The 72,089-nt window shown below is 34.3% G+C and overlaps 3 protein-coding genes across 4 annotated transcripts; 1 reads left to right on the plus strand and 2 right to left on the minus strand.

The window, feature by feature from the left end:
- Positions 1-14,779: 14,779 nt before the first annotated feature.
- Positions 14,780-21,961, minus strand: LOC134690680 (MORN repeat-containing protein 2-like). 2 transcript variants are annotated; one of them, XM_063550676.1, is made up of 5 exons: positions 21,821-21,943; positions 18,147-18,164; positions 16,461-16,541; positions 15,547-15,790; positions 14,780-15,014 (listed from the first exon to the last, which is right to left on the minus strand). In XM_063550676.1, exons 1-5 carry the CDS (start codon positions 21,828-21,830, stop codon positions 14,909-14,911), a joined length of 459 nt encoding a protein of 152 aa, XP_063406746.1. In that variant the 5' UTR covers positions 21,831-21,943; the 3' UTR covers positions 14,780-14,908. The 2 variants fall into 2 exon arrangements, with proteins under 2 accessions (XP_063406746.1, XP_063406747.1); XM_063550677.1 differs by lacking the exon at positions 18,147-18,164 and having other exon boundaries at positions 21,821-21,961.
- Positions 21,962-22,071: 110 nt separating this feature from the next.
- Positions 22,072-44,512, plus strand: LOC134690679 (dihydrolipoyllysine-residue acetyltransferase component of pyruvate dehydrogenase complex-like). Its single transcript, XM_063550674.1, has 11 exons — positions 22,072-22,253; positions 29,569-29,642; positions 30,871-31,097; positions 32,167-32,457; positions 33,284-33,510; positions 34,049-34,189; positions 34,788-34,869; positions 37,095-37,175; positions 38,250-38,324; positions 42,875-42,939; positions 43,542-44,512. Exons 1-11 carry the CDS (start codon positions 22,144-22,146, stop codon positions 43,669-43,671), a joined length of 1,503 nt encoding a protein of 500 aa, XP_063406744.1. The 5' UTR covers positions 22,072-22,143; the 3' UTR covers positions 43,672-44,512.
- Positions 44,513-51,830: 7,318 nt separating this feature from the next.
- LOC134689675 (putative zinc finger protein 730) lies at positions 51,831-52,601 on the minus strand. The gene has a single exon (XM_063549640.1). The coding sequence runs from the start codon at positions 52,599-52,601 to the stop codon at positions 51,831-51,833; it is 771 nt and encodes a 256-aa protein (XP_063405710.1).
- Positions 52,602-72,089: the final 19,488 nt, after the last annotated feature.

Here is a 72,089-nt window from a genome sequence, read left to right on the forward strand (position 1 = left end):
CATCAACTGAATAAAACGTTCAAGCCCGGGACTATTATACCGTTTGCACCAGCCCAGTATGAAGCACTTTTTTGTGCTGACATGAATTATCATTGATATGGTTATAATTATAAATTAACTGTTTACAAAATTTTGAATTTTTGAAAAACTAAGGCTTTTCTACATCAGGCATAGATTACCTTCGCTGGATTTGGCAAATCATTTAGGAATTTTGGCCTTCAATTTCGTACTTTATTTGGCCTTTTTATTATTTTTGGATTCGAGCGTCACTGATAAGTCTTTTGTAGACGAAACGTGCGTCTGGCGTATATAAAAAAGTTAGTCCTGGTATCTGTGATGAGTTTATTGTATACAAGTCCCAGTTCAAACACATATTATACAATTAAATAAAACAAAGAAGCCAACAAAAAATGTGTAGTTAATAAATACATAGATATAGGTGAATGTGGTATGAGTAAGACACTCGCCATACACGTCACATTCCAGTCAATGAACGGTCTTCGACACGGAGCCTAGGCTCAGTCAGTATTGTGAAGCATAAAGACATATACACTTTCCCGCAGTACAAAATAAGTAAAACATAAATACATAATGAAAAAACCCGCAGTATTACAGTATGAGAACAATCATAATGGCATAATAGCGTCATCATTGTGTACTCAAAATGAGGGAAACCGTATATAAAAATAATAAGATTTTCCCTTCCTAAAGGCCGTCTGTGGAATTAATTAAGATTTATAGACAAAACTTTTATTTTACACCTTTATGTCCTTTGGTCTCCTGTGGAGAGTTTCCTCATTGGCAATCATACCACATCTTCTTAATTTTACATGTTGGTTGGCAGATCTTGTCCTGATGGTCATTATAAGACAAAACCTACATTTCAACTATAAACATTTCCTACTTTTAGCAATATTAATTTATTGTTGGTTGACAAATGAGAATGTTCTCGGACCAATATTCAGAAAACAAAGGATGTGGAATGCCGTACTCTAAGAGAGTATTACTTCAGAAATTCAGCTATCAATTGCCGAATAGAATCAGCTTAACTTTTTGTAAGGACTCTTGAATTTGTTCTATTGAAAATTGCAGCCATTGGCGTCTAGACTCAGTTTGCCATATTGTAAGGACACTTCAGCCCATTGTTCTAACAGCCATTGACGTCTAGACTCAGTTTGACATATTGTAAGGACACTTCAGACCATTGTTCTAACAGCCATTGGCGTCTAGACTCAGTTTGACATATTGTAAGGACACTTCAGCACATGGTTATAGCAGCCATTGACGTCTAGACTCAGTTTGACATATTGTAAGGACACTTCAGACCATTGTTCTAACAGCCATTGACGTCTAGACTCAGTTTGACATATTGTAAGGACACTTTAGACCATTGTTCTAACAGCCATTGGCGTCTAGACTCAGTTTGACATATTGTAAGGACACTTCAGCCCAATGTTCTAACAGCCATTGCTGTCTAGACTCAGTTTGATATAATGTAAGGACACTTCAGCACATGGTTATAGCAGCCATTGACGTCTAGACTCAGTTTGACATATTGTAAGGACACTTCAGCCCATTGTTTTAACAGTCATTGGCGTCTAGACTCAGTTTGATATACGGTATTGTAAGGACACTTCAGCCCATTGATCTCACAGTCATTGTCGTATAGACTCATATTGTAAGGACATCTCAGCCCATTGTTCTCGCAGCCATTGGCGTCTAGACTCAGTTTGACATAATGTTAGGAAATCTCAGCCCATTGTTCTCGCAGCCATTGGCGTCAAGACTCAGTTTGATATATTGTAAGGACACTTCAGCCAATGGTTCTAGCAGTCATTGACGTCTAGACTCAGTTTGATATATTGTAAGGACACTTCAGCCCATTGTTCTCGCAGCCATTGGCGTCAAGACTCAGTTTGATATATTGTAAGGACACTTCAGCCCATTGTTCTAACAGCCATTGACGTCTAGACTCAGTTTGATATATTGTAAGGACACTTCAACACAAGGTTCTAACAGCCATTGGCGTCTAGACTCAGTTTGACATATTGTTATGACACTTCAACACAAGGTTCTAACAGCCATTGATGTCTAGACTCAGTTTGATATATTGTAAGGACACTTCAACACAAAGTTCTAACAGCCATTGGCGTCTACTCAGTTTGACATATTGTAAGGACACTTCAGCCCATTGTTCTCGCAGCCATTGGCGTCTAGACTCAGTTTGGTTTATTGTAAGGACACTTCAGCCCATTGTTCTCGCAACCATTGGCGTCTAGACTCAGTTTGATATATTGTAAGGACACTTCAGCCCATTGTTCTAACAGCCATTGCTGTCTAGACTCAGTTTGACATATTGTAAGGACACTTCAGCACATGGTTAAAGCAGCCATTGGCGTCTAGACTCAGTTTGATATATTGTAAGGACACTTCAGCACATGGTTATAGCAGCCATTTGCGTCTAGACTCAGTTTGACATTTTGTTAGGACACTTCAGTCCATTGTTCTTACAGCCATTGGCGTCTAGACTCAGTTTGACATTTTGTAAAGACACTTCAGCCAATGGTTCTAGCAGTCATTGCCGTATAGACTCAGTTGGAAATATTGTAAGGACACTCCAGCCCATTGTTCTAACAGCCACTGACGTCTAGACTCAGTTTGACATATTGTAAGGACACTTTAGACCATTGTTCTAACAGCCATTGGCGTCTAGACTCAGTTTGACATATTGTAAGGACACTTCAGCCCAATGTTCTAACAGCCATTGCTGTCTAGACTCAGTTTGATATTTTGTAAGGACACTTCAGCTCATTGTTTTAACAGTCATTGGCGTCTAGACTCAGTTTGATATATTGTAAGGACACTTCAGCCTATTGATCTCACAGTCATTGTCGTATAGACTCATATTGTAAGGACATCTCAGCCCATTGTTCTCGCAGCCATTGGCGTCTAGACTCAGTTTGACATAATGTTAGGACATCTCAGCCCATTGTTCTCGCAGCCATTGGCGTCAAGACTCAGTTTGATATATTGTAAGGACACTTCAACACAAGGTTCTAACAGCCATTGGCGTCTAGACTCAGTTTGACATATTGTTAGGACACTTCAACACAAGGTTCTAACAGCCATTGATGTCTAGAATCAGTTTGATATATTGTAAGGACACTTCAACACAAGGTTCTAACAGCCATTGGCGTCTACTCAGTTTGACATATTGTAAGGACACTTCAGCCCATTGTTCTCGCAGCCATTGGCGTCTAGACTCAGTTTGATATATTGTAAGGACACTTCAGCCCATTGTTCTAACAGCCATTGACGTCTAGACTCAGTTTGATATATTGTAAGGACACTTCAACACAAGGTTATAACAGCCATTGGCGTCTAGACTCAGTTTGACATATTGTTAAGACACTTCAACACAAGGTTCTAACAGCCATTGATGTCTAGAATCAGTTTGATATATTGTAAGGACACTTCAACACAAGGTTCTAACAGCCATTGGCGTCTACTCAGTTTGACATATTGTAAGGACACTTCAGCCCATTGTTCTCGCAGCCATTGGCGTCTAGACTCAGTTTGGTATATTGTAAGGACACTTCAGCCCATTGTTCTCGCAGCCATTGGCGTCTAGACTCAGTTTGATATATTGTAAGGACACTTCAGCCCATTGTTCTAACAGCCATTGCTGTCTAGACTCAAATTGACATATTGTAAGGACACTTCAGCACATGGTTATAGCAGCCATTGGCGTCTAGACTCAGTTTGATATATTGTAAGGACACTTCAGCACATGGTTATAGCAGCCATTTGCGTCTAGACTCAGTTTGACATTTTGTTAGGACACTTCAGTCCATTGTTCTTACAGCCATTGGCGTCTATACTCAGTTTGACATTTTGTAAGGACACTTCAGCCAATGGTTCTAGCAGTCATTGCCGTATAGACTCAGTTGGAAATATTGGAAGGACACCTGCACATTGTTTTAGCAGCCATGACCTTATAGAAGCAATTTAACAAATTGTAAGAACACTTACGTACATTTTTCCATAGATTCAGTTTGACATATATTGAAAGGACACTTGTCCATTGTTCTAGTAGCCATTATCGTATAGGCTCAGGTGGACATATCGTTAGGACACTGGCCATTGTTCTAGCAGTAATTTTCGTATAGGCTCAGGTGGACATATCGTTAGGACACTGGCCATTGTTCTAGCAGTAATTTTCGTATAGGCTCAGGTGGACATATCGTTAGGACACTTGTCTATTGTTCTAGTAGTCATTGTCGTATATGCTCAGGTGGACCTATCGTTAGGACACTTGTCCATTGTTCTAGTAGCTATTATCGTATATGCTCAGGTGGAGCTATCGTTAGGACACTAGCCATTGTTCTAGTAGTCATTGTCGTATAGGCTAAGGTTGACAGATCGTTAGGACACTTGTCCATTGTTCTAGTAGCCATTGTCGTATAGGCTCAGGTGGACCTATCGTTAGTACACTTGTCCATTGTTCTAGTAGCCATTGTCTTATAGGCTCAGGTGGACATATCGTTAGTACACTTGTCCATTGTTCTAGTAGCCATTGTCGTATAGGCTCAGGTGGACATATCGTTAGGACACTTGTCCATTGTTCTGGTAGCCATTGTCGTATAGGCTCAGGTGGACAGATCGTTAGGACACTTCTCCATTGTTCTAGTGGCCATTGTCGTATATGCTCAGGTGGAGCTATCGTTAGGACACTGGCCATTGTTCTAGTAGTCATTGTCGTATAGGCTCAGGTGGACATATCGGTAGGACACTTGTCCATTGTTCTAGAAGCCATTGTCTTATAGGCTCAGGTGGACATATCGTTAGTACACCTGTCCATTGTTCTAGTAGTCATTGTCGTATAGGCTCAGGTGGACCTATCGTTAGGACACTGGCCCTTGTTGTAGTAGTCATTGTCGTATAGGCTCAGGTGGACCTATCGTTAGGACACTTGTCCAATGTTTTAGAAGCCATTGTCTTATAGGCTCAGGTGAAGCTATCGTTAGGACACATATCAATTGTTCTAGTAGTCAGTGTCGTATAGGCTCAGGTGGACATATCGTTAGTACACTTGTCCATTGTTCTAGTAGCCTTTGTCGTATAGGCTCAGGTGGACATATCGTTAGGACACTTATCCATGGTTCTAGTAGCCATTGTCGTATATATAGGCTCAGGTGGACATATCGTTAGTACACTTGTCCATTTTTCAAGTAGCCATTGTCGTATAGGCTCAGGTGGACCTATCTTTAGGACACTTGTTCAATGTTCTAGTAGCCATTGTCGTATAGGCTCAGGTGGACATATCGTTAGTACACTTGTCCATTGTTCTAGTAGCCATTGTCGTATACGCTCAGGTGGAGCTATCGTTAGTACACATATCAATTGTTCTAGTAGTCATTGTCGTATAGGCTCAGGTGGACATATCGTTAGTACACTTGTACATTGTTCTAGAAGCCATTGTCGTATAGGCTCAGGTTGACCTATCGTTAGGACACTGGCCCTTGTTGTAGTAGTCATTGTCGTATAGGCTCAGGTGGACCTATCGTTAGGACACTTGTCCAATGTTTTAGAAGCCATTGTCTTATAGGCTCAGGTGAAGCTATCGTTAGGACACATATCAATTGTTCTAGTAGTCAGTGTCGTATAGGCTCAGGTGGACATATCGTTAGTACACTTGTCCATTGTTCTAGTAGCCTTTGTCGTATAGGCTCAGGTAGACATATCGTTGGGACGCTGGCCATTGTTCTAGTAACCATTGTCGTATAGGCTCAGGTGGACATATCGTTAGTACACTTGTCCATTGTTCTAGTAGCCATTGTCGTATACGCTCAGGTGGAGCTATCGTTAGTACACATATCAATTGTTCTAGTAGTCATTGTCGTATAGGCTCAGGTGGACATATCGTTAGTACACTTGTACATTGTTCTAGAAGCCATTGTCGTATAGGCTCAGGTTGACCTATCGTTAGGACACTGGCCCTTGTTGTAGTAGTCATTGTCGTATAGGCTCAGGTGGACCTATCGTTAGGACACTTGTCCAATGTTTTAGAAGCCATTGTCTTATAGGCTCAGGTGAAGCTATCGTTAGGACACATATCAATTGTTCTAGTAGTCAGTGTCGTATAGGCTCAGGTGGACATATCGTTAGTACACTTGTCCATTGTTCTAGTAGCCTTTGTCGTATAGGCTCAGGTGGACATATCGTTAGGACACTTATCCATTGTTCTAGTAGCCATTGTCGTATATATAGGCTCAGGTGGACATATCGTTAGTACACTTGTCCATTGTTCTAGTAGCCATTGTCGTATAGGCTCAGGTGGACCTATCGTTAGGACACTTGTTCAATGTTCTAGTAGCCATTGTCGTATGGGCTCAGGTGGAGCTATCGTTAGTACACATATCAATTGTTCTAGTAGTCATTGTCGTATAGGCTCAGGTGGACATATCGTTAGTACACTTGTCCATTGTTCTAGAAGCCATTGTCGTATAGGCTCAGGTAGACATATCGTTGGGACGCTGGCCATTGTTCTAGTAACCATTGTCGTATAGGCTCAGGTGGACATATCGTTAGTACACTTGTCCATTGTTCTAGTAGGCATTGTCGTATAGGCTCAGGTGGAGCTATCGTTAGTACACATATCAATTGTTCTAGTAGTCATTGTCGTATAGGCTCAGGTGGACATATCGTTAGTACACTTGTCCATTGTTCTAGTAGCCATTGTCGTATAGGCTCAGGTGAAGCTATCGTTAGGACACATATCAATTGTTCTAGTAGTCAGTGTCGTATAGGCTCAGGTGGACATATCGTTAGTACACTTGTCCATTGTTCTAGTAGCCTTCGTCGTATAGGCTCAGGTGGACATATCGTTAGTACACTTGTCCATTGTTCTAGTAGCCATTGTCGTATAGGCTCAGGTGGACCTATCGTTAGGACACTTGTTCAATGTTCTAGTAGCCATTGTCGTATAGGCTCAGGTGGAGCTATCGTTAGTACACATATCAATTGTTCTAGTAGTCATTGTCGTATAGGCCCAGGTGGACATATCGTTAGTACACTTGTCCATTGTTCTAGAAGCCATTGTCGTAAAGGCTCAGGTAGACATATCGTTAGGACACTGGCCATTGTTCTATTAGCCATTGTCGTATAGGCTCAGGTGGACATATCGTTAGTACACTTGTCCATTGTTCTAGTAGCCATTGTCGTATAGGTTCAGGTGGACATATCGTTAGTACACTTGTCCATTGTTCTAGTAGCCATTGTCGTATAGGCTCAGGTGGAGCTATCGTTAGGACACTTGTCCATTGTTCTATTAGCCATTGTCGTATAGGCTCAGGTAGACATATCGTTGGGACGCTGGCCATTGTTCTAGTAACCATTGTCGTATAGGCTCAGGTGGACATATCGTTAGTACACTTGTCCATTGTTCTAGTAGCCATTGTCGTATACGCTCAGGTGGAGCTATCGTTAGTACACATATCAATTGTTCTAGTAGTCATTGTCGTATAGGCTCAGGTGGACATATCGTTAGTACACTTGTACATTGTTCTAGAAGCCATTGTCGTATAGGCTCAGGTTGACCTATCGTTAGGACACTGGCCCTTGTTGTAGTAGTCATTGTCGTATAGGCTCAGGTGGACCTATCGTTAGGACACTTGTCCAATGTTTTAGAAGCCATTGTCTTATAGGCTCAGGTGAAGCTATCGTTAGGACACATATCAATTGTTCTAGTAGTCAGTGTCGTATAGGCTCAGGTGGACATATCGTTAGTACACTTGTCCATTGTTCTAGTAGCCTTTGTCGTATAGGCTCAGGTGGACATATCGTTAGGACACTTATCCATTGTTCTAGTAGCCATTGTCGTATATATAGGCTCAGGTGGACATATCGTTAGTACACTTGTCCATTGTTCTAGTAGCCATTGTCGTATAGGCTCAGGTGGACCTATCGTTAGGACACTTGTTCAATGTTCTAGTAGCCATTGTCGTATGGGCTCAGGTGGAGCTATCGTTAGTACACATATCAATTGTTCTAGTAGTCATTGTCGTATAGGCTCAGGTGGACATATCGTTAGTACACTTGTCCATTGTTCTAGAAGCCATTGTCGTATAGGCTCAGGTAGACATATCGTTAGGACACTGGCCATTGTTCTATTAGCCATTGTCGTATAGGCTCAGGTGGACATATCGTTAGTACACTTGTCCATTGTTCTAGTAGCCATTGTCGTATAGGTTCAGGTAGCACTCCACAGTTAGAAAATAAAATTAAAAATGAGCCCCAAAATGTTTTATCATCTCCTATTTCTGGATTTCTAATACATTAACCTAACTGTTTGTGTTGTACATGTGCATATGTATGTAATCAGTATCTTCCATAGATTCAATTTTCCAAAGTTAAAAGGGTGAAAATTAATTCCTTTTATGTGTATCCATGGCAACATTCAGCATATATTTACCATAAAATATTGCAAAAAGGGGGGTGAACATGTCATATATCCCCCCAAAATTTGGATCAAACTAGAATTTCAATGCCTTTGAGTGATACCTTTTTAGAAACTGTTTTCTTAAATCTTCCTAATGATCAAATAAAAAATGGGTGTCTTTCGCCTCAATTTTTCGTAAAATCCAATCACAAAGTTCGTGCGATAAAAAGTTGGAAAAAAACATTACAATAATTGCCGGACCAATGTATGGTATGGACATGCAAATACGGACTGTCATACAGAAAACAGCCTATATTACATACATTACATAACCTTGATGTTCATATAAACCCAATACAAAGGCTATTTTAATACTCAGCTATCCAAAAATGAATTTTATTGCACACTAGCTCTCATATTTAAAAAATCCACAGGGGCCAAAATGTGAAACTACACACCTAACTGTGGAGTGCTACCTCAGGTGGACATATCGTTAGTACACTTGTCCATTGTTCTAGTAGCCATTGTCGTATAGGCTCAGGTGGAGCTATCGTTAGGACACTTGTCCATTGTTCTATTAGCCATTGTCGTATAGGCTCAGGTAGACATATCGTTGGGACGCTGGCCATTGTTCTAGTAACCATTGTCGTATAGGCTCAGGTGGACATATCGTTAGTACACTTGTCCATTGTTCTAGTAGCCATTGTCGTATAGGCTCAGGTGGAGCTATCGTTAGTACACATATCAATTGTTCTAGTAGTCATTGTCGTATAGGCTCAGGTGGACATATCGTTAGTACACTTGTACATTGTTCTAGAAGTCATTGTCGTATAGGCTCAGGTAGACATATCGTTAGGACACTGGCCATTGTTCTATTAGCCATTGTCGTATAGGCTCAGGTGGACATATCGTTAGTACACTTGTCCATTGTTCTAGTAGCCATTGTCGTATAGGCTCAGGTGGACATATCGTTAGTACACTTATCCAATGTTTTAGTAGCCATTGTCTTATAGGCTCAGGTGAAGCTATCGTTAGGACACATATCAATTGTTCTAGTAGTCAGTGTCGTATAGGCTCAGGTGGACATATCGTTAGTACACTTGTCCATTGTTCTAGTAGCCTTGGTCGTATAGGCTCAGGTGGACATATCGTTAGTACACTTGTCCATTGTTCTAGTAGCCATTGTCGTATAGGCTCAGGTGGACCTATCGTTAGGACACTTGTTCAATGTTCTAGTAGCCATTGTCGTATAGGCTCAGGTGGAGCTATCGTTAGTACACATATCAATTGTTCTAGTAGTCATTGTCGTATAGGCTCAGGTGGACATATCGTTAGTACACTTGTCCATTGTTCTAGAAGCCATTGTCGTATAGGCTCAGGTAGACATATCGTTAGGACACTGGCCATTGTTCTATTAGCCATTGTCGTATAGGCTCAGGTGGACATATCGTTAGTACACTTGTCCATTGTTCTAGTAGCCATTGTCGTATAGGTTCAGGTGGACATATCGTTAGTACACTTGTCCATTGTTCTAGTAGCCATTGTCGTATAGGCTCAGGTGGAGCTATCGTTAGGACACTTGTCCATTGTTCTATTAGCCATTGTCGTATAGGCTCAGGTAGACATATCGTTGGGACGCTGGCCATTGTTCTAGTAACCATTGTCGTATAGGCTCAGGTGGACATATCGTTAGTACACTTGTTCATTGTTCTAGTAGCCATTGTCGTATAGGCTCAGGTGGAGCTATCGTTAGTACACATATCAATTGTTCTAGTAGTCATTGTCGTATAGGCTCAGGTGGACATATCGTTAGTACACTTGTACATTGTTCTAGAAGCCATTGTCGTATAGGCTCAGGTAGACATATCGTTAGGACACTGGCCATTGTTCTATTAGCCATTGTCGTATAGGCTCAGGTGGACATATCGTTAGTACACTTGTCCATTGTTCTAGTAGCCATTGTCGTATAGGCTCAGGTGGACATATCGTTAGTACACTTGTCCATTGTTCTAGTAGCCATTGTCGTATAGGCTCAGGTGGAGCTATCGTTAGTACACATATCAATTGTTCTAGTAGTCATTGTCGTATAGGCTCAGGTGGACATATCGTTAGTACACTTGTACATTGTTCTAGAAGCCATTGTCGTATAGGCTCAGGTAGACATATCGTTAGGACACTGGCCATTGTTCTATTAGCCATTGTCGTATAGGCTCAGGTGGACATATCGTTAGTACACTTGTCCATTGTTCTAGTAGCCATTGTCGTATAGGCTCAGGTGGACATATCGTTAGTACACTTATCCAATGTTTTAGTAGCCATTGTCTTATAGGCTCAGGTGAAGCTATCGTTAGGACACATATCAATTGTTCTAGTAGTCAGTGTCGTATAGGCTCAGGTGGAAATATCGTTAGTACACTTGTCCATTGTTCTAGTAGCCTTGGTCGTATAGGCTCAGGTGGACATATCGTTAGTACACTTGTCCATTGTTCTAGTAGCCATTGTCGTATAGGCTCAGGTGGACTTATCGTTAGGACACTTGTTCAATGTTCTAGTAGCCATTGTCGTATAGGCTCAGGTGGAGCTATCGTTAGTACACATATCAATTGTTCTAGTAGTCATTGTCGTATAGGCTCAGGTGGACATATCGTTAGTACACTTGTCCATTGTTCTAGAAGCCATTGTCGTATAGGCTCAGGTAGACATATCGTTAGGACACTGGCCATTGTTCTATTAGCCATTGTCGTATAGGCTCAGGTGGACATATCGTTAGTACACTTGTCCATTGTTCTAGTAGCCATTGTCGTATAGGCTCAGGTGGAGCTATCGTTAGTACACATATCAATTGTTCTAGTAGTCATTGTCGTATAGGCTCAGGTGGACATATCGTTAGTACACTTGTACATTGTTCTAGGAGCCATTGTCGTATAGGCTCAGGTAGACATATCGTTAGGACACTGGCCATTGTTCTATTAGCCATTGTCGTATAGGCTCAGGTGGACATATCGTTAGTACACTTGTCCATTGTTCTAGTAGCCATTGTCGTATAGGCTCAGGTGGACATATCGTTAGTACACTTGTCCATTGTTCTAGTAGCCATTGTCGTATAGGCTCAGGTGGAGCTATCGTTAGTACACATATCAATTGTTCTAGTAGTCATTGTCGTATAGGCTCAGGTGGACATATCGTTAGTACACTTGTACATTGTTCTAGAAGCCATTGTCGTATAGGCTCAGGTAGACATATCGTTAGGACACTGGCCATTGTTCTATTAGCCATTGTCGTATAGGCTCAGGTGGACATATCGTTAGTACACTTGTCCATTGTTCTAGTAGCCATTGTCGTATAGGCTCAGGTGGACATATCGTTAGTACACTTATCCAATGTTTTAGTAGCCATTGTCTTATAGGCTCAGGTGAAGCTATCGTTAGGACACATATCAATTGTTCTAGTAGTCAGTGTCGTATAGGCTCAGGTGGAAATATCGTTAGTACACTTGTCCATTGTTCTAGTAGCCTTGGTCGTATAGGCTCAGGTGGACATATCGTTAGTACACTTGTCCATTGTTCTAGTAGCCATTGTCGTATAGGCTCAGGTGGACTTATCGTTAGGACACTTGTTCAATGTTCTAGTAGCCATTGTCGTATAGGCTCAGGTGGAGCTATCGTTAGTACACATATCAATTGTTCTAGTAGTCATTGTCGTATAGGCTCAGGTGGACATATCGTTAGTACACTTGTCCATTGTTCTAGAAGCCATTGTCGTATAGGCTCAGGTAGACATATCGTTAGGACACTGGCCATTGTTCTATTAGCCATTGTCGTATAGGCTCAGGTGGACATATCGTTAGTACACTTGTCCATTGTTCTAGTAGCCATTGTCGTATAGGTTCAGGTGGACATATCGTTAGTACACTTGTCCATTGTTCTAGTAGCCATTGTCGTATAGGCTCAGGTGGAGCTATCGTTAGGACACTTGTCCATTGTTCTATTAGCCATTGTCGTATAGGCTCAGGTAGACATATCGTTGGGACGCTGGCCATTGTTCTAGTAACCATTGTCGTATAGGCTCAGGTGGACATATCGTTAGTACACTTGTCCATTGTTCTAGTAGCCATTGTCGTATACGCTCAGGTGGAGCTATCGTTAGGACACTTGTTCAATGTTCTAGTAACCATTGTCGTATAGGCTCAGGTGGACATATCGTTAGTACACTTGTCCATTGTTCTAGTAGCCATTGTCGTATAACCTCAGGTGGAGCTATCATTAGTACACTTGTCCATTGTTCTAGTAGCCATTGTCGTATAGGCTCAGGTGGACATATCGTTAGTACACTTGTCCATTGTTCTAGTTGCCATTGTCGTATAGGCTCAGGTGGACCTATCGTTAGGACACTTGTCTATTGTTCTAGTAGCCATTATCGTATAGGCTCAGGTGGACCTATCGTTAGGACACTTGTCCATTGTTCTAGTAGCCATTGCCGTATAGGATCAGGAGGACCTATCGTTAGGACACTTGTCAATTGTTCTAGTAGTCATTGTCGTATAGGCTCAGGTGGACCTATCGTTTGGACACTTGTCCATTGTTCTAGTAGCCATTGTCGTATAGGCTCAGGTAGACCTATCGTTAGGACACTTGTCCATTGTTCTAGTAGCCAATGTCGTATAGGCTCAGGTGGACCTATCGTTAGGACACTTGTCCATTGTTCTAGTAGCCATTGTCGTATAGGCTCAGGTAGACCTATCGTTAGGACACTTGTCCATTGTTCTAGTAGCCAATGTCGTATAGGCTCAGGTGGACCTATCGTTAGGACACTTGTCCATTGTTCTAGTAGCCTTTGTCGATAGGCTCAGGTAGACATATCGTTAGGACACTTGTCCATTGTTCTAGTAGCCATAGTCGTATAGGCTCAAGTGGACATATCGTTAGGACACTTGTCCATTGTTCTAGTAGCCATTGTCGTATAGGCTCAGGTGGACCTATCGTTAGGACACTTGTCCATTGTTCTAGTAGCCATTGTCGTATAGGCTCAGGTGGAGCTATCATTAGGACACTTTTCCATTGTTCTAGTAGCCATTGTCGTATAGGCTCAGATGGAGCTATCGTTAGGACACTTGTCCATTGTTCTAGTAGCCATAGTCGTAATGACACAGCTTTTCATATTGTTAGAACACTTGTCTATTGTTCTAGCGGTAATTTCCATATTGTTCGGTAGCTGTTGCCTTATAGACTCAGTTTGATATATTTTAATGTCACTTGTACATATGCCTTTTTCTAGCAGCCATTCCCTTACATATAGACTCAGTTTGATATATTTTAAGGTCACTTGTACATATGCCTTTATCTAGCAGCCATTCCCTTACATATAGACTCAGTTTGATATATTTTAAGGTCACTTGTACATATGCATTGTTCTAGTAGCCATTCCCTTACATATAGACTCAGTTTGATATATTGTAAGGGCAATTGTACATTATTGTTGAAGAGCATGTGTTGATCACTGTTTTCTTTGATGTTTTTGTTATTGGGTAGATGTCTTATTGGCATAGACCCACATCTCATTTTATTAATATTTTGTTTTAATTTTTTTTTTTAAATTACCATAAATGTATCATTTCCCAAAACTGTAGCAATTGTTTCAGACAATAAATTACAATGTCAGCTGATTTTTGTTGTTAAATACAGTATAGTTATCAGGTTTGTTCAATCAATGTGATTACTGTAAATTCAGAAATTATTGCCTGTATTTATTATTGCGATATTGTCATTTTAGACTTTTAAATGCGATTTTAATTTTTACGATTTTGAGAACAATCCTGTTAAATTCAATATTTCAAAATGTGAATTTAAATTATTGCCTTTACAACTAGTCGCAATTTTTGCAATAATAAAAACCTCGCATTAATTTCTGATTTTACAGTAATCAGTATTTTAATCATAAACATTGTTTGCCTCTGTGGTAACAGTTGGGAATTTCGTTTAATATAAAAAAAAAAAAGAAGATGTGGTATGATTGCCAATGGGACAACTCTCCACAAGAGACCAAATTACACTGAAATTAACAACTATGGGTCACCGTAACTGTTTTTAAAAAATAACAGACATTTAAAAGATTTGATTGACTGTTGGTATTTTACCCCACTCTCAGCACACTAGCCTTTACCTTGAGGGCTAGTTTTTACTGTAACGGAATCAAGAGTTCCAAGCAAGATCCATTAAACTTCCCAAAACAAATTAACTAGATAATAACATGATAGCAGTTTTTTAAGTAAACTTGCCCACCTCAATAATTTGAAATCTAAAACTAACACTGTAACAGGTAAAACACAGGTAAAAACAAAAGTTAATGATCTGCATGATTTATTTACAATGTACAATATTTACAAATGTTAATTCTTCCATGACATAAAGGCAGTCTTTGTCCCAAATGCTTCTTATAGATCACCATCATGGTGATGTTATTGTTTTTATCTTAGTCTAGATTGAGTTTAAATCTGAGTCCTGGAGCAGCTCTGTATCTGAATGTCCCCTCCCACACCTGTCCGTCTGTATCGGTAAACTCTCCACCTCCTTCAAGTCTGCAAATATAAACAAATCATATGTTAATGGATTTGCGTTTCAGAAACTCATAGTCTATGGGTAAAATTATTATTCTTGAAATTTCAGTAAACGAACAAAAGATTTTAGCCCAATGACACCAGGTTATATTGTTTTCAGACCAATCATTTTTTTAAGGACGTTTCAGCCGCAGTTGTTAGATACTGAAATGGTGAATTTTAGTTACGAGCTGTCAAACTTTTTCTTTATCTTTCAATGAATTATAAAAAAGATTTGTTCTTTCTATGTGATTTCATTGGGCATGGTGACCTTTTTTTTCAAAAAAACACAACAGCAAAATAATAGGAAGGCAAAAAACTTTGATGTTATAAATGAATATAGATTGATGATGAACTGCGATCAAACAAAAGACTCTTTACATGCTTTAATTATTATCAAGTGTAAAAATCTAAGAAAATTTGTTCCAGCAACTCTAAGACAAGTGTACATGAAGACACATTAGATAAATTTATTTTTCTTATGAGCTTCGCTTATGACAATCATATTGCTTACCTGTTTTCAACAAACTGTCCAGTGTAAGCTGAATTGTTAGGCCAGGTATATGTCCCTAAACCATGGAACTGGTTGTTAACAAATTGTCCTTCATACCTGGCACCAGTAGGATGTTTCAGGGTTCCCTGTCCATTCATTTTATCCTGGTTCCATTCTCCTTCATACATTGTACCATCAGTAGTAACATGTATTCCCATACCTGACCGGTCCATTGACCCGTCTGTACCATGTAAATAATCTCCTTCTGAAAATTGTTTTAAAAAGAGATTGTTAACTATTGCTGTTATTTTTATTTCATTTTACCATTTCACCAATTATTCAAATGATCTAAAACCTAATCTCCTGCTAGTTAGAAAAATAATTCAAGAATATCAAATTCATTCAGACAATTTAAAAACTTTTTTATATCTTTCAATGTTTGGCTCGATTTTTTTGCCAGTGATTGTTCTTTTTGTCTTTCTTTTGGCAATGTTTTTTTTCCTTCTTAGACAAGACAAATTAACTTCATTGAATGGTTCCTGGCAGAACAATATAGGATCTAGGTAGGTATGTTCTTACAAAAATAATTATACATAAATTATATACATGTAGGAAAAGCTCTGGAGTTGGTTTCACAAAAAAACTAACGACTTAGATTGGTCTTAAGTCATGCATAATTCAGTATACTTACGATCAATCTTAGTCATAAGTTTTTTTGTGAAATCGACTCCAGGACTTTATAGTGCTTAAGCAAAAACGTTCTTAAAGTATATGGCTCAGGTAAGTAGTCATGGTAGTAAACAGTAAATGGAAAACAGGAGTCTGGACTATAATTGTGTTGCCTTAGACTTTATGACAGCCCCTTGATTGTTTTTTCAATTTCTCTATACAAATATATACAAGACTTCTAATTTGCTTCCAAAAACTTGTCTTACCATATTTATCTCCATTTGGGAAAACATAGACCCCTTTCAACACAGTAGGTGTTGCTTCTTCCTTTTTCTTGTCTTTCTTGTCTGAAAAATATTTAAAAAAAATAATATGTTAAGTATGAGCTAAGGCTCTGTGTTGAATGAGGTACTTTGGCCTCTAATGGTTTACTTTTTACAAATTGTGACTTGAAGGGAGAGTTGTCTCATTGCCACTCCTACCACATCTATTGATATAGATACAAATTGAAAATTTTAGAAAACATAATATTTTATAATCTAAATCATAAGCCATTTATCAGAAATCTTAGGCTACTTTTATCTGAGATAATGATTGAAATCATTTAAAGGGAGGTAATTAGTGAACCTGTGCCATAATAATAAAATACTGTATTAATATTGTTTGCACTGGACATTGTTATACTGCAAATTAAAAAAAATCTCCATCCAAATTTTTAATTGTGAGTCATTATTTTTTTGGAGATATATAGTTTAAAAAAAAAAAACATGACTTAAATTTACAGTAACAATCATTTATACTGTAAAATAAATTTGTGTAATTTATTTTTTTGAGAGTTGTGTTTAATACAATTAGCCCTGTATACCTTGAAAATACACAGAAATCTAGGTTAGCATCAATGCAAAAGATTAACATTAGGCTTTGGATTATTGACAAGAGATACATGTACAATGTACATATGTGAAGCACATTCAAAAGTCAGAAATTTGTGAAAATTGTAACCTGAAGAGGGAAGAAATGAGAAACAAATGATAAGGGATGAACTTAATACTGTCACACATGTGAATATAAGTAAAGAATTAAATATAAGGTTGTGATTTGTTTCAGGATAACAATATGGAGGTGAAATAAGGGGAATAATTTGTGAATCTGTGACATGATATATATACATACATATTGCAATGTGGATTAGAAAAAAAGAAACATTATTATTTTTATTGAGAATTTAATTTACTCTATCAGCATGATCATTTTAATCAACAACATACATTCAAATAAACAAAAATCAAAGTTAGTCTATTTTAATCTTCACAATGTACTGATAGTTATTGGGGTAAATTTAAAAAGAAATATTGCTCTGAATTTAATTAAAATATGATTTGAAAAAGCTAATATTTTCTTTTTCAAAGTCTATGTGCATACACGCAATATACATGACAAAACAATAATTATTGATAAATTAAACTCAATGTCAATAGGACACCCACCAACCACCATATTTCTTACCTAAATGAACTTAATAAATCTTTGTTTGATAAAATGGTATATTCAGAATCTTAAAATAATTGCTGGAAAACATCACTAATAAGGCAAAGCAAGCATGGCTGGTACCAGCAATATTTTTTTTGTTTTTTTATAGTTCGGTTTTGTCTTAAAATTTAATACAAAAAGCTGGAATCACAAAAATCCACATAGATAATGTTAGTTGATTTGAGTTGCTGGAAACTACTACTATAAAATTACATTCTGAAATTCAAAATGTTCACTTGCCTTTAGTTTCAAACAGGTGGATACAGAATTTTACTATATGGTCTTCAATGTGAAAATAAAGCAAAAAATAAGAATACAATTTCTTTTTAAATATTTTCTAAGTAGTAGTTTCACAACAATAAAACATAATTTACAACAACATTTTTATTCACATTCAGATTCACACAAACATGACAAATTACCTTCAACTATTTGATTTTCTGAAATATTTTTAAAATTTAAGATTTTTTTATTAATTCTTAATCCAGAGATCTACATGTAGATGTTAAATCATGGTGAAAATTTTCAATCTTTTTCATTGAACTGAATCTTTTGTTGTATGGTTCACCACTGTCCCAGTTTAGAGGAGGCTAAGCACTAACAGACATTTTTGACACAGCCACATTATTTATGTATGTAATAAATTAGGCCATTAGTTTTTGAAAAGTTTCATTTTTTTAATGTCATGGCCTTTTGTCATCTATGTAGCAGACTTTATATATGGTAGCCTATACATGGATTCTTTTGTCTTTAATTGTTTCACTGCACATGCTAGGGGTGGATCCAGCCATTTTAAAAATGGGGGTTCCTTACCCAGGACAAAAAGGGGGGGGGGGGGGTGTTCCAATTACATGTCTCAATTCAAATGCATTGATCGTCCAAAAAAAAGGGGGGGGGTTGCTAACCTTAATGTATAAAAACAAAGTAAAAAAATAAATCCAATTGATGGACCAAATAACTGACGGGGGACAAAATAAATTATAAAAAAGTGAAAACTTTCATCAAATTATGTGTTGTATTAAAAAACAATTTATGCAGGCAAAAGTTTCTTAACTTTAACATGTTCAAGTTATGGTTGAAACAAAAAAAACTAATTATTTGACAATATATTTTCTACAAATGTTAAGTTTTTTATTATAAAACTCTTAAATATGTGCTTGTTTTGAAAACAATTAGTACAATTTATTCAGGAATTTCCATATTTTCTTCATTGATACAGGATACCATAATTGTTGTATCTTGATGTTTTAGCCAAAAAAATGTAATTTATATTTGGTTTTGAAATTCCAGTTATATAAAATTTATTCCAAATCATTGGCAATGTAAAATTCTTTAAATCCAGTAAAGAAAAAACTTTAAACTTGGAATTAGAATCTTTAAAATAGGCACCATGTGATATTTGTGACCTGTATTCCATTTACATGGTTTCCACATTTGAACCTACTTTAGTGGGCTAAAATCAATAAAGTGCTTCCTTTCAAGTCATGCATGGTAAAAGATTACTTTTCCTTTGACAAGTTTATTGCGTTTCTGAAAAGTGTTTGCAGAACATGAATAAAAAAAAATAATTAAAAATTGTGACAAAGATACCAACTTGGTCCAACTTGGTACATTCCAAGTGTAACGGTATATTAACATGTATTTTTTATTAAATTATCTTTATTCACCTAAAATATACAGTAATATTTACTGCTAAAGCAAAATCAATCCAACGAACATCGGCACCATGATAAGAGACGTAATTTTGATTGAATTTTCCAAGGACCCTTCACATCGTTATTGGGAAACGAAGTGTGTTAAAATGTCGGTCAAGTCTGAAATCGATTTTGTCAAGTCATTGGGCATTTATTTTCACACAAGATTGTATGTAACATTATGCACATAGGAAAAATAATAGACCCCCGGCGCAATCTCTTTGAAAATTGTATTTTCCTTTTTTAAACAAGACAAAACAAGTCTACAGATTATGTTTGCTATCACCCCTTTGGAAACAAAAACAATGTTTAGACCTAGTTTTTTGTATATCTGGCTGTAAGGGTGTGATCACATGTTAGTCACATGTTTCACGTATGACCGGAAATGATTAGAACATAATGACAAAAACAATTTTAATAAATAACTTGACTTCTGTTTCGTGTGAAATGTAACGCATAACGATAACGTCATTTTCTAACTTAATTATTACGAAGAACAAAACAAGAATGTAAATCATATCTGATTTACCTGTTTGAACATCTCGCGAGAGTTCATATTTGCATATTGTTGCAAAGAATTCTTTTACAACAAAGCAGATTACACCATCTAAAATTTGCGTTACAAAATGGGAAACCAAAGTAACGACAGTGTTTTCTACACCTGCTACAGAAATACTAATAGTTCTTGGTATTTTCTTCTCACTATTCTTATTGGTCGATGTTCTTTGTTATTTGAAAGCAAAAGTTACGAATTTGCGTGTGACGATTATCTATAAATCAGTCAGCGTTATGCACTTAGGAAGCGATAAGTAACACGAGATACGACACAAAAATACGGTTGTATAATCTTTGAAATTTGTTAATTTCAATTTTTTTTCCAGGGAAGAGTAGCATACATTTACACTTGTATGTTGATAAAAAATAATGGCATCTTTAGATGTAGTTTCAAGTTTTCTTACAGTAATTCACAATTTTATCACTTTTCTACAGTTATAGGAAACGAGCCCAATAGCAAATTATGGTCCATATTCAACATTTGTTAGGGGTCTTTATTAAAGATACTGGAAGGTTCACAAAATAGATATTTAAGGTTTTATAAGGGTTAATTATTTATTAAATTTTAAATTTTTTTTTTTTTTTTAGTAATTAATTATATATAATTATTTAATTATTTATTTAGTAATATATTTTTTTCTGCAGTGCCACATCATAAATACAAATGTACCAATGAGTTTTATACAAAAGTGACGTAAATTTACCAGTTTGATTCAAATTACAGAGAGATTATAGTGTCAAGTTGACACTTCTAAAGACTAAAGTAGTGTGCTTAAAAATTTTATAGATTTTAAATCAAAAGAGCTCCAGTTATCAGTTATGTGAGCAGTATAAAAGAACTAATTGCTGCTACAATAAAAAAACACAATGTGATTCATTACAATATTATAAGTTAATATGGTAATTACACCACACAAATGAGATGTGAAGATCATTCATGTTAAAAGTACACAGAGTTCTGTAAACTAACAGTTTATTATCACAACTCCCTTGAATTTAAATATAAATATACTTAATTTTCAATATCTGAAGTGGTTTCATATAGGTTATATGATTGATATGATGGTATAATTTATAGAAACAAGATGGTACAGGTATTTCAAATTTACCTGTTTACCAGAATGCTAAATGAAATATCTAGGGAGACAATGCATGTGTACACTGCTTTACAAAAGTTTTGATTGTCTCTCTTTTAACTGTGTAAACTGAGAGCATGATTCTTAGTATGCATTTACAAAATCATCTTGTCTCCTCCAGGGCGTGAACCTCGACCTATGTGTTACATTAAAACTTTAACCGAGTGAGCTGAAGATGTACTTCCCAACTACTTATGTCAGGTTAACTACATGTATATACTACATTTTTGTACATATGCTGATGGAAGCAATCATGTTACAACTGTTAATAGTGTGTACATTTTCCTTTAAAGTGGGTGTTAGGTCTGTTCGACGTCAAAGCCGACTGTGCAAGGGCTGTATAGCTAGTCAAGGTCGTTAAAAAAACATTCCATTTGTTGTTCGACGACAGTCACGCAAATTAAAGTAATCATTTAATAGATGTTTAAAAAAGTTCAAGCACTGCAGATTTCCAATTTCCAAATAGCAATATGTCCATATTAAGACGTAGTCCGAGATTACTCTGACGTCCTACGGCTGTTTAGCCAGACAAGCTGGGGTCCCACGGCCCCAGCTTGTCTGGCTAAAAAGCCGTCAGACGTCAGAGCAATCTCGGACTAATTAAGACGGAGCGAAAGGCCAAGTACGAAAATAAGAGCAAATGTGATTTTGGGCGAATTCCTTTTAGTGTTAGCCTCCATAGAGGTGTGTTTTTATGGTCAATGTTTATACCTGCAGGCATGTCTGTATCAGATAATCTGTTAAATAGTAAATTATTAAATCTGTGAATTAATAGATGGAGGCAGACATTTGTAAACAAAACACCATGGAAATGAACTCACGCGAGATATTAAACTCAAAATTAGTTTCGGATAAGTATGCAAACTCACAGAAAAAGATTAATATTTCTCAATTCAAACACTGAATTTAATTTTTGATTTATAATTGATCTGTTTGAAAACAAAACGGAAACAAATGATTAAATAATATTTACGAAACTACCTGTGACATTGCTGCTGACATTGGACAACAAGTTGCAGACAACAAATTTCAAAATGTTTCGTCCAACACGACTTGCACGTGTCTTGCTTAGACTCCAAAGAAAACACAGCAACAATCTAAGAACACTTGCTACCAAAAATAATCAGTTTTATTTAAAATCAAGGTACAGTCAACAAATGTTTCACATTCGGCATTCATGATGACATCTGATCTGTTATTTTATTTTATTATTTATCTTCACTTGAAAAGGATTTTGACTTGCATGACATTTGTATAAGCATGTTTTCAGTTGTATGCAAATTTGTTTGTTATTACTTAAAAAAACATACAAGGTCATGAAGGTCCTGCATAAAAGAGCATCACAATTTTCAACATTGACACACCATCTGTGAGGGGGTAGGACCTTTATTTGGCTTTATCGGGACTCCAGGATTTCGGGATTGATGCTTTCGGGATCTGGGAATTCTTTTTTCGAATTTCAGAACCTCGGGAATTGGTATTTTAAGCCCGGGATTTCGGGAATTCATGTTTTTAATCTCTGGATTTCCGGATCAGGACCCCTGCTACCCTCCCTCATCTGTATCTGTCTGTATATTTTCTTCCAATACACCTTATCGCTATTTGTCCGCCATTACTGGATATCACACAGGTTCCCGTAAAATTTTAACGTCACAAAACAAAATATCTGAAGCCATAATGGTCTTTAGTCTTTAGTATGCGTCATCTTGACACTGATTTTCTCATATGTACTTTGGTCACTTGCGCGTTTGAATACATTAATCACTTTTGTATTTTCTCTTTGTACTTTCACTTTAATTTAGGTAGGCGCTGTTGATACTGATTTATAAAAACAAATGATCAAATCTTCGAGTATCATCTATAAACTCGGAAACTGCATATTGTATGTCTGCACTGGCTTCGGTGTTAAGTAATTCTTCTAGATCTAGATTAAGTGTTCCTGTTTTGAAATATATTGACTGGCAGAGTTTTTCTCTATCCACACTGTAATTGTCACAAGATAATAAAAAATGTTCTACAGATTCTATTTCTCCGCAAGTACATTTGTTGTCTTCTACATGTCTGTTAATGAAATGTTGATACCCCTTTAGTTTGGAGTATCCTGATCTGAGACTGTTTGAAGTGTTTTTTTGATGGGAAGTCGAGTTTGATTCTTTTTGATGCATCTGGGTGATGATTAAAAAATCTTCTCCCAACCTCACTAGATTCCCATTGTGTCTTCCATTTTTTAATGACTGATGTTCTCGCCGCTTGTTTGATGTCTTGTTTTGTCGTGATTGAAGACATTTCCTCTCTATTATTTGCCTCTTTTGTCGCTGCTTTTGCCAGACGGTCAGCCTGTTCATTTCCCTCTATATCAGAGTGCCCCGGTGTCCAAATGATGTTGATACTAAAACCCTTTTGTTCCAATTTTATTTTCCTGTTTTTGATTTCTTGTATGGTTTTGTGATAATTTTCTGATTTCCAATTTAAGGTTATAATGCCTATGGCGGATTGGCTGTCAGAGTATATGTTAAGTTGTTTAACATTGCGGTAATTATAATTGTCTATTTTTTCCAGCACAAGTTTAATGGCTACTAGTTCTGCTAGTAGTATTGATCCTCTGTTTGATACAGGGTACTGTAATTGTTTCCTCCTCTTCATTATTGTATATAATGGCTCCTGCACCACAAGGCCCAGGATTTCCCATGCATGAGCCATCTGTGAATGCCACTGTTGTATTTGGAGGAAGTTCTTCTAATTGTTGTTTAATAAGTCTTTGTCCTTCAATGGCTTGTTCACTGGTTCTTGTTTTGGAACTTCCCAATGTGGTCCAGTACTCCGGTGCCCTTCTTATTGCACACATGCCACGACATTCATATTGCTGTTCAATATTATTTACTTCAATTGATGTTTCCTTTTTCATATCATCTGCCTGTAGTATCATTTTTCCAATTGGAGAGATGTAAGTTTCCGGATTAGATTCTGTTTTCCAGTTTTCTAGCTTTTTCTTAATTGGGACTGTTGTAAAAGATGAGGTAATTTTTGCCAATTCTCTAATTGCTATTTCTTCTCTTCTCAGTTCTAAAGGTAAGACTCCACCAATTATCTGAAGAACTTCAAGGCTGGAAGTTGAAGGCATATTAAGGCATAAGGCAAGGACATGTCTTTGAACCTCATCCAACTTGTGTAGGTTTGTTGAATTTCCAATCTGCCAAACACAGCTTGCATGTGTGATAGATGAACAAACAAGACTTTGGTAAATTTCTATTAGTCTTTTTGTTGGAATATTAGCAATACCCTTAATTTCTCTAATTATACCTAATGATCTTTTTGCTGTTTTCAGTACATTATCTATATGAGTATTGAAAGTCAGTTTTTGGTCAAGTGTAACTCCAAGAATTTTAGGATTGTTGTTGTGTTTTAAAGTTCCATTACCAAGCTTAAGTAGAATGGATGTAGTATTTTGTATACTTTTACTGAAAATACAATATTCTGTTTTTTCTACACTTAATTTCATCCTCCATTTGTTGCTCCATTCATTCACCTTGTCAATATATATCTGTTTGAAGATCTTGTTGTAGAATATTGATGTCCTCACCTGTGTGCCATATGGTTGCATCATCTGCAAATTTACATTTCTGTGCCAGAACGGTTTGAAAAATATCTGCTATAAAGATGTTGAACAAAATAGGGGATAAGACTGAACCTTGTGGTAATCCTGTATGTGTTTTAAATAGTTCTCCTTTTGTGTTGTTGATGTTGATTACTGCTTCACGGTTATTTAAAAATAATGGAAAAGTGATTGTGGTTGACGTCAAAAGTTTAAGCGGCTGGGTCAGCCATTACAAGCGATAAGGTGTAAAGAAGGCACACCATCAGCGTGATCAGAAACATATCCTCGTCTCATGGGTTTTATGTTCCATTAAGAAAGCATTGTATGATGTACGAAAACATATGATCTGACCATTATGTTTTGACGGGACTTCAGTAATTGTACATGTTGTAGCTGATTTTTGTTTGATGGGTCATCATGGTTATAGTAATAAAGATACTATATGGAAATGTACATGACTTTGTGTGAAAAATAAATGTACACGCTTGTATCTTAATTATTTCTGATAATATTGAAAATAAAATGTCATTCAAACTAGGTTCTTTATAGACTTATTAAGAAGGGATCAGTCTGCACCAAAAACTTTTTCAACTACTAGTCCAAAGACCAATATTCTGACATTTTTCTTGTTCATCCAAACAAAGTTTTGAAAATACTTACTAGCCCAAATGAAATTTAACTAGTCTGGGGCATCGGACTAGTGGCTAACCGTGCAGACTGAGGGATATAGTTATGATACTGTTGTCAGGTCATTAAAGATTGCATATTTTGGCGTTAATATTGAATTTCTTGTTACAAAGAAGACCTGTTGGTGACCTTCTGCTGTTTTTTTTTTTCTATGGTTGGATTGTTGTCTCTTTGATACATTCCCCATTTCCATTTTAAATTTTAGTTTTAAAGTGATGCCAGGGTATCAACCTTGTAGTTTATCAAAGTGTGGTTGGGTTTATCTCAGTTCCTTATCAGTCAAAATTTGATTATGATGTCAAATTTTCTTGCTTTCCACTAAATTTCCTATTGCGACGCCATGTAAAAAGGTGACTATGCCAGATGAAATCACATAGAAAGAACACACCTTTTTGCAGATAATTTGAAAATAAGGTAAAAGTTTGTCTGCAAATTGTTTAAAAAATCATTCAAGAGAAACAGATTATTCCGCCAAATATTGTGTAATAAGCTATGTATTCACTCTTCAGTTAAATTTTAAATATTTAAAATGCTTGTCTAGCCTCACATTTTAATTTTGAAAATTTAACTATCTCCAGTGCATATGGACCATAATTTGGTGTCAGCCTTTGGTTTCTTTTTGTATCCTTTTTTATAAGTTCTAAAATTTTAACTTTTATTTTGTGGGTTGTGTTGGTGTTATATTTAGAATAGTATGAATGGAACAATTGAGTTTTTCGAGAAAAAATTAATACATTTTGATTCACCGTTTACGTGACATGAAACCAAACAGGAAACCAATCTTTATTTTCTTTATTTTGCACAATATAAGTCAAAAGGCATAAATAAACACCATTACTAGTGTTACTTGCTTCATGTTAATATTTAAAATCTATTTTCAATGTTATATTAAAGTTTTTTTTAAACCTGACAGGAAACCATAAGAAACCAAAAGCATTTTTTTAGTTTTATTTTATTGCAAAATCTGCTTATAATAATCTGAACAGTATACTTTTTCTTAAAATCCATCTTAAATGTAACAGTATTATAAAACTCCTAAATATGTGCTTGTTTTGAAAACAATTAGTACAATTTATTCAGAATTTTCCATATTTTCTCCATTGATACAGGATACCATAATCGTTGTATCTTGATGTTTAAGCAAAAAAAATGTATTTATATTTGGTTTTGATATTCCAGTTATATACAATTTATTCCAAATCATTGGCAATGTAACATTCTTCAAATCCAGTAAAGAAAAAAACTTTTAACTTGGAATTAAAATCTTTAAAATAGGCACAATGTGATACTTGTGACCTGTACACCATCTACATGGTTTCCACATTTTAACCTACTTTAGTGGGCTAAAATCAATAAAGTACTTCCTTTCAAGTCATGCATGGTGAAAGTTTACTTCTCCTTTGACAAGTTTATTGCGTTTCTGATAAGTGTTTGCAGAACATGAATAAAAAATATTAATTAAAAACTGTGACAGGATTCCAACTTTGTACATTCTAAGTGTAACGGTATATTAACATGTATTTGTTATTAAATTATATTTATTCACCTAAAATATCCAGTAATATTTACTGCTGAAGTTAAATCAATCCAACGAGCATAGGTACAATGATAAGAGATGTAATTTCGATTGATTTTTCCAAGGACTCTTCACATCATTATCGGGAAACGAAGTGTGTTCTAACGTCTGTCAAATATGAAATCGATTTTGTCAAGTCATTGGGCATTTATTTTCACATAGGATCGTTTGTAACATTATGCACATAGGAAAAATAACAGACCACCGGCGCCATCTCTTTGACAATTGTATTTTCCTCTTTAAAACAAGACGAAACAAGTCTACAGATTATGTTTGCTAACATACCGTTGGAAACAAAAACAATGTTTAGACCTAGTATTTCGTACATCCGGCCGTAATGGCGTTATCATTTGTTAGTCACATGTTTCACGTATGACCGGAAATGGTTAGAACTTAAGGACAAAAACAATTTTAATAAATAACTGGACTTCTGTTTCGTGTGAAATGTAACGCATAACGACAACGTAATTTTCTTACTTAATTATTACGAAGATCAAAACAAGAATGTAAATCATCTCGGATTTACCTGTTTGAACATCTCGCGAGAGTTCATATTTGCATATTGTTGCAAAGAATTCTATTACAACAAAGCAGATTACATCATCTAAAAATTGCGTTACGAAATCGGACTCAAAAATCACGCCACTGTTCTTACATCTGCTACATAAATACTTATAGTTCTCGGCGTTTTCTTCTCACTATTCTTATTGGTCGATGTTCTTTGTTATTTGAAAGCAAAAGTTACGAATTTGCCGGTGGCGATTATCTATAAGTCAGTCAGTGTTATGCTCTTCGGAAGCAATAAGTAACGCGAGAAACGACACATAAATACGGTTGTAGAATCTTTGAAATTCGTATATTTTAATTTTTAAAGTAGGGAAGAGTAGCATACACTTGTATGTTGATAAAAATAACAGTATCTTTAGATGTAGTTGCAACTTTTCTTACAGTAATTCACATTTTATCACTTTTCTATAGTTATAGGAAACGGAGCCCAATAGCAAATTATGGTCCATATATATCATATCACACTCGATGCAATGGTAGAATATATACTCAGGGGTTCAAATTTGCAGTGGTCAACTTTGGCAATCAGATTTTTGTCTTAGTTACTAGCTACACTCGAGGGACCTTCGACTTGAAAGAAAATAAAAGTTAACTTTGCAAACCTTTTTACCAAAATTTTCAAATAAACGATCTCAAAACTTATTTTCATCTTTATTATTGATCACAGCGATGTTCATTTTGTTCAACCGCTAGCTTTAAACAGAAAACTGCCAAAGAGTAATGTGATAATTCGAGTAAAATCTTATCTGACTGACAATAACAACATTAAATTACAATTGAAGCCTATTACAATACCGAATCTGATTCTGGAAGCGGATAAGAGTAATTCCTGGATTTGGCGATCAAATACTTAAAAAAAATCCAGACAGGTGCAGAATACATCCATGATTATGAAATATAAACACTAGAATTGAAAACCAAAAGATAAATGGAAAAGAAAGAAAAAACAGAAAATATTTTATACAAAAATTCAAATTTACTTTTTGACAAATTTTAATGTCAAAATCCAATACAATGTGACAGAAGTTTTCTTTATCAATAATCATGATAATAGATGATGATGATGCATGCAGAGGTTTTTAAAGTGTAAACATATTACTGCAATTTCAAGGGTTAATTTTTCCTCAATTTTGAAGGGCCGGTAAATAGCTGGAAGTTTCTTACTTTATTTTCACAAATAGTGCTATTACATATGATACAATGTACAAATGTAAGCAAAGCAACACAAGCTCTTGTGAACTTTTAAAATCGAGCTGAAAAAGTGTGAGCCCTCAGATAATCATGGCATAAATAGTTATTAAAAACCAATCATTGAGACCACACACCCACCCACAGTGACACCCTTTTGAATACCAAACAAAAGATGACTTGATTTTATAATATACAAGATAAAAACATTTATCATGATCATGAACAACCTTGAAACTGACAATGAAATAAGATAACCTGATACCAAAAGCACATTAATTTTGTATCTTACCGAGTTATGAAATATTTTAAGTAAAAGTAGGACCTAGAGTTTAGGTTACAGACCTTTCAGTTTGAAGAGTCAAAGGTCCTGGACCTTCCAGTACCAAATGTTAATTTGAACCCCTGTATACTTATCAAATACATTTATATTGAACTAAAAGTAAAAGGTGACTTATTGGTCCATTGGGCCGGTGTCATATGGTATTTTGAACCCCCTAAAAATTGAACCCGGGGTCAAAATACCATGCGGTAAAATGACCCTGACACCGGGTGTATTATATATGTAACTATATTTTGTACAAATTATATATATTTATGCTGACTTACACATGTCACTAAATTAAACAATTTACTTACTTACTTACTTACTTACATGAATTGACTTAGAATTATGAGTCAGAAAGAAAATAATAATTTGAGCTGTAACTGATAGATGATGTTATTAAAAATGACTCAAATAAAAATAATTAAAGGATTGTAGTACATACTGATGATGAAAAAACATTATAAAAACATGCTTTTCTAATTTTTTCTCTTTCCATATTTTTTGTCTGTGTTTTGTAGCAACGCAACAAAAGATGTTCAGCAACTCTTACAGGTTCACAGATTGGTCCAGAGTTACAGATGTTATAGTTCAGGTATTATGTGCTTATATATTATACCATTTACACTGCAGTGGTGGATCCAACTATTTTCATAAGTGGGCTTGCTCCAGTCATGCTTCAGTGATCCCTACATAATCAACCAAATGTTTCACCCAAAAGCTGGGCCTGGGATCCCCCTAGATTTGCTTATGCACTTTCATTTATTTTTACTTGGTGCTTTGAAGCTGAAATATTTTCTCACATTTTATGATATGCAAATTGTACCAATGTCCCTCATGTTACATGTATAGTATCAAACAAATTAAAAGGAAGGACATGTTAGATCAAATTTCTTGAACAAAGATAAAACTTATTTCAATTAGTGGAAGAAAGCTTTTAATTCTATTTTGAAAAATATTTCAATCTTGATTTCTTCTTCTATAGAACCTATCAGTAAAAATTGATTGTTGTGATTATGTGTTACTTTGTTTTCCTTAAAATTTATATTTTTTTTTTTAAATTGTTGAATTTGTGGAAATTAATAAAATAAACAGAAAATGTCTTTGGATAGTAATCAATGTCTGTGTCATTTTGGTCTTTTGTGGATAGTTGTCTATTGGCAATCATACAACATCTTCTTTTTTATATTAAAATGGATTTACAACCAATTTTATGGAAATAGTTATCAAAGGTGCCAGGATTATAATTTAATACGCCAGACGCGCATTTTGTCTTCTAAAGACTCATCAGTGATGCTCAGATCAAAATAGTTATAAAGCCAAACAAGTACAAAGTTGAAGAGCATTGGGGACCCAATTCTCCAAAAAGTTGTGCCAATACGGCTAAGGTAATCTGTTCCCGTGATAAAAAAATCCTTAGTTTTTTTATAAAAATTTCACTTATCATTTTGAATTTGATTAAAATTAAATTGAAATATTGTTATTTTATTTATTATTGTGATAGATGAGCTAGCCTAAGATGCTTTTCATTTTATCTTTAATACAATAAATATGTAAGATAAAGTCTCGATACCAATAAGACTATTCCTACAAAGTCCAAAGGACAAATGCTAAGATGTCTATTATAAAAAAAAAATGGAAATTAAGGGAAGTAACTCCAGAAAATGATTTGATTTGAACCTAAAGGAAACTTTAAATTTTTATTCACTGCACATACCAACCTATTTATTGCTAAAGAGAGTAAAAACCAAGTTCCTCTATATGAACTTAAAAGAGTAACATGAGTAAAGTCATGGAATAAATTTATCTGGTTTATTTTTCAGCCGATTTACCAGCACACACCAAAGTTTCGTTACCAGCCTTATCTCCGACTATGGAAATGGGGACAATAAATTCCTGGCAGAAAAAGGAAGGAGACAAGGTCGCTGAGGGGGATTTATTAGCAGAAATAGAAACAGATAAGGCCACAATGGGGTTCGAGTCATCTGAAGAGGGTTACCTGGCCAAGATATTTCATCCAGCAGGGTCTAAAGATGTACCCATTGGGAAGGTAGGAGAATTACATGATACAACCAATAAAAGTAAAATAAGTAGACTACAGTGAAACCTGTTTAAACCGAACCCCTTCTGGACTCAAGATTTTGTTCAGTTTTGGCCAATGTTTGGTTATATCAGTTTCACAATGCATACAATTTTATATCCTGTTTGGTTTACACATATTTTCGGTTTATGTAGGATTTGGTTCAGACAGGTTTCACTGTATTTCCCTATATCTAGGTCTCTTTAGAACTGAAGTGAGTACATGTAGCATTCTTAGTTGACTCTTTGAATTCAATATTTTCTGGTGGGGGAACACAAATTTATATATTAACACTTTTTGAATATAGAAAATGAGCTTGTAGTCTTAAATTGGTACTAGCTACTTCACATATATATACTGCCTACTTTAATATATATGGATTTTCTCCTGCATTGAAGACCCAATGGTGGTCCTAAGTTGTTTTTCTGCTCTTTGGTCAGTTTGTTGCTATTGTCTCTTTTACCAATTCCTCGTTCCCATTCTCTACTCTATAGTTGCAAACAAGAACAAAAACAAAACTAACGAGAAAAGATTTATAAGGATACATGCATTTAAGATTTGCAGAACCAATCTGGTTGCTTACTTTCACTGCTGTAAATCAATTTTCATTGGCAAATTGCAGATAATGAAAAAAGCTTACTAAGGTGTACCGATAAACACAATAAATTATAATCGTATCTACTGACCCTTCAATTATTACATTGTATTAGGAAGAAAACCCTACACACACATACATTACATATAAAAAGATAAAACAGTAAAATAAATGTAAAATGTTAATATAACGGTGTATGGATACCAATGAGACTATTCCTTCAAATTCCAAAGGAGTAGGCATTTAAAAAAAAAAGAAAAGGTAACTTTAGAATTCACCTACATAATCACTGTACTTGACACTCCTGGCCCTCATAGTGGAGATATCAAAGTAAATCTCCTTTGTCCCATGCATATTTTGAACAGACCCTATTGCTTAAAGGTAAGAACAAAATAAATATACAAATAACATGTTTAACTTTATGGTTGTTGTTCTATATTACAGTTACTCTGTATAATAGTAGAAAATGAAGAAGATGTTGCAGCATTCAAAGATTACCAGCCGACAGCAGCCGATGATCAACTTCCTGACAGTGATGCATCAGAGCCTGTTGCACCGCCACCTCCACCCCCTCCTAAACCATCCCCCGCAGCAGTGGCTCCACCACCAACTCCTGCTCCATCAAAGGCAGCCCCTCCTCCAGCAGCATCTGTGTCAGTGCCTCCATCTGGTGGCAAAGTGATTGCCTCACCATATGCAAAGAAATTGGCAGCTGATAAGGGCATTGATCTTAGTGTTAGTATTTACAAAGAACTACTTATATCAGTATTTCAACATAGTGTGCTAATTGGATTAAGCTATTAGTAACAGATATTTCAATTCCTAATGATTTTTCTTGTTATATATTGTATGTATTAGGGACGACAACATTTACTTGAGTATTGCTTGGATTGTTTGAGCATTGAATATTAATTATATTTTTATTTCATTTATAAACAGATCTTCAATCTGATCTTAAGAGCTTTCTAGTAAAAAAACAAATTTAGTATTTACAGAGAACTACTTATTTATATTGATATGTTAAAATAGTGTGCTGATTGGATCAAGCTAATACGCAACATGTATTTTAATTCCTGGAGTCAATTTCACAAAAAAACTTACGACTAAGTTTTATCGTAAGTATACTAATATGTTCATGACTTAAGACCAATCTTAGTCGTAGGTTTTTTTGTGAAATTGACTCCTGACATTTTTCTTTTTATATTGTATATAATATATATATATATAGGTACAGCAACATGTACTTCAGTATTGCTTGGATTATTTCAGTATTGAATATTCATTAATATTTTTTATTTTATTTATAAACAGAATTTCAATCTGGTTTTAAGAACTTTCTAGTAAAAAAACAAATTGCATTATTGCTACCATATATACTTTGCGAGTATCGTTCGATTGTCGATCAATTTTTGTTGTGAAATGGAACAAATAAATAAAAATGTGAAATTAATTATTTTGATTTCAGAAAATTTTGCAAACAAATGATGTTAAAAACCTATCTAATTGTAATTATAACAAAAAAATTATATGACATAAAATATTCTGTTTGTGAATATTACAGCAAATAACAGGCACTGGTCCTGGAGGAGAAATCAGGGCAGACGATGTACTCAACTTCTCACCGTCAGCCGTCCCTACATCTGTTCCAATATCAGCACCAGAGGGAGCTTTCGTAGACATACCTCTGACCAACATGAGAAAGGTGATAGCAAAGAGATTAGTGCAGTCCAAACAGACTATTCCACATTATTATTTAACTGTGGATGTTAATGTAGATAAAGTTTTAAGGTAATTTCACTTGTAATTTTTAAAACATGAAAAATAACAAGTTTGAAGGTTTTAAATATAATGAAAAGTGTAGAAATAACCTGCTTTAGCAAAATGGCCTACAGGAATGCAATTAATAAAACACTAATGAACACTTGTGCTAAAAAATACTAAAATTATAAATTGTTTATGTCATCTTTAGATTATTGTTGTTTTGCAAAAGATATCCATAAGGTTTTTATCAGTTTTACAAGACTAACAAGAGTAAAAAAAAGTAAGTGATCATACAATGTAGTAAGACTTTTTACCAATGGTGGTTGTTCTTTACAATAAACACTTGCCATAATGATATGTATGTACGAAGATCCCTCCGGGAATTGAACACCCCTCAATTGCTGCGAGGGTACTGTGGAATCCTTGTTCACTACCTATCAGGATTAATGGAGATGTGGCACTAACATAATGATATAGCTGAGAGAATTGAAAGTCCAACACCAACAAACAATCAACCTGAGAAATTCTTGATTATATCTAAATTTTGTATGGTTTTTTGCTTCAGATTACGTAAAGAACTGAATGAGATTTTATCAAAAGACAACATAAAATTATCTGTGAATGACTTCATCATAAAAGCATCAGCATTATCATGTAAAAAGATCCCGGAGGCCAACTCATCATGGATGGATGACTCAATACGACAGTAAGAATTAAAAATGGCTAGTTGCGTTTGTTTGCACTTGTGAGTCTGGTGTCATTGTTGGTGTTATTCAATAGTTTTTCTTGTTTTTAATATAAATAAGACCGTTGGGTTTCCTATTTGAACAGTGTTACACTAGTTTTTTTGGGGGCCATTTATAGCTTGCTGTTTGGCATGGGCCAAGACTTAAAGTTGAAGATTTTGATCTTTAATGGTTTACTTGTGCAAATTGTGACTTGGATGGAGAGTTTTCTCATTGGCACTCTTACCAACTCTTCTTAAATCTAGGTAGTTGAATTCCACTTACAGAGAACCTTATTTGTCATAAGTTAGTAAAACTTTAAAGTGCATACTTCATGTAGTCATGACAAATACTTGCCACTTGACTTTAATCAACCATCAATCAACCAATGTATTGTTTTTATGAAGTAAGTTTTCAATGAAGCTGTGGTCTCAAAAAAGACGTATGATAAAAGAATTGTATGTAAAGATTTTACAGCAATTTCAATATATGCCTTATAGAATGATTTTGTGATGATGTGTTTGTATATATGTTCCTCTGGAAAAGATACATATGTGATTATGTTTTATATTTTTTCAGATATAATATAGTTGATGTCAATGTAGCAGTAGCAACACCAGCAGGTTTAATAACTCCTATAGTATCAAGGGCAGATATCAAGGTGGGTAACAGTAGACAACTGGTTTAATAACTCCAATAGTATCAAGGGCAGATATCAAGGTGGGTAACAGTAGACAACTGGTTTAATAACTCCTATAGTATCAAGGGCAGATATCAAGGTGGGTAACAGTAGACAACTGGTTTAATAACTCCTATTAGTATCAAGGGCAGATATCAAGGTGGGTAACAGTAGACAACTGGTTTAATAACTCCTATAGTATCAAGGGCAGATATCAAGGTGGGTAACAGTAGACAACTGGTTTAATAACTCCTATAGTATCAAGGGCAGATATCAAGGTGGGTAACAGTAGACAACTGGTTTAATAACTCCTATAGTATCAAGGGCAGATATCAAGGTGGGTAACAGTAGACAACTGGTTTAATAACTCCTATAGTATCAAGGGCAGATATCAAGGTGGGTAACAGTAGGCAACTGGTTTAATAACTCCTATAGTATCAAGGGCAGATATCAAGGTGGGTAACAGTAGGCAACTGGTTTAATAACTCCTATAGTATCAAGGGCAGATATCAAGGTGGGTAACAGTAGACAACTGGTTTAATAACTCCTATAGTATCAAGGGCAGATATCAAGGTGGGTAACAGTAGACAACTGGTTTAATAACTCCTATAGTATCAAGGGCAGATATCAAGGTGGGTAACAGTAGACAACTGGTTTAATAACTCCTATAGTATCAAGGGCAGATATCAAGGTGGGTAACAGTAGACAACTGGTTTAATAACTCCTATAGTATCAAGGGCAGATATCAAGGTGGGTAACAGTAGACAACTGGTTTAATAACTCCTATAGTATCAAGGGCAGATATCAAGGTGGGTAACAGTAGACAACTGGTTTAATAACTCCTATAGTATCAAGGGCAGATATCAAGGTGGGTAACAGTAGACAACTGGTTTAATAACTCCTATTAGTATCAAGGGCAGATATCAAGGTGGGTAACAGTAGACAACTGGTTTAATAACTCCTATAGTATCAAGGGCAGATATCAAGGTGGGTAACAGTAGACAACTGGTTTAATAACTCCTATAGTATCAAGGGCAGATATCAAGGTGGGTAACAGTAGACAACTGGTTTAATGACTCCTATAGTATCAAGGGCAGATATCAAGGTGGGTAACAGTAGACAACTGGTTTAATAACTCCTATAGTATCAAGGGCAGATATCAAGGTGGGTAACAGTAGGCAACTGGTTTAATAACTCCTATAGTATCAAGGGCAGATATCAAGGTGGGTAACAGTAGACAACTGGTTTAATAACTCCTATAGTATCAAGGGCAGATATCAAGGTGGGTAACAGTAGACAACTGGTTTAATAACTCCTATAGTATCAAGGGCAGATATCAAGGTGGGTAACAGTAGACAACTGGTTTAATAACTCCTATAGTATCAAGGGCAGATATCAAGGTGGGTAACAGTAGACAACTGGTTTAATAACTCCTATAGTATCAAGGGCAGATATCAAGGTGGGTAACAGTAGACAACTGGTTTAATAACTCCTATAGTATCAAGGGCAGATATCAAGGTGGGTAACAGTAGACAACTGGTTTAATAACTCCTATAGTATCAAGGGCAGATATAAAGGTGGGTAACAGTTAGCCTCTGGTTTAATTACTCTTTATGTAAATTAAGTTCTTTATACCCATATACTAGAGTAAACTTTCAACCCTTCCTCAATAGATATTTGATTACACAGCTCAATCATACACCAGGAGCCCTTGAAGTAAAATGTCAAAAGTCATAGTGACTACAAATAGTCCTATGAAATTAACTGAACATATGCTTTGTTTAAACCATATAGTCATGATAGTTATTGTTAGTATATTTAAACATACTAAGATAATATAATATGTAGAGACAACAACATCTGGGTTACCGCAAGGTGATAGTTTTATTGAGTCGACATGTTTAGCCGCTAATGCGGCGTCATCAGGACAATATTACAGAGTTTACATGTTCATAAAGTGTATATAATGCGGTTGTATTAATTATGATGTAAAAGAATAAAAGTGAAAGTGAAAATGTAAAATAGTGTTCATAATGTAGCAAGAATAAAAGTTAAGTTTCTGGTGGTAATATTGTACAAATGATGGAAGTGGCTCATAAAATGTCAGTTCATTTCCAAATTGGACAACACCCCATTGGCCATCCTGTACCAATTCAACTGGCTTCGCTGAGATAATGTTGAAAATAACTTTTGAATGTTTTTTGCAGGGACTATCCCAAATTAGTCAGGATGTTTTAGCTTTAGCAACAAAAGCAAAAGAAGGAAAATTACAGCCTCATGAATATCAGGTATTTTTTATTACGACTTCATGGCTTTAATCGATATCTCAAATGGTAAATATAATTTTGTCTTTCTTTCTTTTCTTAAATTTATTTTTCTAAAGTAAATGACTTTTATTTCATATCTGCTTTTTTCACAATTTATTTGATACTTAATTAGTATCCCTGTTATTGGTTACTGTATTTCCAAGTGAAAAGCTCTGACAAAATAAAGTAATCAAATATTAAGTTATATTACATACACTGTACTGTGAATAAGTTTAAAATTTCTTGGTATAAATCACAAATAATTCTTTAATTTCAGGCTGTATATTATAATTGTAAATATATTTTTGGCAGATGTTATATTGAGAAATATAAAATGAGCATAAAGTGAAAAATGAATTAATTATTTTTATTCTACTGTTAAACTTTAATATATGTGCTGCGACAGATGGAAATCTACCTTTAATATGCAAATGTACATAAATATGTATATGAATAAGACTAGGATTGATTTTGAAACATTCCCACACATAATACAACGAAACAAAAGACAAAACATGAAGTTTGGTCTGCTTTGTAGCATTTGATTAACAATTCAACTAGTCCCAGACTTCCTGTTGCATTTTTATGCCCCACCTACAATAGTAGAGGGGCATTATGTTTTCTGGTCTGTGTGTCTGTCCGTTTGTCCGTCTGTCACGCTTCAGGTTAAAGTTTTTGGTTAAGGTAGTTTTTGATGAAGTTGAAGTCCAATCAACTTGCAACTTAGTATACATGTTCCCTTTGATAAGATCATTCTAATTTTATTGCCAAATTAAAGAATTTATTCCAATTTCACAGTCCACTAAACAAAGAAAATGATAGTGCGAGTGGGGCATCCGTGTACTGTGGACACATTCTTGTTTATTCAAAACTGAAATAGGTTAACAGATGTATTGATGTAAAAAAGAAGATGTGGTATAATTACCAATGAGAAAACTCTCCACAAGAGACCAAATGACACAGACATTAAAACATCTATAGGATAAGGTGGATTTCTATCCAAATCAACTAATATATTTATGTTTATATGTAAATCTCTTTTCTTATATTTTTCAGGGAGGAACCTTCACAATCTCCAACTTAGGAATGTTTGGTATTAAATCATTTTCTGCAGTCATCAACCCCCCTCAGGTATAGTCATAATTCAAGATTATTTTTTTTTCAAGCTTTTTATTTTTAGTTTTTAAGTTTGAGACATTATGAATTATTGTTGGTTTTTGTGACATGTGAAAAAAATTGTATTGAAATAGATTATTGCTTTTTTAAATTTCAAGATGGAAGAAATGAGTGAAAAATGATGTTGCAAAGAAAAAAATTAAAGGGTTATTTTAAACAATTTTTTTTTGGGGGGTATAATGCTGGAAAAAACAGGTCAAACAGCTAAAACTAAAAGTTTTATGTAATTTTATGACATTTTACATCAAAATAATAAATGAAATGGACTGATTTGTTTATTTTACATCAGAAAAGACATAACCATATTGTATTTAAGTTGACCTACATATAATGCCTAAAATTGAGTTTACCTGGTTGTATGATTAATGTGGGGTTTACTGTCAAAAATTGAGTTTACCTGGTCGTATGAATAAGATTGGCCCAACACTGAACAGCCAGTTGTGTGTATAAATGGGTTTGCACTTAAGAAAGATATATTGTACTCAATTCAATTCAATTCAAAGCTTTATTTATAGTCGGCATGTCATATAACAAATAAACATAAGCTCTCTGAGCTTTTATAACCGACAAACGCATACTTTTACATAACAATCATACACAATACAAATATTAAAACATAAAAGACATAGAACATACATTTCATGCACATTTAGGCTGTACTATTAAATACTATATTATACACATGCATAAGCACTAAAAGCAAACATAAAAACTAAAGCACAGCATTCACAAATTATAAAAAGCTTAGCAAACATTCACAAGAAGCAGCACTATTATATTTCAAGCTATAACATAAAATAAATAAAACTATGCACATGCATTGCAATGGCATGAGTTGCCATTCCATGAGTTTATTAGACTCTTGAATTGGGTAAAAGATGTTTCAGTTCTAAAGTGGTTTGGCAACTCATTCCATAGTTTGGCAGCAGAGTATCTGAAAGATTTCAAGCCATACCTTGTTGTTCTTACGTCTGGTATTTCAGCTAAATTGTGGTATCTGAAAGAATATTTTGTTTTTTTTAATATTTATAAGGTCATGGAGGTATACTGGATTTTCATGATTGAGTGTTCTAAAGACCTCTATTGCCATGGTTCTTAGGCGTCTTACTTTAAGTGATGGCATTTTTGATTTTAAAAGTAAGTCTTCATATGTGCTGTTGTGATCCTGGTAAATGAAGCGAAGTGCTCTTTCTTGTACTTTTTCAATTTTTTTAATGTTGGCCTCACTGCAGAAATGCCAGGACAATGAACAGAAATTAAAGTTTGACATGATAAAGGAGTGATATATTGTTAATTTTCCAAGTTTGTTTAAGTATTTGCCAAGTCTTTTTAATACATTTAGTTGTCTGGCTGCTTTTTTGCAGATGTTTGATATATGCGTGTTGAAATTTAGTTCAAAGTCAATGGTGATGCCTAATAGTTTGACCTCTTTTTCACATTTTATTTTGTTACCTGCTAGATCAAATGTAATGTTTTTGCCCATTGTTTTTTTGCCAATCGCCAAAGCTTGAAATTTTTCAGGGTTTGCCTTCATTTGATTGGAAGAAAACCATTCTATCAGAGCCAAACTGTCTTTTTCAAGTGTGGAAATAACGGTGTCTATATCTCTATTTGCATAAGATAATGTGTTGTCATCAGCATAATTGTAGAGTGAACTGTTTGTGGTGAAGTGAAATATGTCATTAATGAAGATGTTAAACAGTATAGGACCTAGAATAGAACCTTGTGGTACTCCTTTGTATATGTTTTGCCAATTGCTCAGACTAGAGCCAACTCGAACACATTGTTTCCTGTTAGATAAGTAATTTTTAATGAGTTTTAATGAGGAAGTTGAAAGACCATATGCTTCAAGCTTAAGCAGTAGAAGATCGGGAGGGAGACAATCCAAAGCCTTAGATAGATCCATTAGAATTGAGCCAATAAACTTATTTTGATCAAGTGCCATTTTCCAGTCCTCTATAATCCTGAGTAGAGTAGTTTGACATCCATATTTTGGTCGAAAAGCAGATAAGTATGGATGAAAGTGTGTATTGAAGTATTCAACTAGCTGGTTGTAAATTGCTCGTTCAAAAAATTTTGAAATTGCTGGAAGTATACTTACTGGTCTATAGTTGCCCACATCAAGTACATTGTTCTTTTTATGCAATGGTACAACTTGTGCCTCTTTTAATTTGTCTGGAAAGGTGGCTGATTTAATAGTCTTGTTTATCAATTCAGTTATTGGTTTTGTGATAACTGGTTGTGCTAGTTTTAGAACTTTAACTGATATGCCATCTATTCCTGTTGCCTTTTTATGTTTAATTTTTTAAGTTGTTTATCTACAAATTCATTTGAGATGGCACTAAATTCTAGTTGTTGTGTGGCAGTTTTGTTTTCGTGTATTTTTTTAACACTTGGATGGTTATCATTAGCAGGTGTGTTGTTGCCAATATCTTTAGCCACATTTATAAAGAAGTCATTGAAGTGTTCTGCTACTTTCTTTTGGTTGCTTATTATGTTTTCTTCATCACATAGAATGATATTTTTTGTGAAGTTGCTACCTTTGTTTGTAACAAAAGGTTTAATAGTAGGCCAGAAATCAGATGTTTTTGGTCCGCCTATGCAGCGTTCGTAAAAATATGTTTTAATGGATTTTTTCTTTATTTTATTGACTTCTCTGTTGTCTATAGAGTTCCCAGGTATTACCTGATTTTTGTTTGTTATACCTGTTGTACAGTTGTCTTTTTTTGTACACTGCTTTTCGTAGCTCCTGGTTCATAAATGGTGCTGGTTGTTTACATTGTTTTCTTTTTTTCAATGGAGCATGTTGGTCTAAAACATTTACCACAGCCTTTTCAAAATCTGAATATGCTTGATTTATATTATCTCGATCTATTATTTTAGAAAATTCAATTTTTTCTAAGTCTGAAATAAAATTATCTTGATCTAATTTTTTAAAGCTTCTATAAGTTTTATATTCTGTGGTCTTATTTGAAACTTGACCCTTTATCTGTACACTGATCACATTGTGAACATCACTAATACCAGTATTAAAATTTCTTACATTCATACATAAACTAGATTTATTTGTCAGTACAACATCTATCAGACTTGGATTATTCCCCTTAGTATGACATGTAGGTTCATGGACCAGATTTGTTAAATCACAAACATCACAAGCATCTTTTAAAGTATTACTTTTCTCATTTACTAGCATATTATAATTGAGATCACCTAACATTAAAATATTATCATATTTTGTTAAAGCTTTGTCAAAGGTATCTATAAATTCTTTGCTAAATTCTGAATTTGACATAGATGGTGGTCTATATAACCCTGTTATTAGCCATTTTCTATTATTAACAAATAGGTCTACACAAATTGATTCTACTGAGTTAAATTCTAAATTACACTTCCTGTCACATACCAGATCTGATCGAGCATATGCGACAAGTCCTCCCCCGTTCTGATTTCTATCTGCTCTCCAAAAATGATAGTCATTTACACGAAACTGAGCATCTGGAAAAGAACTGTCTATTTTAGTTTCAGCAATAAATAACATTTCAACTAGACTAGATGATAGCAAGTCTTCAATAAAGCAAAATTTATGTCTTAGGCTATTTATATTTAAGTATGCACAGGTGAGTTGCATTAGATGTCTCTTTTTAAGTTCTCTGAGTTGGTCAAATACATCACTTTCACTTGGTGAGTCATCACTGGCTAATGTATCATTTTGGTAAATAATTGATGATGAAAGTGAGGAGAAAGAATTTTCCTCATTACTATTGATCTCATAGGAATTGTTGAAATAGGAGTCGCTGAAGTGAAACGAGTTGCACTCTGGACATACCCATGGATTGTTAGTATTGCCCCACTTCTTATAATCTGTTGGGGTGATGTTCGCACATTTGATATGCCACCAGCACAATGCAGCAGTTGCATGATTCACAGTTTATTGCACGATGGTTTTTAGCAACTGGTCTATGGCATAGGCCACATGGATTCTTTACTGGACCAGGATTTAATGATATATCACCGCTTATTATCAGAATTATCATTAGTCTATGACATCTTTGTGATATATTTATAGGTTGAAAACATAGAGGTGGTCTGCTGTATTTCATATGGTAAAACAGCATTGAATGATTGTCAATATGCAGGTCATTTGCAAGGGTTACCTCATAATTATAAAATAGCTGTTTTTTACTATTTACACAGGTTGAAGTGCAAGTTTGTGTTGGTACCTTGGGCTCATATATATATGTAAACTGATGGAATAGTTCTTGTTGTGTCTTTTCATAGATATTCGTATTCATAAACACCAAGAAGGAAGCTAGGTGAAAAAGCATTTTCGTTCTTATGTTTACATCGGAAGTATGTGTGTGGAGATGGTGTAGTACTGGTCAACAAAATATAGGAAGTCATATTAGAATGCACTTCTAGCAATTTAAAGATGATAATTTATGATGTATTTTCAGGCCTGTATTTTAGCCATTTAAAGATGATAATTTATGATGTATTTTCAGGCCTGTATTTTAGCAATAGGGGGTGCAGAGAAAAGACTAGTGGTAGACGAAGACAGTGATAAAGGGTAGGTAACTCTGTAAAAACTGTTTTAAAGAGCCAAATATGGAGGCCAGTGAGATTTTAACAAAATTAGGCCATTACAGAAAGATTTTTACTGCACTTTTTTACTATTTAGGAAGAAGGCACAGTAAATGTATCATAAAAAAGTTACTTCTGAACTATTTGTACAGGAAAATTTCAGAAGATCTTCAGAAGTGAATGGTAGTTAAACTCAAATATATATGCAATGTTTTATTTGATAAATGAATGAAGGAAATGTCTAGTACAATTCTTGAATATCTGTAATTGGCAACTGGCAGTGTCTTTTAAAAATAATTCATGGTTTATAATATCAGAGTCTTAATACATCATGGCAGGGTGGATCTTACATTGTAATTCTTAGGATTCACCATTTTACTGTCAAAATACATTTGTTCTCAATGGGAACTCTGGCTGCTTCACCAGTAAAAACCAACATTGCCTGCTCTATTGTCGGGTTGTTGTCTCTTTGACATATTTCCCATCTCCATTCTCAATTTTATTAACAATAAAGCTAAGAGTGCAAAATGTGGCATTAAAAACCAACAATAAATCTCAAAAACAAACCTTCTGTGTTGTATATTTCAGGTACAGTTCAGCCAATATGATGTCAGTGACATTAAGTTGTGACCATCGAGTAGTGGACGGTGCAGTGGGAGCACAATGGCTAGCAGAGTTTAGGAAATTCATGGAACGTCCTGAGACCATGCTATTATAGCTGCGTTATACTTAGGGATTTTAAATTTTAGTGTTGACAGTGCTGTTAATAATATCATGATAAAAAAGTGCTGTTTGTGTAAAATGGAACGAAATGGACATTAGAATTGATTTTCATCATTTTATAGTGACTGTTAATGTATTGAAAATTCTAAGCAACTGACAATATAATAGATTGGTCTGTACATAGAGGTACATTTGTAATAAGAAATCTAAAATATTTATTCTTGACAGATGGACACATTTTTATCAGTTACAGTATTGTTATGTTTGAAGTAATTATTTTTACTATTTATAATTATGAAATAAGTAAGTACTTGAATATCTGGACTGTATTTATTTTATAAGTTAGATTTACAATTATGACAGTTGTATCAAGGAATAATAATCTTAGAAAGTTATAATAAAGTGCTATTCTATGAATGTTCAAAAAGTTAATTTTTATCTAGAATTCTACTGAATTTAATTGTAACATGACAATTTAAGAAAGAATTCTTACCTGACGAATATGATATATATCAAACATTTCATCATTAAGCAAAACAAATACATCCTTTGTTTTAGCTTAAATGTTGGAAAGATAAGGTATGGTAGACATGCATATAAGAATATGCATCACATCAGCTAGTTAAAATATGAATTTTGAATCAGAATAAAAATAGTTAATAGTTCTTGACTTTGCAAGTATATGGAAGGAGAATGCTTGTTAATATAAGTTGATGAATCTCATTTTGTTTGCTTGCAAGTATTCATATATTTCTAGAACATGTCTTTTTGAACAGGAAAATTAAACTTATGGCATGTTTTGTTCTGAGGGCATTCTCAAAATACAATAGAACATATTTTGTTGTTGATTTTTTTTTTTTTTTTTGTGGCCTAAATAGGTGAGTTTTTTTTTATTTAAATGATCCAATAAAATGATTTACAGGCTAAAAATAATTTGCCTGTAGACTGATATTGGAAGTGAATTATCTCCCCTTATTGATACTACATGAATGCATTATCTCCCCTTTTATGTTTTTCCTATGTATAAACTCTGTCTGATTTTTGGAAAGACTTTCATTAAAAAATGTATTGGAATTTTTTGTATATGGGATTTTTTTCCAAAATTCTTTTGTTTTCTCTTGTGTCCATTTTTAATTCTGTTTTCATCTGTGATGTTTAGAAGTATCTTTGTCTGTGTGAACTTTAATACATTCAACATGTTCAAAGTAATTCTGAGATTCACCAATGCTCATTCTCAATTACATGATATTTTGTTGTAAAATAACAGGAAACTTAAAAAATATAAAAGATCATGTGTTTTTGACAGTAGTAAGTGTCCATAAATTTAGAAATATTTTTTTCTTCATTTGAACTGAAAGCAAACTTAGGAAAGATTTTTTTTCATTTGAAGGGATGGCATACTAAGAAGAAGAGAAAAGTTAGACTAATTACCTGAAAATTGGTGAATATTGATTCTGGTATGACAAATGTATGAATAAGAATGATATATTCTTCAAAGGTCAATTGTCACCAATATTTCTGCAGTGACTCTTTATTATATCACAGAGTGGTAATTACCTATATATCATGTTTGTGTAAAAAACTTGTCAGTAAAACAAAAGTATAAACATGATCAGATTTGATGGTGTTGTTAGTAGATATTTTATCAGTTAATGATTGGTTCATTAAAATGTGATATGAATATTTAGATTTGTCTTTTGTTTGCCTACAAGACCATATTTTATATTATCAGTTTGAAGCTGAAACCCACCACATTCTGTATGTGCCTCTCCCATGTAATTGAGTGCTTGTCGTTTGTTGCTGTAAGTTCAATTTGTTTTCAGTGCATTGTTTTATTCATAAATCAGATCATTAGTGAGTTCGTTTGAAATTTTACATTTTAATTTTGATACTTTTTATAGTAAACTATATATATTAGTTTTTCTCATTGTTGAAGGCCGTAACATGACCTATAGTTGTAAACTTCTATGTCATTTAGTCTCTGGTGGAGAGTTGTCTCATTGGCAATCATACCACATCTTGTTAATTATGTTTGATGCTTATTTTCTAGATTATTTCCCAGATGTTAAAGAACAGGTTTGGTTTATCAGTGACTACATAAAGATTTTTATATCAATCTTTTTTATGATTTGAATGTATGCAACTATTTGAGTGTGATTGGTCTGTTAGAATTTCTTTGTCAGTTTATAATTTGATATACTGTGACAGGGTGCTCACTATTAAGGTGGTAGACAACACCTTTAACTAAAATTAATTGAGCACGTTTAATTTGCATAAAATTTTGACAAAGTATTTACTTTGACCCTTTGACAAAAATATAAAAATTTCAAAAAATTTGAACCAACCATTTTTAGCTCACCTGACCTGAAAGGTCAAGTGAGCTTTTCTCATCACTTGGCGTCCGTCGTCCGTCGTCCTGCGTCTGTCGTCCGTCGTCCGTCGTCCGTAAACTTTTACAAAAATCTTCTCCTCTGAAACTACTGAGCCAAATTTAACCAAACTTGGCCACAATCATCCTTGGGGTATCTAGTTTAAAAAATGTGTCCGGTGACCTGGCCATCCAACCAAGATGGCCGCCATGGCTAAAAATAGATTACAGGGGTAAAATGTATATTTTGGCTTATATCTTTGAAACCAAAACATTTAGAGCAAATCTGACAAGGGGTAAAATTGTTGATCAGGTCAAGATCTATCTGCCCTGAAATTTTCAGATGAATCGGACAACCCGTTGTTAGGTTGCTGCCCCTGAATTGGTTATTTTAAGGAAATTTTGCAGTTTTTGGTTATTATCTTGAATACTATTATAGATAGAGATAAACTGTAAACAGCAATAATGTTTAGCAAAGTAAAACCTACAAATAAGTCAACATGACCCAAATTGTCAGTCAAACCCTTAAGGAGAAATTGCCCTTTATAGTAAATTTTTAACAAATTTTCATCAGTTTTTGTATCTTGTACAAAAATCTTCTTCTCTGAAACTTCATGGCCAAATTAAACCAAACTTGGCCATAATTATCATTGTGATATATAGTTAAAAAAATGTGTCCGATGACACCGCATACCAAACAAAATGGCCGACATGGCTAAAATTAGAACATAGTGGTAAAATGCAGTTTTTGATTTATATCTTTAAAACTAAGACATTTAGGGCAAATCTTTCAAGATTTAAATGTCCATCAAAATAAGATCTATATCCTCGCAAATTTTTAGATGAATCTGACAACTCATTGTTGGGATGCTGCCCTAAAATTGGTAATTTTAAGGAAATTTTGCAGTTTTTGGTTATTATCTTGAATACTATTATAGTTAGAGATAGACTGTAAACAGCAATTTTGTTCAGCAAAGTAGGATCTACAAATAAGTCAACATGATTAAAATTGTAAGAGTACCCCTTAAGGAGTTAATGCCCTTTATAGTCAATTTTGAACAACTTTTCGTCATTTTTGTAACTTGTACAAAAATCTTCTTTTCTAAAACTATGGGCCTTATTAAACTAAACATGGTCACAATCATTACTATGGTATCTATTTAATAAAAGTGTCTAATGACCCCACCTACCAACCAAGATGACCGACATCAGTAAATACAGTAACAGGTGAGCGACACAGGCTCTTGAGAGCCTCTAGTTTATCAGAAATATTACACTGGTTATATAGCAGTTTGACAAATACTTATTTTGATCATTGAGAAGCTTAATATTCCCTTAACAACACAAAGTAATTAAAACATTTAGCTGATTTTACAGAGTTATTTCCCTGTAGTGTTAGGTACCACCTTAATTGTTTATACATGTTATATGACTTGAATATCTTCAATTATTTGAAGCTGATTGGTCTGTAAAAATTTCTTTCCTGTGTTTGCACTTTCAAAGATTGTGTTGCTGAAACTATGTTCTTAGGCCACACCAATTTGATTCCTTGTTCGACGGACCGGCCCGCACCTATTTTTTTCAAAACAGAATTTTTTTATTTTTTTTATATTCCCGCTTTCCGCATCCGGAAATGTAATCATGTCCATTTCCCGCACTGTTTTTTTTTGTAAATATAATAAAAAGATATCAACATTTGTTTTTAAAATCAGTCTAACCTGTATATAACGATTTTAAACATAAAAGCACCCATCACACTGTGTAAATATCTGTGAGAATATTTTTTTTCAGCATGAAACCTATTTATCCAAAGTGGGAGTGCTCCGAAATAAATTTATAACAGCGAAAATACCTATAAAGAACAAAACATTAGTTTCTTTCCCCCTTACTTATATTCCCTATGAAAAAATGTTCGTTGTTAGAATAAAGTACAAAGAACTTCTGAAGGATTTGCCTTCAACTGCAATTATATTGTATGCTGGGGGAAAAAAACTATCCATAGCCGCTGCATGTTTATGCACCTGTCCTGATTGATTCAGGGGCCTGTCATTCAGCAGTTATCGTTTGTTGGTGTTAATTTGTTCAAAGTGTTCATTGGTGTTTTCCCGTTTGGATATATATAAATTAGATCGTTGGTTTTCCTGTTCGAATTGTGTACGCTAGTAATTTTGGGGTCCTTTATAGCTTGCTGTTTGGTCTGTATCAAAGACCTGTGTAAAAGGCCGTACTTTGCCCTGTGTTTGTTATTATCAGGTTGAGAACAACCCTCCCTCAGACATGTCAGACAAGGGGTTATTTTACTGATGTAGAAAAGAAAATAGAAAATAAATACCAAGGATTTGTATAGTTCTTCTCTTTTTTTTCAAAATTTTTCAAATTTTGAATTTTGAAAAGTTTCAAGAAGAAATCTTCAATTACACATTATTGTGCAATAGATTTGTTAGATCTTTGACCACATTAATTTTGTAACAAAAACCTATATTATGTACAAAATTTGATCACAATCCAAAATTCAGACAGAATCAAGCTTGAATATTGTGACCAAATTTGCCCCAACTGTTCAGGGTTCAACCACAGGGGTCATATAAAGCTGTGCCCTGCGGAGCACCTGGTTAAATCCTGTTAGTATTCCTTTGTGAAGAACTTACTGACACAGAAGGAAAAATTCAAATTCAAACCAAAAACTTATATATATCAATCATGATCATTCATGTTCAGATTGTGACAAGGGAGATAATTATCCATCATCAATGTTTGACTCTACAGATTGTGACAAAGGATATAATTACCCATCATTAGTGTTTGATACTACAGATTGTGACAAGGGAGATAATTATCCATCATTAGTGTTTGATACTACAGATTGTGACAAGGGAGATAATTATCCATCATTAATGTTTGATACTACAGATTGTGACAAGGGAGATAATTATCCATCATTAATGTTTGATACTAAAGGTTGTGACAAGGGAGATAATTATCTATCATCAATGTTTTACACTTTAAAGATTGTGACGGGTGATAATTATTCGTTTACTTAGTATTAATAATTTCCACGAGTAATTATATCTACAATAATACCAGACAGTGATGAAAGATATGCTTTATGAACAAATTAATACAAATGTACAATGAGTCATATTACACTTGTTATGACAAAGTTTAATTAATAAACATAAAAATCCATGAAAAACATTAAAAAAAATTAACAAAAAACGCAACAAATATACAGCCTCAATCAAATCATTTTTCATCAACAAAACTACACAATTCTGTGATACCGGTAAGAGTTAATTATTATCATGATCTGTAAAATTTGGCCACAAAACCCAAAATTTACAGATCATGAACATTGTCTGTCATTTGTATATATAAAACAAATAGAGTCAGGCCAATGTCACATTCTTTCATCTGTGGAACACTTGGAATCAGGACACAGTTACATTATGACTGTCATTTGCATTTGTAGAACACGAGGCATGCGAAAATATAATTATGTTTTTGAAGTCTACAAGGTTTTCTTTTGAGCTCACCTGGCCCAAAGGGCCAAGTGAGCTTTTCTCATCACTTGGCGTCCGTCGTCCATCGTCGTCGTCCCTGGTTGTTAACTTTTACAAAAATCTTCTCCTCTGAAACTATTGGGCCAAATTTAACCAAACTTGGCCACACTCATCATTGGGGTATCTAGTTTAAAAATTGTGTCCTGTGACCCGCCAAACCAACCAAGATGGCCGCCATGGCTAAAAATAGAACATAGGGGGTAAACCAAAGCATTTAGAGCAAATCTGACATGGTGAAAAATTGTTTATTAAGTCAAGATCTATCTGCCCTAAAATTTTTAGATGAATCGGACAATTGGTTGTTGGGTTGCTGCCCCTGAATTGGTAATTTTAAGGAAATTTTGTCCGTTTTCAGTTATTATCTTGAAAATTATTGTAGATAGAGATAAACTGTAAACAGCAATAATGTTCAGCAAAGTAAGATCAACAAATAAGTCAACATGATGAAAATGGTCAGTTGACCCCTTAAGCGTTATTGCCCTTAATAGTCATTTTTTACCAATTTATCTTAATTTTTTAGCTCACCTGGCCCGAAGGACCAAGTGAGCTTTTCCCATCACTTGGCGTCCGGCGTCGTCCGTCGTCGTCCTGCCTTAACTTTTACAAAAATCTTCTTCTCTGAAACTACTGGGCCAAATTAAACCAAACTTGGCCACAATCATCATTGGGGTATTTTGTTTAAAAAATGTGTCCAGTGACCCGCCCAACCAACCAAGATGGCCGCCACGGCTAAAAATAGAAGATAAGGGTAAAATGCAGTTTTTGGCTTATAACTTAAAAACCAAATCATTTAGAGCAAATCTGACATGGGGTTAAATTGTTTATCAGGTCAACAAGATCTATCTACCCTGAAATTTTCAGATGAATCTGACAACCCGTTGTTGGGTTGCTGCCCCTGAATTGGTAATTTTAAGGAAATTTTGCTGTTTTTGGGTATTGTTTTGAATATTATTATAGATAGAGATAAACTGTAAACAGCAATAATGTTCAGCAAAGTAAGATTTACAAATAAGTCAACATTACCGAAATGGTCAATTGACCCCCTAAGGAGTTATTGTCCTTTATAGTCAATTTTCAACAATTTTTATAAAATTTGTAAATTTTTACTAACATTTTCCACTGAAACTACTGGGCCAAGTTCATTATAGATAGAGATAATTGTAAGCAGCAAGGATGTTCAGTAAAGTAAGACGTTCAAACACATCACCATCACCAAAATACAATTTTGTCATGAATCCATCTGCTTCCTTTGTTTAATAGTCACATAGACCAAGGTGAACGACACAGGCTCTTTAGAGCCTCTAGTTTAATCTTTTACAAAAATCTTCTCCTCTGAAACTACTGGACCAAATTTAACCAAACTTAGCCCCAATCATAATTAGGGTATTTTGTTAAAAAAATGTGTACGGTGACCCGGCCAACCAACCAAGATGGCCACCATGGCTAAAAATAGAACATACGGGTAAAATGTAGATTTTGGCTTATAACTCTAAAACCAAAGCATTTAAAGCAAATCTTACAAGTGGTTAACTTGTTTATCTAGTAAATATCTATCTGCCCTGAAATTTTCAGATGAATTAGATCACTGGTTGTTGGGTTGCTGCCCCCCAATTGGTATTTTTTAAAGAAATTTAGCCGTTTTTGGTTATTATCTTGAATACTATTGTAGATAGGGATAAACTGTAAACAGCAATAATGTTCAGCAAATTAAGATCTACAAATAATCCAACATGACCAAAATGGTCAGTTGACCCCTTAAGGAGTTATTGCCCTTTACATAGATATAGGAAGATGTGGTGTGAGTTTTTAACGATTTTCATTAATTTGGTAAATTTTGGTAAGTTTTTACAAAATGTTTTTATCTGTGACTAAAGGGCCAAGTTCATTACAGATAGGGAAAATTGTAACTAGCAAGAATGATCAGTAAAGTATGATCTACAAACACAACACCATCACCAAAAAATTTTTTTGTCATGAATCCATCTGTTTCCCTTGTTTAATATGCACATATACCAAGGTGAGCGACACGAGCCTCTAGTTTCATTTACTATCATGACTGTTGTGCAAAAATGATGATTACCTGTTACTAATATATATTTTTTTACTTAAAATTAAAAGTAAAAACCACCATGAAAATTTCAATTGACCAGTATTTGACCACTTGAAGAGTATTGTCAGTGGCAGTAAATACCACTGGTAAATACCGGGGTTGGTATTATCTTGTTTTTAAGAGCATGTCTGCCTGTGTAAATCTAGGGTTTTTTGGTCATCAAACTCTGAATTACATAGAAAACATATATACACTGTATGATAATCTTCACAATGCACACGCAGGAGCTTGCTTGAATGAATTATTTTCTGACAGACTGAACAGCGATACCCTTGACCCTTTATATATACACAGGCAATAGAATGTTGACACAAATCAACCATATTTGAAAAGAACGCAGGGCAGACAAGACACTGATAAGGAAAGTGCTTAGATTTAGCATGATAAGAAAAATCTTCAAAACAATCATTATCATTCCCACATAATATACACCTAACAACACCAACACCAGTTTTTATAATATCAAAATGTACATTTTTACTCAAATTAAACTGTGTTATTAAATGTCTGTTATTTTTGGTTATAATTTCTGATTTCTGGTCTTCCTTTTTCATCTGATTACTTTCACATTCATTTTTATGTTGCAGTAAAGAATTCACTGTACAGAAAGTTGCTTTACAAAGGGAACATGAAAATGGATAACTTTTTTCTCTCTTTCTTTTCCAACCTTTCTGTGGAATATCTTCATTTTCTACCTGAGAATGAGAATTCATTGTATTTATATCAAAAGTAATGTCGCTTTCACTTTTACATTTCAGCCTTTTCTTCATCCTGGATAAAGTTGAATCTGAACAGGGACGCTTATTCATTCCATTTTCTATCAAATCCACATGTACACTTTCTTTGTGAGGTTTAGTTTGTTTTACATTAACTGGATGCTTATTCATTTCATTTTTTATCAAATCCACACTGTCTTCTTTATGAGGTTCAGTTTTTTTTTACATTAACAGTAGTTGCCTCCCTTTCACAAGTATTATGATGTTTATTTAAGTCAATTATCCCCCTTTCACAAGTATTAACATCATAATACTTGTGAAAGGGGGATAATTGACTTAAATATCATCTATGATTGAATGACCATCATCATGATTAGATGCAGTAGGCGCCTGATGCATTGATGGTGTACGACTTGTACAGTCATCATGTTTAGATGCAGTAGACACTGTATGACTAGAGCTGTACTCCTCATCGAACCCATAATTGTTTATTGGAAATATGTTCTCTTGCTTTGTAATATCATTTATGCACCTGCTTGTCATTTTTTTCATTAAAAGGTTCTGAAAAGCAGATTGGGCTTCTGAGGCTTTACCATTAGAAGGTCTACTAGTACTTATTTCTTTGCCATTTGAATGTCTACTGGTCCTTATTTCTTTGCCATTTGAAGGTCGACTGGTCCTTATTTCGTTGCCATTTGAAGGTCTACTGACCTTTATTTCTTTGCCATTTGAAGGTCTTCTAGTACTTATTTCTTTGCCATTAGAAGGTCTATTGGCCCAAATTTCTTTGCCATTAGAAGGTCTATTGGCCCTTATTTCTGTGACACTAGAAAGTCTACTGGCCCTTATTTCTTTGCCATTTGAAGGTCTACTGGTCCTCATTTCTTTGCCATTAGATTTGTTGCTGTTGCCTATTTCGATTTCTACTTTCTGCACTTCCCCTGTTACTTGTTTATACATGAACACAGGACGTCCTATTTGACACTTTTCTTTTTCTGGGTGACCTTGAACCTGGTCACACACCTTTGTAAATTCCTTCTCTTTTTCTTTGTTTTGTTTTGTTTATACGTTATATAGAACATAAGTTTCCTTTTCAGTTTCAGCCTTTTTTGTTATCTTAACATCATACGTATCAGAAAGAAAGTTTGTTTCAGAAGTTATTCTACCTACACATGGCCATATTTCTTCAGGGGTGATTACATGTAACCTTGACCTATTGACATAACAAGGAAACTTAAAATGATTTTATTTTGCATGTTTTTCAAACTGATTTCGGTTTTGAAAAATCTTTCCACAGAGCAAACATTTATATTTGAATACTCCATCTTCTCTTATTTTAAAATGCTCTCCTTCTTTTAACAGATAACCCATTTTCTTAACTTCTTTTGGTTTGCTCTCTCTTTGAAAAGTTTTACTAGTTTTTGCTGCCTCAAAATCGTTTCCTTTAACTTTTGACTCTCCTGACAATAGTTGTTTGTCTTCAGCCTCAGTTTCACTTTCTATTATAGTAGCATTCATTTCAGCCTTGATGATAAGTACCTCACCTGTTTCAGGTTTAAACAAGGTGAATGTTTAGTGTTGTTTTCTGGTACAGGCATGTCTGTTATTGGCATGGAAAGCATTCCAGTACCAGTTTGTACCAGTCTGTTGTCCTGTGTCCCTGTTCCAGGGTTATTCAGTGGCAAAGTATTTGCACTGGTTTTCAATGGCTCCTTAGAATGATGAATATGCATCATGTTAGCTGTCGGTTGGAAAACTGCAAAATAAAACATTTCATATTTTTTTAAATTCAAAAATTAATGTGCTATCTTACTATTGTGATTTTTTGATGAATGGACAAAAAAGTGAGATTAACTATATTGCGATTCAGGAAAATGTGCTAATACGGATATTTGTGTCAGATAACAAAATGTGAGCTTTTATAAATTATTGTGATATCCAACCAGTCGCAATATTCTATTTAATAAAAAAAAATCTGAATCAACAGTTTTTGTCTGATGAGGTTTAACAGAACTTTCCTTTTATGCATTCATTCGTAAAATTCATTGGATCATATTTTACCTTTCTTGATGTAGACAGTGCTCCATTTAATTTCTAAGCAAGTTATAGTCAAGATTTTGGGTAAATCAACAATTTGTTTAACTATTTGTTATTCAATGCATTTGGCTTTATAACTCAAGAAAAGGACACACCTAAACAAAAAACTGCAATGTAAAATTATGATACTGCGGAGCGAAGTAAAGACACTTGATTTTAGCCTAAATATAGGGCAAATTTTAACCTTATACAAAAACATTTCTTTTTGATTTTTTCACTTGCTACTTGAGAACCTGTGGAAAATTCTGTAGAATCTGGTTCCTTTTTCAACATCTAATTCTGGTCAAAGTCACATGAGTCATGCAAGGAACTTTCTAATTTTACTTCTTTATTACCATCATCTTCCAGCATGCCTATAAATTGATTTTCACTTTTTACAGCCAAATTTTCATCAGTATCAGCTATCAGATGTCCCATATTCACAGAGTTAAGAGGCAGAGGTTCTGTTTTAATGTCATATTTTTGGCAGTTATACTCTACTTGTAACATAATGTCCTGATTGAGTTCTAGATTTATATCTGTATCTGTTTCCATGGTAACAACATCTGCTACAGTTCCTACTGAATCTTGCTGTTCTGTTTTGATATGAAGTGCTACCATATTTTTTGTTGTTGATATAATTTCACTTGTCAAAATTACTTCTTGTTCCTGATGAAGTTCAATCAGTTTCTGGTATTTACAAATGTAACAGTCTTTGTTTTTGTCTTCTCCACATGGTTTTTCTATCCCACCAATATTACTTTGACTGAGTGGTTTTTCTATCCCACCAATATTACTTTGACTCTGTTATCTTAGATATTAAAGTTGTAATACACATCATCTCATCATACTCTGTAAAATATTTTTAAAAGATGTCAACCCTTAAAATCTTGTTTTCAAATATATAATATATATAGTTACAAATACATATATATATACAATGTATATTATATAAAAAAAGAAATTATGGTATGATTGCCAATGAGACAACTCTCCACAAGAGACTAAATGACACAGAAATTAACAACCAAAGGTATACTAATACAAAAAATGTAAGTTACAGTATAAATAGAATTTAATGGAATATGAATTAATGGGTCCCTCCTTTTGTGGGAAAAATTTGGTTGATTATATACTAGGGAATCTGAAGCATGACTGGACCCCCCCCCCTTTATGAAAAGTTCTTGATCTGCCACTGATGTATATAGCTACCTGTAGGTAAAGACAGTGGGTAGGTACATTTTGTAGGTAGTCATTTTCCTTTTTTAATATCGGCAAAGAAAAATTGAAGTGTTCAATGCTATTTAATCTTCATGATTAAAAAAAAAACTTTACCATATCTTCTTTTTTGTATAATAGGTACATGTACATGTATAGCATCTATGCATTAAGATTATGACACAGACATGTTTATGTTACATGTTGAGGGTCTCATTGGGGTGTTATGATCCCAGATCCTGCTTACATTTTGTATGTGCAAATGTGCGATTCTCATTTTATTGTAATTTCCTGTGTCCCGCTAGTTTTTCACAGCACAATAATTTGACTTTCACGTGTCATGCTTACAAAAAATCTGCAAACCTGCGTCACGCTTAGACCCCAATGAGACCCCCATGTATATAAAAAGTTTAACTCACAATAATCATGATAATTAAGACTTTCATCTGTCTCAATGAAGATGACATGAAAGTTGTTCCCTTAGGGTTTTTATTAAGAATGCAATTAAATATTTCCATTCATTGATAAACTGCACTTAAATGCACTTTTTAATTCGTTGGAAAGGGCTTTAACTGAACATGGAGAAAAGCTGAAATCGTGAAAATCTCACTTGACCTGTAAATTGTCATGATAAATCATTAAACAATATCAAATCAATATCTTCAACAGACAGATGGACAGACGGATGGATGGACAGACAGACAGACAGACAGAGGCTGACAGACAGACAGACAGACACAGACAGACAAACCTAAAGTCCCTGCAACTTCTTCGGTAGGGGACTAAAAATGCAAATGCTTTTAACCGAATGCAAAAAACAATGTACTATTGTCTTATCCCATTAAACTAATTTATAAACAAAACTTTTATTTTTTAACTTCATACCTGCCAACTTTAACGTTGGAAACGCATTATGTCTGTTTTCTATACACATCGTTGTCAATATAATTGAATCATTTGATGCGGCTGTCATACAAGTGAGAGGTTTAGCTAGCTTTTAAACAAGGTTTAACCCACCAGTTTCTACATAAGAAAATGCCTGTACCAAGTCAGGAATATGACAGTTGTTATACATTCGTTTGATGTGTTTGAGCTTTTGATTTTGCCATTTGATTAGGGACTTTCCGTTTTTAATTTTCCTCGGAGTTCAGTATTTTTGAGATTTTACTGTTTACATCTCCTGGAATTTAAAATCAATAAATGCGAATTGATGTGAAACAAGTGTCGGAAAATTAGTAGCCTACAGTGCCCTTACCAAGTTGGTCGTAGTCGTGTCCTTGGGTTTCAAACTCAAATTGTCCACACTAACACTGCTTTAAATATATTGACGCTTAGTTCTATTCTGAAAATTCAATCCCTCTCAAGTAGCCGTAAATTTTATTTCATAATTATTACATTGAAAATAGTGACTGTCACACATTCAGTATGCTGTTTTAATATAATTGAAATCATTAAAAGATAGGCGAAAGATACCAAGAGATATTCAAACTCGAAACTGACAACGCATTGTAAGGAGTATTAATCCAACATCGTGTTTTATCTGTTTTCCTGTAATTGTTTAATTTCGATTCAAGTAGTTTATTTGGGGCGCTTTTTCAAAATATAACATAAATATATATGTAAGCTAACGTGTCTTTGTTGATGTTTATGGCGCAATCATTGATTACCGCCCCGGGATGACCACACATAGTTGCAACTGCGATATTTACGAAAAGCATTGATGATAGTACTATAATAAGCTGTACGGTTACTGAGCATCTTGCATAGAATGCATGTTTGAGATATTAAGCGCAAATGCAAAAATGTGTGCTGTTGTCCGTTCATCAGATATAAAGCTGGTATTGATGACTGTTGAAAAATTGGTGAATAATGATATGATAGCTGCTAATTCATTTCGGATTTTTTAAACATTTTATTGCTTAGTTTTTCTGATCCTAATACTTTTGATGTATTGAGTCCATATTCTAATTATTTTATCGTCCCAACTTAAGTTATTACGTCTTTTCCATTTTGGAGATAACGGTTTATTTACAAGGAGGTCAAAATGTCAGGCAAAATCGTTAGTCGACTCGTTATTAGAGTTTTTGATCTTAATGATTTTACCAATCTTTGGTGTTTTTACCAATTATCTTGAAAACTTTAAGCGACATCTAGAAACTTTTAGAACAAAAACTATCAGCATACAATTCAAAATTTCCGTTGAGGTAAGTAGACTTTTTAAAGTAATGATTGTCCTAATTAAATGACGACTTTTTTTTATCCTCTCTTGTATTTTTGGGGTAAAAAATAAGGTATACAGAATTTTTTTTGTCATGAACGATTCAAGTCTATAATGTTGGAGAGTTTTCATTGTTTGAGATGCACATAGACCTATAGCTAAATGGCATGTGCTCTTTATAGCCTCTTTATTATTCTAGGTGTTATGTACATGTTTTTTCCAAAACTGTTTGCTATTTTCTTTGATATCTAGCTCCTGTCCTATTGTCAACATAATTTTTGTGTAATTTCGTTACTGTAGTCGTTATTGATTTTCGTAGTTCTTTCCATTTTCCCTCTTAAATTCCGTCCATATAAATATTTCTTTCCGTTTCGGTTTCCATCCCGTTTCCGCCATTTAGCAACACTCCTGTACTGAGCCGGGTTCCATTCGTTTGATGTGTTTGACCTTTCGATTTTGTCATATGAAATTGATAAAGGAATTTCCCCTTTGAATTTTTCTTGGATTTTTTTTTTTTTTTTTTTTCAAATATTATACATGTTATATGTATTCTTTATATGTCTCTAGTAATATTTCAGCGATTTATTCTGCACTTTTTAACCATTATTCTGTATTCTGTAAACCATAAAAACAGGACAGACGGAGTGCACTGCAACCTTAATTACACTCAAGAGCCTATGTCGCTCACTGACATTTTCAAGATAACAATCGTCACTTTATAGTAAAAATCATCATAAAAGGAGAATAACTCTAATAATACTTAACTGACAGTTTCCTTAATGAGCAATAACTACAGTTAGAAGTCGACTTACGATTTCGATCATTAGATTTATTTAGAGATCTTGTCTGTCTTCAGGTTTATGTTCCAAATAAAATATATAAGTGTCTGTTCCAAACTTAACATAAATTAAAGCATTGTTCACATTAAAGTTTACAGAGGAACTTATGTAAGGGGGAAAATATAGGTAAACAAACGTGGGCATCATTTGTTTGGTTGAATATGATGTAGACACTTGCCTACTGTTAAAGTTCATGTTGAATAGGATGTAGACACTTGCCTGCTGTTAAAGTTCATGTTGAATATGATGTAGACACTTGCCTGCTGTTAAAGTTCATGTAAAATATGGTGTGGACACTTGCCTACTGTTAAAGTTCATGTTAAATATGGTGTTGACACTTGCCTACTGTTACAGTTCATGTTAAATATGGCGTTGACACTTGCCTACTGTTAAAGTTCATGTTAAATATGGCGTTGACACTTGCCTACTGTAAAAGCGAATGTTAAATATGGAGTAGACACTTGTCTACCGTTAAAGCGCATGTTGAATATGGAGTAGACACTTGCCTACTGTAACAGTTCAGGTTGAATATGATGTAGATACGTGCCTTCTGTTAAAGTTCAAGTTAAATATAGTGTAGACACTTGCCTACTGTTAAAGCGCATGTTGAATATGGAGTAGGCACTTGTCTACCGTTAAAGCGCATGTTGAATATGGAGTAGACACTTGCCCACTGTAACAGTTCATGTTGAATATGACGTAGAACTTGCCTACTGTTAAAGTTGATGTTAAATATGATGTAGACACTTGCCTACTGTTAAAGTTCATGTAAAATATGGTGTAAACACTTGTCTACCGTTAAAGCGCATGTTAAATATGGTGTTGACACTTTCCTTCTGTTAAAGTCCATGTTAAATATGGAGTAGACACTTGACCACTGTGACAGTTTCAGTTAAATATGATGTAGATACGTGCCTTCTGTTATAGTCCATGTTACATATTGTGTAGACACGTGCCTACTGTTACAGTTCATATTAAATATGATGTAGACACTTGCCTACTGTTAAAGCGCATGTTAAATATGATGTAGACACTTACCTACTGTTAAAGTTCATGTTAAATATAGTGTAGACACTTGCCTAGTGGTAAAGGTTATTTTAAATATAGTGTTGACACTTGCCTAGTGGTAAATGTCATGTTAAATGTAGTGTTGACACTTGCCTTTTGTTAAAGTTCAAGTTGAAAATTGTGTTGATACTTGCCTACTGTTAAAGTTCAAGTTGAATATTGTGTAGACACTTGCCTACTGTTACAGTTCATGTTAAATATGATGTACACTTGCCTACTGTTAAAGGTCATGTTTAATAGGGTATTGACACTTGTGGCACAATGTCTAGTGTTAAAGTGCATGTAACATACGGTGTTGACACTTGCCTAGTGTTAAATTGATGTTGAATATGATGAAGACACTTGCCTACTGTAAAAGTGCATGTTAAATATAGTTTTGACACTTGCCTAGTGTTAAAGTGCATGTTGAATATTGTGTGGACACTTGACTTAAGGTTAATGTTATTCTAAATATAGTGTTGACACTTCCCTAGTGGTAAATGTCATGTTAAATATGGTGTTGACACTTTCCTATTGTTAAAGTTCAAGTTGAAAATGCTGTTGATACCTGCCTACTGTTAACGTTCATGTTTAAGATGGTGTTGATACTTGCCTACCGTTAAAGTTCATGTTGAATATGATGTAGACACCCTCCTTCTGTTAAAGTGCATGTTGAATATGTGTACACATGTCTGTTGTTAAAGGTCATGTTGAATATGATTTTGACACTTGCCTTGTGTTAAAGTGCATATTAAATACGGTGTTGACACTTGCCTACTGTTAAAGCGCATGTTGAATATGGTGTAAACACTTGCCTACTGTGACGGTTCATGTTGAATATCATGTAGATACGTGCCTTTTGTTAAATGTGCAAGTTAAATATGGTGTAAACACTTGCCTACTGTTAACATTCATGTTGAATATGACGTAGACACTACCCTACTGTTAAAGGTTATGTTGAATATGGTATAGATACTTGTCTACTATTAAATCACATTTTGAATATGGTGTTGACACTTGCCTAGTTATAAAATGCATGTTGACTATGGTGTGGACACTTGCCTACTGTTGGAGGTCATGTTGAATAAGGTGTAGACAGTTGCCTAGTGTTAAAGTGCATGTTTAATATGGTGTTGACACTTGCCTAGTTATAAAGTGCATGTTGAATATGGTGTTGACACTTGTCTACTGTTAAAGTTCATGTTGAATATGATGTAGACACCCTTCTTCTGTTAAAGTGCATGTTGAATATGTGTACACATGTCTGTTGTTAACGGTCATGTTGAATATGATTTTGACACTTGCCTTGTGTTAAAGTGCATATTGAATACGGTGTTGACACTTGCCTACTGTTAAAGCGCATGTTGAATATGGTGTAAACACTTGCCTACTGTTAAAGCGCATGTTGAATATGGTGTAAACACTTGCCTACTGTGACGGTTCATGTTGAATATCATGTAGATACGAGCCTTTTGTTAAATTTGCAAGTTAAATATGGTGTAAACACTTGCCTTCTGTTAACATTCATGTTGAATATGACGTAGACACTACCCCACTGTTAAATGTTATGTTGAATATGGTATAGATACTTGTCTACTATTAAATCACATGTTGAATATGGTGTTGACACTTGCCTAGTTATAAAGTGCATGTTGACTATGGTGTGGACTCTTGCCTACTGTTGGAGGTCATGTTGAATAAGATGTAGACAGTTGCCTAGTGTTAAAGTGCATGTTTATTATGGTGTTGACACTTGCCTAGTTATAAAGTGCATGTTGAATATGGTGTTGACACTTGCCTACTGTTAAAGGTCATGTTGAATAGGGTGTAGACACTTGCCTAGTGTTTATGTGCATGTTGAATATGGTGTTGACACTTGCCTAGTTATAAAATGCATATTGAATATGGTGTTGACACTTGCTTTAAGTTAAATTGAATTTGGATATGATGTAGACACTTGCCTTCTGTTTAAGGTCATGTTGAATAGGGTGTATACACTTGCCTAGTGTTTAAGTGCATGTTAAATATTATGTGGACACTTGCCTAGTGTTAAAGGTCATGTTGAATATAGTGTTGACACTTGCCTAGTGTTAAAGTTCATGTTGAAAATGGTGTTGACACCTGCCTAGTGTTAAAGTTCATGTTGAATATGGTGTAAACACTTGTTCACTGTTTAAGTCCATTTTGAAAGTGGTGTTGCCTACTACTAAAGTTCATGTTTAAAATTGGGTAGACACTTGCCTAGTGTTAAAGGTCATGTTGATTATGGTGTAGTCACTTGTCTGCTGTTAACGTTCATGTTTAATATGGTGCAGACACTTGCCTTGTGTTAAATCGCATGTTAAATATGATGTAGACACTTGCATAGTGTTAAAGTTCATGTTGAATAATGTGTTGACACTGGCCTACTGTTGAGGTTCATGTTGAAGATGGGATTGAAACTAAGCTACTGTTAATGTGCATGTTGAATAGGTGTAGACACATGTCAAGTGTTAAAAATCATTCTGAATATGGTGTAGACACATGTCTACTGTTAAAGTTCTGGTTGAATATGGTGTAAACACTTGCCTACTGTTAAAGCGCATGTTGAATATGGTGTAAACACTTGCCTACTGTGACGGTTCATGTTGAATATCATGTAGATACGTGCCTTTTGTTAAATTTGCAAGTTAAATATGGTGTAAACACTTGCCAATTGTTAACATTCATGTTGAATATGACGTAGACACTACCCTACTGTTAAAGGTCATGTTGAATAAGATGTAGACAGTTGCCTAGTGTTAAAGTGCATGTTTAATATGGTGTTGACACTTGCCTAGTTATAAAGTGCATGTTGAATATGGTGTTGACACTTGCCTACTGTTAAAGGTCATGTTGAATAGGGTGTAGACACTTGCCTAGTGTTTATGTGCATGTTGAATATGGTGTTTACACTTGCCTAGTTATAAAATGCATATTGAATATGGTGTTGACACTTGCTTTAAGTTAAATTGCATTTTGAATATGATGTAGACACTTGCCTTCTGTTTAAGGTCATGTTGAATAGGGTGTATACACTTGCCTAGTGTTTAAGTGCATGTTAAATATTATGTGGACACTTGCCTAGTGTTAAAGGTCATGTTGAATATAGTGTTGACACTTGCCTAGTGTTAAAGTTCATGTTGAAAATGGTGTTGACACCTGCCTAGTGTTAAAGTTCATGTTGAATATGGTGTAAACACTTGTTCACTGTTTAAGTCCATTTTGAAAGTGGTGTTGACACTTGCCTACTACTAAAGTTCATGTTTAAAATTGGGTAGACACTTGCCTAGTGTTAAAGGTCATGTTGATTATGGTGTAGTCACTTGTCTACTGTTAACGTTCATGTTTAATATGGTGCAGACACTTGCCTTGTGTTAAATTGCATGTTAAATATGATGTAGACACTTGCATAGTGTTAAAGTTCATGTTGAATAATGTGTTGACACTGGCCTACTGTTGAGGTTCATGTTGAAGATGGGATTGAAACTAAGCTACTGTTAATGTGCATGTTGAATAGGTGTAGACACATGTCAAGTGTTAAAAATGTACATGTATTCTTTGAAATCAACAAAACTTAGATAATTTACATGTATTCTTTGGAATCAACAAAACTTGATAATGTACATGTATTCTTTGGAATCAACAAAACTTAGATTATGTACATGTATTCTTTGAAATCAACAAAACTTGATAATGTACATGTATTCTTTGAAATCAACAAAACTTAGATAATGTACTTGCATTCTTTGGAATCAACAAAACTTGATAATGTACATGTATTCTTTGGAATCAACAAAACTTGATAATGTACATGTATTCTTTGGAATCAACAAAACTTAGATAATGTACATGTATTCTTTGAAATCAACAAAACTTAGATAATGTACATGTATTCTTTGAAATCAACAAAACTTGATAATGTACATGTATTCTTTGAAATCAACAAAACTTAGATAATGTACTTGCATTCTTTGGAATCAACAAAACTTGATAATGTACTTGTATTCTTTGGAATCAACAAAACTTAGATAATGTACATGTATTCTTTGAAATCAACAAAACTTAGATAATGTACTTGCATTCTTTGGAATCAACAAAACTTGATAATGTACTTGTATTCTTTGGAATCAACAAAACTTGATAATGTACATGTATTCTTTGGAATCAACTTAACTTAGATAATATACATGTATTCTTTGAAATCAACAAAACTTAGAAAATATAGATGTATTCTTTGAAATTAACAAAACTTGATAATGTACATGTATTCTTTGGAATCAACAAATCTTAGATAATGTACATGTATTCTTTGAAATCAACAAAACTTAGATAATGTACATGTATTCTTTGAAATCAACAAAACTTGATAATGTACTTGTATTCTTTGGAATCAACAAAACTTAGACAATGTACATGTATTCTTTGGAATCAACAAAACTTAGATAATGTACATGTATTCTTTGGAATCAACAAAACTTAGATAATGTACATGTATTCTTTGGAATCAACAAAACTTAGATAATGTACATGTATTCTTTGAAATCAACAAAACTTAGATAATGTACATGTATTCTTTGAAATCAACAAAACTTAGATAATGTACATGTATTCTTTGGAATCAACAAAACTTAGATAATGTACATGTATTCTTTGGAATCAACAAAACTTGATAATGTACATGTATTCTTTGGAATCAACAAAACTTAGATAATGTACATGTATTCTTTGGAATCAACAAAACTTGATAATGTACATGTATTTTTTTGAATCAACAAAACTTAGATAATGTACAGAAGTAGAGAAGAAATAAGCACAAGACAGATTGTTATGGAGGGAGCTAGTGTCGGCCTTATGTGCATCGAAGCACGAAGAGGATTAAGAGATAAGAGATCACAAAAAAATGTTGATGATGTAACAATAACATGACAAAATTATGTCTATGAGCTGATAGACAAATCACTGTCAGCCAATTAGAAGACATATTACATTCAAAATCAAATGATAACAATAAAACACGTAACATCAACGAATGTACATAGTACAGCAATCACAATGTGGAGGAAGATTTCAAACAGAAACTTAGTATTTTTTAGGTGTCATGGTAGTAGTATTTGAACATGTTGAATTTAATTACAATAATTGAACTCTTCTTAAGAGTTATTAAAGCTTTGACTATGAGCCATGAGATTCATCTGTTTTCCAAAAAATAAAAAAACAATAAAATTACGGTAAGCAAATCTAATGTTTTACAACAATTGTCCTATATTTAAGAAATGGGAATGCAAGTGTCCATGTATGTACAAAATTAAAGAATCTTTTCTAAATGATGTACTAGTAAATGAATACGTTATCATTGGCTTACATTTTTCCATTTCTATCAGTTACTCTTGCCATAAATCTACTTTCTTACCAAGTTATGTACAAAATAGTTTTAAGTAAGCGTGGCAAAAAAGAATTCGTCACAAGCAACACTTAAATTCTGGATAGAGTAATCCCCCCTTGCAGACAAGAGTGCACACACTTAAATGTCTCGCCTTCTTTACTAATCATTGATAATATGTTGATAGTCCTAAATATAAAGCTTTATTACAACTGTCACATAAACTTAACATTAACCAAGAAAATTAAACTTGACCATGCACCATGAAAATGAGGTCAAGGTCAGATGAACCATGCCAGGCAGGCATGTACAGCTAACAATTCTTTCATACAACAAATATAGTTGACCCATTGCTAATAGTTTAAGGAAAACAGACCAAAACACAATAAGTTAAAGAGCAATGAACCGTGAAATTGAGGTCAAGGTCAAATAAAACCTGCGTGACTGACATATATATCATAAAATATTTCCATACAGCAAATATAGTTGACCTATTGCATATAGTATTAGAAAAAAAGACAAAAAAATCAAAATCTCAACTTTGACCACTAAACCATGAAAATGAGGTCAAGGTCAGATGACACCTGCCAGCTAGACATGTACACCTTACAATTATCCCATACACCAAATATAGTAGCTATTGCATACAGTATAAGAAAAACAGACCAAAACACAAAAACTTAACTATAACCACTGAACCATGAAAATAAGGTCAAGGTCAGATGACACCTGCGAGTTGGACATGTAAACCTTACATTCCTTCCATACACCAAATATACTAGACCTATTGCTAATAGTATCTGAGATATGGACTTGACCACCAAAACATAACCTTGTTCACTGATCCGTGAAATGAGGTCGAGGTCAAGTGAAAACTGTCTGACGGGCATGAGGACCTTGCAAGGTAGACACATACCAAATATAGTTATCTTATTACTGATAATAAGAGAGAATTTAACATTACAAAAAAATCTTCACTTTTTTTTCAAGTAGTCACTGAAAATGAGGTCAAGGACATTGGACCTGTGACTGACGGAAACTTTGTAATATGAGGCATCCATATACAAAGTACGAAGCATCCAGGTCTTCAACCTTCTAAAATATAAGCTTGTAAGAAGTTAGCCAACGCAGCCGATGCCGCCGCTGCCGCCGTAGCCGCTGCCGCCGTAGCCGCTGCCGGGTTCCATTTTAATTTTGACGCAAGTTTTCTATAGAAAGTACATAGTTAGAAAGTGAAGACATCGTATTTTGTAAACAATTTAATCTGAGGCAAGTTTAATGTCAGAAATCAAATTTATATCTTAAAATACTTTGAGATGAAGGACAATAATAGAAGTGATTTTTCTTTGGTTTTTGTGTGTTTTACCGTGTATGTACTAATTTTATGCCAAAAATATAAGAAGATGTGGTATAAGTGCACAGTGACAATTCTGCATCACAATTCGTAAAAGTAAACCATTATAGGTCAAAGTACATCCTTCAACAGTAATTCAATTAGTAAAATAGTTCCAGACTATGTTGAATATATAGAAGTTATCAAAGATAATCTCTATTATCACAATATTCATATGGAGAATTTAATTTGGCGAAGGATTTAAGCAAGCAGTTTATTACTTATTCATATAAAATATATAAATGAGAAATAGAGGTAAAGTTGTATAATAATTGTTTTAGAGATCATAATTTGTTTAGTGCATTTGAGATGCGTTCCTAAAAAAAATACAACGTTGGTTGGGGTTGCAGGACAAACAGTTTAACAGTTAAACTCGCTGCATTTGTTTGCACCTGTTCTAACCCAGGAACCTGTTGTTCAGTGGTTGTCGTTTGTTGTTATGGTTCATTATCATGATAATTGTTTCTTGTTTTTTATAAAGTTTAGACTGTTGGTTTGAATGGTTTTATACTAGCCATTCCGGGGCCCTTAATAGCTTGCTTTGGTGTGATCCAAGGCTCAGTGTTGATGGCCCTTCTTCGACCAGTAATGATTTACTATTTTCAAGTTCGATAGAGAGATGTCATATTGGCGCTCATACCACATCTTCTTATATCCATGAAATGTATTGCTTAGGTAAAAGATCAGTGGGGTTGTAAAATATTACAGAAACATGCACAGCAAATGATTTTAGCTTCAAGATTGCCCTGTGCATCAATTTTTTTTTCTTTTGCCACATTTTTTTAGGTGGAGGGGGTGAGATGCATCACCCTTTTTTAAGTGACTTTCTACATTGAATTTTATTATAAGTGTTACAACCATGATATTCATGTATTAAGACTTAATTATTATATGTTTCAGTTTGCCCTTTATTCTGTTTAATATCCTGTTTTAACTGGTACCTACATGTACATTGACTGGTTCCATGAAGGAATATTCTGTTTCAAAACTGTTACCTGAACTGGTTTAGTTAACTTTAATAATGATGCTGTTCCTTTGTCATCTGTTTCATCTGGATTATTCAATGCCAGGTCACTACCAAGAAAAGAAACATCTCCTTCTGTTTCTTGTTTGCCTGGAAAATTCATCGGTTTGTTATATTATCACGCTAGCTACAAATGAACATGTACATATATATATATTAACTAACAAGTTTGAAGAAAGGAAAGGTCATTACTAAACTAGATGTGACAAAACGACACAAATGGCTCCGTCTCAAAAAGTTGAAATATCTGCATTTTCAACAACACATGTGGACACAAACATGATGGTAGTCTCCCATATAAAAAAATCAGCCGAAAATCTGAAGGCGTATAGAAAAATAGTCTGTATAAATGTGATTTTCAACAATTAATCAAAGTCCAAAGCCCGTAATTTTGGCAAAATATTAGTAGAGTGGAACGAAACTTAAACTTGATCTGTAACTCATCATGGTTAATTCCCATACCAAAAATTAGCCCAATATCTGAAGGCGTTTAGAAAAAAAGTCTGTATAATGGTTTGATGCGGAATGACGGACAAGGGTAAAACTATATGGCACCAACAACTTAATGGAACCGGCTGTTAAATCATAATATATTATGATTGGGAGTTTTTCTTTGGCTACATAACTATTTAATCAAAGGTTATCGTATCAATTCGCTTTCATTAATTTATTTCCAGTTTTGTAAGTTTTGGTTGTGCAACCCAAATATATATTATTATGGGACAAAAAATAAAATTCAGCGGCCCATACTGTCGAAACTTACATATAAAAGAGAAGATGGGTTGTGATTGCCAACTATCCACATAATAACCTTCCATCATTACCGAACTGAACAAAGAAATAACACGACGGGTGCCGTATACGGTGCAGGAAATGCTTACCCTTCCAGAGCACCTGATTTCACTCCCGGTTTTTAGTGGAGTTAGTGTTGTTTCTTAATTATTATTTATAACTGTTGATGAACATGTTCTTTGGTTTTGTGAGTCTTTGTTTACTCCTTGGTTTTGGTTGTTGTTGTCTAAGACAAAAATGACACAGAAATTAACAACTATAGGTCACCAACACGGCCTTCAACAATGAGCAAAGCCCATACCACATAGTCAGCTATAAAAAGCCCCGAAATGACAATGTTAAACAATTCAATCGAAAAAACTAACGGCCTAATTCAAGTTTAAAATATACAAAAAAATCAATTATGTAACACATAAACAAACGATAACCCCTGAACCACAGTTACATGTACATGATATATACTTCACAATTGACTTGACATTCAAAGAAACATTCAAATTATCTTACAGAAACATCAACAAAATAGATATTGTAGTTTATATTAAATTTAACAACGACACACATATAAAGTTTTGTGTAGTTGACAGAACACACAGTATATAGTTAAGACTTTATCGATAAAATGAAGTAAGACAGAAAAACAAGTGTATATATATAAAATGAAAACAAAATTTCAAAAGTCAATATTTCAAGTGGTCCTGTGCGCATGCAGTTATATACTAGACCCTTTTAAAAATGTTCCTTGTGTCTGCAATACTCTTCCCTTTTCACGATTGTGACCTACTGAACTTGACTATTTACCGGGTTTATAATAACATGAACAACACGGCGGGTGCCACATGTGGAGCAGTATCGGCTTACTCTTCCGGAGCATCCGATATCATCCCCAGTTTTTGGTAGGGTTCGTTTTGCTTAGTCTTTAGTTTTCTAAATTGTGTCTTGTATACTATTATTTGTCTGTTTGTCTTTTTCTTTGTTCGCCATGGCGTTGTCAGTTTATTTTCTATCTATGAATTTGACTCTCCCTCTGATATTTTTTGCCCCTCTTTTTTCTACCTGAATGGGTGATCTTGAGTTAAGAACGTGTGAAGTCATCTTGGAACTGTTGAAAACTGAAAATTGTGTATATCTGGTTTTTTTTTTATTTTGGTCGTTGTCTTGCTACATTGAAGTTAATACAAATCTACTTTATTGATAGTAAGTATTAAAACTTACATTTTTTTCTTAAAATGCCCTGAACCAAGTCAGCAAAATGTCCATTGTTATATTATAGTTCGTTTCTGTGTGTGTTACATTTAATGTTGTGTTTCTTTTGTGTCGTAATTCTTTTATATTTGATACATGTCCCTCAGTTTTAGCTTGTAACCCGGATTGGTTTTTTATCTATCGATTTATGAATTCCGAAAAGCGGTATACTAATGTTGTCATTAATCATATTACAGCGAACGACAACAGGGACGCAGATCTGTAATAAAAATATGCATGTTATGTTAGTATCTTATAAAACATCGTAGTATGACTACACGTTAATATGATAATCCACATAAATGTAAAGACATTGTACTTTGAGACTCGTTAGAATTAACCAGGAATTTTTGTTTCTTTAAATTCCCTATCCTTTACACATGTCTTCATGTAACGGTTGTTTTCATTGTTATTCCCTTCATCAACGATGAAACTATGTATTTCAGGATTTTCGATTTTACTTTCACTTCTAGTTTCTCCAATACTCCAATCTGTCTTCTTTCTAGCAATTAAGTAGGTCACGATTTCTACTATTAGAACAATGCATCTCAGACTGAGGCTGAAACCATAGATGGCATACCGAAAGTTCAAATTGTTATACAACGCGCATGATCCCTTTACTCCACACCGAGAGCTCCATATTTTGCAACACATATCAATAATTTCTCCAAAAAATAACAGGCCCTAAGAACTAACCTAAAATTTAAATTAATTTGTGACAAAAGTTCTATTTACCACAATATCCATAGAAAACAACTATTATACTTACAAAGTAAACATGTAAAATGATAAGTACACTATAACCAATTCACACAAATCACTATCATTCTTATCGATGGTATCTAGAAATCAGCCATCGAAGACTTTAAACTATCATTGAACCCGCCATCGTTTCTTACGTTTAAGACCAACGAGACACGTGATACAGTTCTTATTGGCATTGAAAACAATAATGATAATTTATAAGCATTTGCAATTGATGTACAATTGAAACTACAAAGATTATATAGGGTTGTATTGTACATATGATAGTTTTAGTAGAGTAAATTATCATCAACATGTAGGACGTAACATTATTTGAATTTTACTTTTTTATGCATTATGAAGTCATTATTTTGTAAGTGTGAACCAAAAATATTATTAGTCTGAAAGGGAAGACATTATGTTGTAAATCTCATTTCGCTAAAAAATAAACTGACACTTTGCATCGCTGTACCTTAGTTTTAGTTGAGACATTACATTTTGTGTTTAAATGATATAGTCCATGATCAATACATTACCAAAAAAAAAAAATCCTTTGCATTTAGTTAACATATAATTGTTTATCCTGTTTTGAAGGCATTTACTGTGGCAACAAGTACAATTATATTAACTCAATGTTTCATTTGGTACACATATACCTTAAAGGGAAACAGAAACATTATGCCAATATAGTCTGACGATTATCTAACAGTGTGAAAAAAAGTAAAATCACAAAAATACTGAACTCCGAGGAAAATTCAATTGGAAAGTCCCTAATCACATGGCAAAATCAAATGACAAAACACATAAAAAACGAATGGACAACAACTGTCATATTCCTGGCATGGTACAGGCATTTTCAAATGTAGAAAACGGTGGATTGAACCTGGTGTTATAGCGCTAAACCTCTCACTTATACGGCAGTTTCATCAAATTCCGTTATATGTGATTCAGTTATTAATTCAGACACATTCAGAAAAAATAACGGATATTACCAATAGCATACTCCCGGGCTATATAGCGTTTTATGAATATTCTAGATTAAACGAGATTTTATAAATAGACGTTTAACAAATACATTCATCATAGATAACATGTTTACAACCGATTCCATTGAGTGTGAGACAAATAATTTTTGGTTAGCTTGCTTGCTAGCTGAACCGTGAAGTCATTATTAGGTTAGGTAAACTACCCTCGTTTAAGAGTAGACTAATTAGACAGATAACATCTACAATGTATCTGTCTGTAGGACTTGGCAACCTCGAATGGAGGCTAGTATACCTTAATACCTAAATAAAGGTAACAGTTGTATACTACTGTTCGAAATTCATAAATCGATTGAGAAAAAAAACAAATCCGGGTTACAAACTTAAACTGAGGGAAGCGCATCAAAGATAAGGGGAGAACTACGACACAACAGAAAAACAACATTAAAATTTAACACACACAGACACGAACTATAATATAACAATGGCCATTGGTACAGTACATTTTAAGAAAATAAAAAGTGGGTTGAACCAGGATTTTTTGCATTTTCTCGCTTTAAACATCTAATATAAAAAAAAACATGAAAAAGTTGTGAAATTCTTTAATATGATTCCAACATTCAGGAGGAAACCCGATTGAAATAGAACAAAAGAATCGAAGCTCTTTGTTAGAGAAGGC

Source organism: Mytilus trossulus, chromosome 11 (assembly GCF_036588685.1).
Source record: "Mytilus trossulus isolate FHL-02 chromosome 11, PNRI_Mtr1.1.1.hap1, whole genome shotgun sequence".
Classification (NCBI taxonomy): domain Eukaryota; kingdom Metazoa; phylum Mollusca; class Bivalvia; order Mytilida; family Mytilidae; genus Mytilus; species Mytilus trossulus.

Coding starts and splice junctions, on each gene's coding strand:
- LOC134690680 (XM_063550676.1), bottom strand. Junction 15,791..16,460: donor CCCAAATGGAGATAAATATG/GTAAGACAAGTT, acceptor AACAATTTTCAG/AAGGAGATTATTTACATGGT. Junction 15,015..15,546: donor GGACAGTTTGTTGAAAACAG/GTAAGCAATATG, acceptor TTATATTTGCAG/ACTTGAAGGAGGTGGAGAGT.
- LOC134690679 (XM_063550674.1), top strand. CDS start 22,144: ATGTTTCGTCCAACACGACTTGCACGTGTCTTGCTTAGACTCCAAAGA. Junction 29,643..30,870: donor TTACAGATGTTATAGTTCAG/GTATTATGTGCT, acceptor TTTATTTTTCAG/CCGATTTACCAGCACACACC. Junction 34,870..37,094: donor TATCAAGGGCAGATATCAAG/GTGGGTAACAGT, acceptor TGTTTTTTGCAG/GGACTATCCCAAATTAGTCA.
- LOC134689675 (XM_063549640.1), bottom strand. CDS start 52,601: ATGAATAAGCATCCAGTTAATGTAAAACAAACTAAACCTCACAAAGAA.